This window comes from Centropristis striata, chromosome 5, assembly GCF_030273125.1.
Source record: "Centropristis striata isolate RG_2023a ecotype Rhode Island chromosome 5, C.striata_1.0, whole genome shotgun sequence".
NCBI lineage: Eukaryota > Metazoa > Chordata > Actinopteri > Perciformes > Serranidae > Centropristis > Centropristis striata.
In genome coordinates, this window is record NC_081521.1 from 40,229,801 (window position 1) to 40,301,889 (window position 72,089).

At 35.1% G+C, this 72,089-nt stretch overlaps 4 protein-coding genes across 5 annotated transcripts in view; 3 read left to right on the forward strand and 1 right to left on the reverse strand.

Moving 5' to 3' along the window:
• Positions 1–3,629: 3,629 nt before the first annotated feature.
• Positions 3,630–23,842, forward strand: spo11 (SPO11 initiator of meiotic double stranded breaks). Of its 2 annotated transcripts, none has more exons than XM_059333912.1 (13): positions 3,630–3,811; positions 5,838–5,951; positions 7,781–7,869; positions 10,574–10,640; positions 10,764–10,872; positions 11,212–11,298; positions 13,603–13,639; positions 14,724–14,833; positions 15,380–15,479; positions 15,861–15,898; positions 18,412–18,488; positions 18,884–18,995; positions 23,551–23,842. In XM_059333912.1, exons 1-13 carry the CDS (start codon positions 3,699–3,701, stop codon positions 23,668–23,670), a joined length of 1,173 nt encoding a protein of 390 aa, XP_059189895.1. In that variant the 5' UTR covers positions 3,630–3,698; the 3' UTR covers positions 23,671–23,842. The 2 variants fall into 2 exon arrangements, with proteins under 2 accessions (XP_059189895.1, XP_059189896.1); XM_059333913.1 differs by having other exon boundaries at positions 5,841–5,951.
• Positions 23,843–28,567: 4,725 nt separating this feature from the next.
• On the forward strand, positions 28,568–39,921 carry LOC131972125 (5-aminolevulinate synthase, non-specific, mitochondrial-like). Its single transcript, XM_059333903.1, has 11 exons — positions 28,568–28,680; positions 29,709–29,914; positions 31,516–31,692; positions 32,613–32,738; positions 32,824–33,043; positions 33,814–33,998; positions 34,542–34,721; positions 35,351–35,515; positions 36,297–36,565; positions 37,987–38,149; positions 39,648–39,921. Exons 1-11 carry the CDS (start codon positions 28,625–28,627, stop codon positions 39,806–39,808), a joined length of 1,908 nt encoding a protein of 635 aa, XP_059189886.1. The 5' UTR covers positions 28,568–28,624; the 3' UTR covers positions 39,809–39,921.
• A 9,794-nt stretch (positions 39,922–49,715) lies between these two features.
• On the forward strand, positions 49,716–57,996 carry LOC131972137 (dual specificity protein phosphatase 7-like). The gene is made up of 3 exons (XM_059333915.1): positions 49,716–50,433; positions 51,099–51,527; positions 56,123–57,996. Exons 1-3 carry the CDS (start codon positions 50,064–50,066, stop codon positions 56,431–56,433), a joined length of 1,110 nt encoding a protein of 369 aa, XP_059189898.1. The 5' UTR covers positions 49,716–50,063; the 3' UTR covers positions 56,434–57,996.
• Positions 57,997–71,927: 13,931 nt separating this feature from the next.
• Positions 71,928–72,089, reverse strand: part of tnnc1a (troponin C type 1a (slow)) — a 3,913-nt gene continuing 3,751 nt past the window's right edge. The window contains exon 4 of the mRNA XM_059333932.1: positions 71,928–72,089. This exon is cut by the window's right edge and continues 563 nt beyond it. The gene's annotated coding sequence lies outside the window, so the exon portion shown is untranslated.

Sequence of the window (72,089 nt, forward strand, 5' to 3'; positions counted from 1 at the left end):
TGAGGATTAGGTTGACAGATCTGTATTTAGTTTCTTTGGGCCTCTAGCTGCAGCTAATCCCCCTCACCTGCAGCGAGTGCCCCCACTCTCTTTCCTCTGACCCCGCAGCCCCCTACTTCCCCCACGTTTCCCCCCCTCCTGCCCAGCACAAACACTCATCCCGAGACAAGCACATGACTCGTTGCACTCTGTCTCCTCAGGTTAGGGCCTCACACTCGACACAAATCTCTCCCGGGCCAAAGGAACAGCAGGGGTCTCAGCCTTTCTGGAACAGAAAGAAAAAGGACCCCCACAACCTGCGGTCTTCCACATGTTGAAGTTTTTTTTCAGCTTGGGTGAGGGGTTGTCCCTCATCACCTAGAGATAGCAATTACTCAGAAATTAAGAGCCATTACTACGGAAGCAGCTTGTCAAAGCCACTCAGGGGAAAGGGGGACCTTTGGTAAAGCTGCACATTAGGAAATATTCAGGGTCAGGTCAGGGGCGTGGACCTCTTCTCTTTAGATCCCGGCTCCCACACACTCTGATCAGGCCTTCACACTGTGAAAGAAAGACCGCAGTGCCTCCGCAAACACACACAGCATGCCTGCCAGCAACTCTTGAAGGTGGGGACTCTGGATGACCTAATAGTTTTAGAATCTAGGCACATTTCTCTGCTTTAACAATAGAGTGACATGATTAAAGCATGATGCAAGAAAGAGACACAGACATGTTTTGAAAGGTTGGCGATGAAGCAATATGTGGGATTTCCTCAAGGCATCGTATTCATTTAATGTCATTTTAATGTTTGGATCTTAAACAGCTGTAATTAGTCAGCAGCTGTCTGATACACTGAACTGAACTGCTACAAACAGAATGAGTAACATTAATAGCATCACACTGAGCCCTAAAACACATGTTGGCCAGCATTATTGTAACACACAAGCATCCAAATTATATGTAAAAATCACTTCCACGTGGCTGACAGATACAATATATATTTGGTTTTTCAAGGACTCTAACCACAGTCAATTACTCCTGACCCACCCTACTGCAAACCACCACACACACACACACACACACACACACACACACACACACACACACACATACAGTAGACACACCTTTGGACAAGTAGCAGCAAGCACACATAAAGCCAGGGTCTTGTTACTGAGTGCCACAGAGGGTGCTAATGGGGATTTTGCTTAACACCACCAACATATATGCCTACTACCTCCACCAATGAGGTGCTAACTGGCCCGCACACGTTCCTGGATCATATTAATGGACGAAGGTTGCAAATGTGCACTGACCTTTAGCTTGGAGAGGACTCATAGCAGCTCGCAGTCATTTCCAGGCTGCTATGACATCAGTACTGATGTGGGTTAGTCTGTGAGAACCTGATAGCACAAATGCAGAGAGGAGAAGATTTAGCACATAAAGTCAAGAAGCAAATCACAAGAGAAGTGGTTTACTTTAGAGTTGGCAGCATATCATAAAAGTTTGCAGAAGACTGTTTGCAGAAAGTTCACTTTAACAGCAATACCACTCTTTGAAAAAATACTTCATGACAAGTAACTGCCCTGCATTCAAAACTCAAAATAATATGTTTTCTATGCACAATTATAGGCCTATACAGAATAGTTTTTCATGTTATTAACTGACAGATTTATTGACTGGATTCTTATTGTGTTTCAAATTGCATATTTTTTCTTTTTTAACTTGAATATGCACTGTAGCTGCCCGTACAAAGTAAGCATTATTGCATGCAGTAAGTATAGACATACCACTTTCTCATAATTAAATAATTTTATGGTTTGGGTATTGTCATGTGTGGTGTATAAGCCCTGTTTGTGCCTGCTCTGACCCCTTCAGGCTCAAACTGAACATCTGGAGCAGGTGAAAGAGGGAAAGAGAAAAGGTGGAGCGAAGCGCATTACAAAAGGAGAAAAGCCACGAAGGAAAGTAGTACAGCTAGATGCTGTAAATTTACAAAATAAAAAAATCAAATAAAAAAAATTAAATGCAACAGGGCTGTATTCAACACTTCATATCACAACGTCCCAGGTTAATTCTATCTTTAAAAAAATATTAATTGGTATCAACACTGTATGTAGGAAAGCAGAAGATGTGTGAGTGTGTGTGGAAATAATACTGCAAATAAAGACCTGTGTAGTTGAAAGTACCTGTAGTTACTCAATGCTACAAGGGCTCTGAGGAAATTAAAGGTGCAAATGAAAGGACAGAAAAACATAAACAACTTATTCCTGTAGCTTTAGTTATAAAGGTGCAATCTAATAACCACTTAAAATGAAGACACGTGGCAGATTTGAACTATTTATTAATCTTTTTTAAGCATTTTTTTGTGTTTGCATATTAAACTTAAATGGTATGTCAGTAGGATAAAGAATACACTGAAAAATATTCCTAAAAAATCATTACTTTCTACGTTGTCCTGTGAATGTGTGGATATAAGCTAAGGTCCAGCCCAACCCTGGATATCTTAATTACTGTAAGTAAAAGTAGTAATTCGAAAATGTAAACATACTCCATTACAAGTAAAAGTATTGCATGCATCTACTATTAAGTACTTCTGGCGTGCAAGGTCTTTTAAAAAGTGCATTACCTATTCTGAATAGTGGTCGAATGGAATACTATAAGCAGGAAATATAGATACTCTACTACCTCGAAATTTTAGTTATTAATGATTTACTGTTATTACTTAATATAGGCTACATATATATCTATATATATCATCGCCTTACCGTGTAAATATTATGGAAGTAAAGTAGTTGTAGTTTCTATAGTAGTGTCATGTAGTGTCTTTTTATGTGCAAAACAAAATAACAAAATGCCCTGGTTAAAAATAAAAAGAATACACAATTTTTAGATTACTATGAAAAGATATTTGATGTAGGCTACTCTCTGGCATTTTATGATATAACGATTTTGTATTAGCTATTAGTATTTAATTATTTATTTATTTATTATTTAGGTTCTATCTTATCTGAGACTTTGGGAATATATTCTGTAAATTCATTTATTTTATTTATTGACTTTTCGTTTTTGTATCAGTGAAAGAGCTCTTATGTATTGTGTTATGTGTTAATGTTTGACATAATTTGTAAATTGAATACTTAAATAAAGTTTAAAAAAAAAAAAAAAAAAAAGAACAAAATAATATAGCAAGGTTTTTTTTCTTTTTCTTTTTTTTTAAATTAACTTTATTAAGGCAGTTGGGTGTAATACAAAAAAATACATCAGAACGTCGCCAGGGGGTTTCAATAAATCATAAAGAGGTTGTCATACAAAAAAATTATAAAAATTACAAATATTCAGAGTTTTAGCAGCTTTCAAATTAGTAGAGTCTTTAATAGAATTAATATACTGCTTGGTTTCACTTATAAATATAGAAAAGAGGGGATTTTTTTTTTTGTGTATCGAGATTTATGTATGTGATATTTTGCCAATAGTATAATTAGATTTATAATGTAATATTGATTTTTTTTTTGTGTATGGGAAGTCAGTGAAACCAAACAGTATATTTTCAAAACAAAGGGACAGAACAAAATAATATAGCAAGGTGAATTCTTCCGGGTTCGAAATTCAACCAATCAGTGTAGCTGCGCAAAAAACGCGAGATTTAAAAAAACACGCGGGAACTTCGAGTATCTCATTTATTTACGTGCTGTCGTTTCGTATTTTGCTACTAATGAACGATGGGATCCCGTCTAGCAGAACAATTTTCACAAATTGATAAGCTCCGTTTTGAACTTCTGCATAATGCAGAAATCATGACAGATTCCCGGCGTGATGAAGAGGAAACCAGCCAGTGAGTTCCGGTGTTACGGATTAAGTCGTGACCAAATTATCTGGTGATTATTTTAGACGAATGCGACTTTAGGCAGCAGTTAAAAAAGTCCCTCTTTGTTTAGTTTTACGTTAAAAAAATAAATAAAAACTCATTTTTGGGGATTCTGGTGATTGAATATGTGTCACGCAGATAAGCTATTTAAACTTTAGTTAAACAGACTTAGAGCGTTTCGTGGCTAATGCCAGTTTGATTTGTCACAGCAGGGAAAGCATAGGTGTAAATCATGGGTCTCAAACTCGTGGCCCGCGGGCCAATTGCGGCCCTCGTGACGATATTTTGTGGCCCCCACCTTGATATGAAAGTTTAATGTGAGTTTTATATGAATGGGACTTTACCGTTTTGTGTGTAGAAGGTCCCTCTAATTATTATTTTTTTCTGGTAATTTTGTTTTTATTTTTTTATTTTGTGTCTTTTTTTAAATGATTTTGTGTCTTTTTTAATAATTTCGTGTCTTTTTTAAATAATTTTGTGTCTTTTTTAGTAATGTGTCCTTTTTGGTAATTTTGTGTCTGTTTTAGTAATGTTGTGTCCTTTTTGGTAATTTTGTGTCTTTTTTAATAATTTTGTGTCTTTTTTGGTAATTATGTGTCTTTTTGGTCATTTTGTGTCTTTTAAATTTTGTGTCTTTTTTTATAATTGTGTGTCTTTTTTTGGTCACTTTGATACTGCCTCCCAGGTAATTTGAGTTTGAGACCCCTGGTGTAAATAATGAAATTAATGATGGTTGATTTGTAGGATCTTTGTACTGTGATTATGTTGCAACAGCTGAATGAGTAAGGAAATGTAGCTAAAAATCAGCTAAGGTAAAATATAAATTAAAGTCTGTGTCTAACAAACCTGTGTAGAGTTGGTTGATTTGAAACCCTTGAGACAGGATATAATCTTTATTGACAACTTACAGGTTTACAGCAAGTAGTGGTGGAACGCAACTTAGTACATTTACTCAAGTTACCACCCAACTATTGAGTAACTTTATTTGAGTATTCCCATTTTCTGATACTACTCCTCACTCCTCTATAATTCAGGGACAAATATTGTTATTTTTACCCTATAGATTACTTATATAATAAATTACTTGTGTTAAAAAAATCAAATAAATAATTCAAAATATAATCAAAACATACATTATGACATAAAGGTTAAGATGAGCTAAGACTTTTCAAGACTATTCACAAGCTACCCAGAAGTATATGAATTGATTTAAAAAAATGTAATATGTTTAGTCTTTAAAGATATGTCTGAGACAGCTAGATATGCACCTCAACAAAGTTTGACTTGTAAATGTTTTTATTTATTAGCAAAAATGATAATTAGAAAAATCAGGAAAAACAGCACGAACCCCTTTTTATATTCAGTAAATCCAAACTATATATTAAGGAACTATATTATAAAGGTAGATATGATCAACAGTACATTTTGATGCTTTTCTCTGCAGTTGTTTTTTTAATAGTCATGACCAAAAACAGATTTATTATTGTTGAGTCAATATAAATGTGTCAACCATCAAAGATTTTCCAAACAGTACTTTTGCTCTCTATTTCTAGTATTAGACTGTGGAAATATTGTGAACTAATGAACAAAATTGAATTCCCTTTATTCGTGAGGTATTTGTTAAATGGCTTAAAACCAATCAGCCCTGTTTGATTGTTTCATCCATAAAGTTTTTCTCATATTTTAACATTATAACAATATAGCTGCATATTGCTGAAGCAGAAAAAAAAATCTGAACGGCAGTCCCATGTATTTTTATTTGTTCAGGCTTTTGATTAATTGTTTCGGGACTGCTATGGTTGTTTAAATTGCTGTTGTTTTGGTCTTTTAAAACTTGTATGTACATTTTTATGTTATGTGTATGATTTCTATGTGAAGCACTTTGTGGCTTCTGTCTGTGAAAGGTGCTACATAAATAAAGTTTACTTACTTACTTACTTACTTACTATGTTTCTGCTAGCCCATATTTAAAGCACTGCATCTTTTATTCCAGCAGGGAAATTTTGAACCGCATAGAAAACGTGATCCTGGGAATAACGACAAGTCTTTCCAAAGATGAGGCTCCTGTCCTGGCACTGCCCAACAGGTCCAGCTGGGCCAATGTCAGGTAACTTTATTTAAACATGATGAAGCATGAAAAGGTTTTTTTTCTACCTGTCCTGACAAACAATACTGTTCCATACACCAGTAATTGCAAGTGAAAACAACATACTACAGAACAGATACCAACCCCCTCCCATAGGCACCTATAGCCCCAAGAAATTGGCAAATATAGTTGAAAAGTAAAGATAAACAAACAAAGGAAAAACAAAAAAAGATGGGTTGTGATAAAAGAATAGATAAAATGATAAAATAAATAACAATAATAAAAATAAAAATAAGTAAATTAATAAACAAATTAAAAAAATAGATAAATAAAATCAATAAGAAATAACAAATACCTAACTTACTATATATAAATATTTAATTTTAAAAAATTGTAGTAAAAAAACAGATAACAAAAAATAAGTAAATACAATTAACCCATTGAGGCCTGAAAAACCGCTGGGCGATTTTAAAATAAGCCTCTAATTTTCTGGAAATTCTGGAAAAAAAAGTGTCAACTCTTCTACTAAATAATAGATTTTTCAGCCTCTGTAGCAGATAGAAATGAAATTCAAAAAGTATTTGAGAGCTTATACAAATACTACAAAACGACGTAAATGCTTTCCAGGCTTCAATGGGTTAAAGGGAAAACAAACAAACAAACAAAGGCTCAGCTCATTCATCAGACATCTTGTGCTATTGAGACGGGACCTTTTTAAAAGATAAACACAAGCAGTAATGTTGTGTAAAGAAATAAATAAACATTTACCTCCATTAGGTTTTTTGTGGGAGGTCAGGCCACACAAGATGATCAGATTGCTGTTTAATACACACTTCATCTCCGTCTGAATGTGTATAAGGGGTGTTGTAAGCAGACTGCACAGGCAACCAGGTGTTTGGGGAAAAAAAAATGTAACTTCCAACTTTGGTTCAGAGAGATTGAAGTTGAAATAACTTCCTGTTGCTTAGAAGATGACAGAGCGATAAGGAATTGAAAGGCACTGGCCTACACACAAAAACACAAATTTACAAAAGGCTTTAATGAAACGAGGCTGCAGAGACCTCATGCTCACAACAAAGCAGTTGGCAAATAACTAAGTACATTTATTCAAGTACTGCACTAAGTAAAGTTTTGAACCATTACTTTATATTATTTATATTATTACTTTATAAATATTTTCCATTTATGCTACTTTATACTTCTACTCAACTACATTTCAGATGGAAATAGTGTAGTTTTTATTACTTCAATACATTTATCAGACAGCTATTACATTAAAAAACACATGATTAGCATACTAAACCCAATGCTTGTGACAACAAAACAGTGTCTCCTTTGTCATGTTTCAGATGTCTGAGTTGTTTGCATTTAATGTCTGAATGGTGTTGTTGTCTTAGGCCCAAAGAGATCAACTAAACTGCAGCTATTTATCAAAAAGCACCAGAAAAGTAAAAAAAACATGCATATAAATTAGTGCAGCAGCTTTGTTGTTTTTTTCCTTGTAACCCTCATAATAAATTACCTCATGACACCTCAGATCTATCTTGAGGCCCTTTGAATGGGCCTTATTGCTCGTTTGACACGACTGTCTGGTCTTGTTTGGATCAAACTTAATGCACGTTCTGGCTCGGCCCTTTTTAAATGTGAGAATCCAACAGATTGAGCGCCAAAAGTTCCACAGAGGAACCAGGAGGTGAGGTACTGGAAACCCTCAGGGTGTGGGGAATTTTAGATGGTTTACAGGTGGGGGAGCTGATTTTCAAAGCTTAATGTTCTTTGATGGCTTCTGTTCTTCCCTTCTTTTCCACTTAAATTTGCATATGTTTTTCTTTCATTACTTCCCACTTGAGTTTTGACAGCGCCGTCGGCCTTCAGATGAGTTCAGGGAGTTCTGTCACCAGCGTTCGGAGCGACTGCCCGTCCTCTGCTACTAAATTTGGTGAGAAGATACCCACATAACACTTTCTATGAAGACTACATCTATAGTGCATTATGTGCGCACTCAACAAAGTTTCACTTGTACTTTTTTTTTATTTATTAGCAAAAATGATAATTAGAATAATCAGGAAAAACAGCATGAACCCCTTTTTATATTCAGTAAATCCAAACTATATATTAAGGAACTATATTATAAAGGTAGATATGATCAACAGTAAATTTTGATGCTTTTCTCTGCAGTTGTTTTTTTAACCCATAAGAACCCACGGTGACACCCATGTAACAAACACTTTAAATATTCTAGAGCAGGGGTCTCAAACTCAAATTACCTGGGGGCCACTGGAGGCAGTATCAAAATGACCAAAAAATCTAAATTACTTAAAAAAGACACAAAAAACACAGACAAAATGACTTAAAAAGACACAAAATTACCAAAAAAGACACAAAATTACCAAAAAAAGGACACAAAATGACAGAAAAAAACTAAATTACTTAAAAAAGACACAAAAAAGACACAAAATTACTAAAAAAGAGACACAAAATGACCAAAAAAGACACAAAATGACTGAAAAAACACTAAATTACTTAAAAAAGACACAAAATGACCAAAAAAAGACACAAAATGATTCATGATTCATGATTCAATGATTAAAAATCATTCATAGTGAATTATAATGCTTCATCATCATAATGCATTATGACTGCACTCATAAACACATATAAAGCTTCATGATGCACTATACAACAGTTATAAATATAGCTTATAATGACTTATAAATCCAAGTGTCTTATGAGTGCTCTTGACTGGTTATAAACTACAGGCTGACTGATGAGGCTTATAATACATTACAACTACTCATAGCCCTCTATACACACACCTCAACAATCAATTGTTATAAGGACTCATAGGATGCCATAAGTAAGAGCACTCATAAGACACTTGGATTTATAAGTCATTATAAGATATATTTATAACTGTCGATATAGTGCATCATGAAGCTTTAGATGTGTTTATGAGTGCAGTCATAATGCATTATGATTGATTATAATGAGCATTATAATTCACTATGAATGCGCTCATAATGCACTATAGATGTAGTCTTCATAGAAAGCGTTACCCACTTTTGTTGTTAATGTTTTCTCTTCTTGACAACCGACATTCCTTTTAGTCAAAAACATTTATAGTATTGCAGTACTTCATGTGGCTTTCATTTATATTCATTGTGAACACATGCATAAACTGCACAAACGGCAGTAAAAGTCAGACTTAGTATTAGGTGACAAATTGGCAGGGGCAGTATTTGTTGAAAGAGGCTTTCAGGCATCATTTTACCACATGGATATCTTTATTAATAGAATGTGTTTCTTCCAGTTCTTTTAACATGCATGTTTTCCCCGACCCCCGCTCAACCAAAAAAATAAACAGAATTACCAAAAAAGACACAAAATGATAGAAGAAAACTAAAATACTTAAAAAAGAAACAAAATGACCAAAAAAGACACAGAATTACCAAAAAAATGACACTAAATTACTAAAAAAGACACAAAATTATTTAAAAAAGACACAAAATTACCAAAAAAAGACACAGAATTACCAAAAAAGACACAAAAAGGCCCAAAAAAGGAAACAAAATGTAAAAAAAAAGACACAAATTGACCACAAAATTATCAAAAAAGACACAAAATGATAGAAGAAAACTAAAATACTTAAAAAAGAAACTAAATGACCAAAAAAAAGACACAGAATTACCAAAAAATTACACTAAATTACTAAAAAAGACACAAAATTATTTAAAAAAGACACAAAATTACCAAAAAAAGACACAAAATTACCAAAAAAAGACACAGAATTACCAAAAAAGACACAAAAAGGCCCAAAAAAGGAAACAAAATGTCAAAAAAAAGACACAAATTGACCACAAAATTATCAAAAAAGACACAAAATGATAGAAGAAAACTAAAATACTTAAAAAAGAAACAAAATGACCAAAAAAAGACACAGAATTACCAAAAAAATGACACTAAATTACTAAAAAAGACACAAAATTATTTAAAAAAGACACAAAATTACCAAAAAAAGACACAGAATTACCAAAAAAGACACAAAAAGGCCCAAAAAAGGAAACAAAATGTCAAAAAAAAGACACAAATTGACCACAAAATTATCAAAAAAGACACAAAATGATAGAAGAAAACTAAAATACTTAAAAAAGAAACAAAATGACCAAAAAAAAGACAGAATTACCAAAAAATGACACTAAATTACTAAAAAAGACACAAAATTATTTAAAAAAGACACAAAATTACCAAAAAAAGACACAGAATTACCAAAAAAGACACAAAAAGGCCCAAAAAAGGAAACAAAATGTCCAAAAAAAAGACACAAATTGACCACAAAATTATCAAAAAAGACACAAAATGATAGAAGAAAACTAAAATACTTAAAAAAGAAACAAAATGACCAAAAAAAGGACACAGAATTACCAAAAAATGACACTAAATTACTAAAAAAGACACAAAATTATTTAAAAAAGACACAAAATTACCAAAAAAAGACACAGAATTACCAAAAAAGACACAAAAAGGCCCAAAAAGGAAACAAAATGTCCAAAAAAAGACACAAATTGAGTTCTTTATAAAGATGTGATAAGGGAACAAAGTGTTTATAATGACTGATTTTGTTTTGCTTCTTTCTCCATTTTAAGCACAAATTCTCAAGATTCTCTCCGTCATCTACAGACTTGTGCAGAGCGACTCGTATGCAACAAAAAGGTTATTTGTCATTATCACTAAAAATAGATAAAATTCCAAATATATCTTCTGTACATGCACTTTTTTTTATGGAGCTGTGCTTTGCTGGGTTACACCTCAATTTAAAGATTTCTTTTTTCACAGAGACATCTATTACAACAACACACAGCTGTTTGGTTCACAAAAAACTGTTGATAGCATAGTGGATGATATTTCCTGCATGCTAAAGATTCCCCGCAGATCACTACATGTGGTAAGTGTGTGTGTTTTTGTCCGCGTTAACGTGAGAGACGGTGTGTTGTGTGATTGCGAGGTGAAAACACACACCTCAGTTATTAAAACCGTGTTGCAAAATTCCTTAGGATATGCTTTATTATTTTTTCCACACGTGAAATCTGTTAGTTTTGTGCAGTATTTTAAGAATTTAGCCCTGTTTTATATCTTGGGAAGCACCTGTGGAAAAAAGCTTCTTCTGATCAAACAGAAATGTAATTGAAGTTGAATTCAAAGAGGCAGTGTGAGAAGAATGTGTGCATATGTGGCGTTAATATGAGCATGCTTTAACTTGTGTGTGCAACTTTTATGTGGCCAGTTGGCCACGTCCAAGGGATTAATCTCAGGTGATCTGTGTTATTTGGAGGAGGACGGCACAAGGATCGACTGCCGCTCCTGCTCTGCCGTAAGTTTCATCAACAAACTAAACAGTCTTCATGTTACTATACTGAGAAACATTAAAGGGACAGATTACCTCAAAAGCAAAAGTATATTTTTGCTGTTTTGTAATCTATATAAGCAAATAGTACCTACATGAAACTGCTCACAATAAAGTCTGTGGATTATCTAGAGCAGCTGTTCTCAACCTTTTTGAGTCGCGACCCCAAATTTAACATGCATGTTGTCCGGGACCCCCACTCACTGAACAGAATCTCACACGCACAGTTCAGATCACCCAAAAAAAGACAAAAAATGACCAAAAAAGACACAAATTGACCACCAAATGACCAGAAAAAGACACAAAATGACCAAAAAAGACACAAAATGACCAGAAAAAGACACAAAATGACCCAAAAAAGAACGATATTACCAAAAATACACAAAATGACTAAAAAAAGACACAAAATTACCAAAAAAGGAAACAAAATGACCAAAAAAGACACAAATTGACCACAACATGATCAAAAAAAGACACAAAATGACCAAAAAAGACACAAATTGACCACAAAATGATAAAAAAAGACACGAAATGACCAAAAAAGACACAAAATGACCAGAAAAACACACAAAATGACCCAAAAAAGAAACAATATTACCAAAAATACACAAAATGACTAAAAAAAGACACAAAATGACCAAAAAAGGAAACAAAATGACCAAAAAAGACACAAATTGACCACAAAATGATCAAAAAAAGACACAAAATGACCAAAAAAGACACAAATTGACCACAAATTGATAAAAAAAAGACACAAAATGATCAAAAAAAGACACAAAATGACCAAAAAAGACACAAATTGACCACAACATGATCAAAAAAAGACACAAAATGACCAAAAAAGACACAAATTGACCACAAAATGATTAAAAAAAAGACACGAAATGACCAAAAAAGACACAAAATGACCAGAAAAAGACACAAAATGACCCAAAAAAGAAACAATATTACCAAAAATACACAAAATGACTAAAAAAAGACACAAAATTACCAAAAAAGGAAACAAAATGACCGAAAAAGACACAAATTGACCACAAAATGATCCAAAAAAGACACAATGACCAAAAAAGACACAAATTGACCACAAATTGATCAAAAAAAGACACAAAATGACCAAAAAAGACACAAATTGACCACAAAATGATCAAAAAAGACACAAAATGACCAAAAAAGACACAAATTGACCAAAAAAAAGACATTATGTGACCAAAAAGACTAAAACACATTAACACATGAACACTTTAACACAGTGGAGACAGAGCTGACTTCCAAAATGATTTGGCGACCCCCAGAAATCATCTCGCGACCCCAAGGTTGAGAATAGCTGATCTAGAGTAACCAGGTCATGATTCCTGGAAAAAGACCTTGCTGTTGAGATTTCAAATGTGTTTTTTGGCACATTGAGCACCACAGGCAAAGTTCCATCTAGTTCGATTATATTTGAGAGGAGGCAGACAACTCTCTGGCCAATTACTCCAACACTCTGCAACTCACAACTAAACAATCTAGATGGATAAATAGTACTAGATTTGGGGGTGATTTGCCTCTTTAAAGGTACCCTGAGGAGTTTTCATAAATTGTTTTTAACCCATAAGAACCCAGACCCAAATATCCTTAAAGGAACATTATGGGGGATATACCACAGACCAAGTGGACCACATAGAACACATTTATGATGTTTTATAAAAAATACTACCTCAAAATGTCAAAGATCTGTGATGTGACATAAACGTTACATTTATGATATTCGTGTTCGTAATATTTCTTATTTTAAAATAAATAAACTAGACACATTTTCTGCTTGCAGAAACACAAATTTGCCTTTTTCTTTGCATCTCCACAACATATATAAAAATTGTGACGTTAATAGTGCTGTTTTAACAACAAATTATTTTTCAGATTTGTTTTTAAGTAACACATTAATAATAAATCAAAACAAATAACCATTTGCCTTTTTGTTATATATCAAAATTGTGACAGGAAATATGGTCAGAACAAGTTAAATGCAATACAGGACACCCTATTAATGGGTTAGAATTGTTAAATGGGTTTAATCTGAGATTCTAGAAGATTTAAAGTGTTTTTTACAAGGGTGTCACCATGGGTTCTTATGGGTTAAAGAAGTTTTTATTAATATTTGTTAATAACCAAAAACATTCACCAGCTCCACAGAGTGTCTTGTGTTTCCTACCAAAACAATGATAAGATTCCTGCTTGTGGCAGAAAGGGATAAATTCAGACATCTAATCTTTATGGTCGATTCTGTTTCAGGCTGTTGCAGTGTCATCAAACATTGGTGGGATTCGAAGTATCCTTTGAGATTTGTTTGGGAGTTTCACTGTGTATATTAATGTATTCTGAGGGTGTCCTATTGTCTAGTTTACAGGTGCATCTCAATAAATTAGAATATCATAGAAAAGTTTATTTATGTGAGTAAATCAATTCAAAAAGTGGAAATAACACATTATATAGATCCATTACACACAGAATGAAACATGTCATGTCTTCATTTATTTATTTTTTTCTAATTATATTGATTATGGCTTACATTTAATGAAGACCTAAAATTCAGTGTCTCAAAAATGTTTTGAATATTACAAATGACCAATTTTAAAAGTATGTATAACCTCCTGAGACCCAAACTTTTGTTTGGTATGTATTGTTAGTTTCTCCTAGATATTTGATATGTTGGATTTGTAGGACATGATAAGTACAAAAACTAAGCAATGTCTTTGAATAGGAAGTAGTTTTTGAAAAAGAAAAAAAATCGGTTTATTTTACTGTATAACACAATTAATTCACCAGTGTATACAACTTTTATTTCCTTACATTTACTCCCTCTCTTTGGAAGAATGATAGTAAAAGTCTATTCGTTTTCAAATGAGTACTTCCTGATTAGCAGTGTCGTAGCTTGTTGCTATTGCTAAAAATAGTCAAACTTGCACAGAATATCAAGCTACATACATTATTAAGCACAAATGAACAAGTTTTAACCATAAAATCTGATCAGATTATGTACCTGGTCCACTTTTGTCTGGGGATAAGCTGTTGATTGGCTTTAGCAAGGTGCTGCCATCTGGTTTTAGTGTGTGTACTACTGAGGACAACATGTTATTGTTAAGCAGAATTAAGTATAAGGTCCTTAAAACCTAAAATGAAATGTCCACATATGAGGACGCAGGGTCACAGGAGGTTAATATGGAAATGTTGCCCTTTGAAACGTATGTCCATCTATATGCACTCAATACTTGGTTGGGGCTATTTGACTTGAACTACTGGAAATTTACTGTTCCGTTATATTCTAATGTATTGAGATGCACCTGTATATTTCTCTCTGTGTGGAAAGGAGACTACATGGTTGCAGGGTCTGTGTTTTCCTTTATCACGCACAGATATCGTATCATCTGCAAAATTTGTCATGATAGTGGAGAAGGATGCAACGTTTCAGAGACTACTGGATGACGACTTCTGCACAAAGCTGTCTCCTTGCATCATAATCACAGTTTGTTTCCCTCTTCATAAAAAGCATTTTTGCCAGAAGGGCAGTATTGGTGTTCTGTATGCATAACATAGATAGATGGATGGATGGACGGATGGATGGACGGACGGACGGATAGTTGGATGGATGGATGGATAGATGGATAGATGGATGGATGGATGGATGGATGGATAGATGGATAGATAGATAGATAGATGTACTTTATTTATCCCAAGCTGGGAAATTACAGTGTAGCAGCAGCATTACATACAGAGACAATAACAACACAATTAAATAATTAAATTAAAAGAACAACCTAGGCATACTTCAAGCAATAAAATATAAAAATACAATAAAATGTAATGTAAAAATACAAATAAAGTGTCTAAAGAAGGAGTATGTATTAAGGAGTAGAATTCCAGTGCAGAATAAATATGAATATACAGTATAAAAATGTTGGTGCTATGAAACAAATAAGGTGCAATGAACAGTGTGCATAAAGAACACATAAAGTGCATAACGACGGTATGTAATGAACCAGGCTATTAACCGGTGTGTTTGTGTTGCCAGGGTAAAGGAGTGCCAGATGTGAACAGCAGGTTGATGGTGAGAAAGCTCTGGGACACGCTGCACATTCCCATCTTCGCCCTGGTGGACGCTGACCCTCATGGTACTCATCATCAGTCTGAGTGCAAACCAGTTTCACACATACTTCAAATATTTCCACACGTTTTACAACATCTTTTCATCTCGGCACACACACACACACACACAGTCGGGTTGCATGTCCCGCTAAGCCAGCAGATGTTAGCACCTGTCCGCTACGTCATGGTGCCGGGTCTGACTGTTATTTCCGTTGGCGTGATCTCGTCCTGGCGGGATGGCTCAGTTTCCATCCGTCTCCATACCTCTAACCCTTTTCCCATTGCATGGCGAGACACATATGTAATGCCTTACTTTGTTCTAAGCTCCGTTACACATCTCAGAGGATAATTGCTCTGGTATGTCAGTGATTGCAGCGTGTCTGTGTCTCTCCTTCTAACTTTCCCAGGGATCGAGATCATGTGTATCTACAAGTACGGATCAGTGGTGAGTCCTGCCATGCCACTTATTCCTGTACTGTATATTATCCAATGTGGCCTGTTCAGTGTCTCCCTGTTAGCGATATGTAATTATGCCCCTCTTGAAGTAAAAAAAAAAACCCAATTATCCATCTCATAATATTTAAACTGACATTGCATGGAGTGAAAATGTTGAGTGATGTGTTGTGTTTCTTCCAGTTCTTTATAAAGATGTGATAAGTGAACAAAGTGTTTATAATGACTGATTTTGTTTTGCTTGTTTCTCCATTTGAAGCACAAATTCTCAACTAGATAGATAGATAGACTTTATTTATCCCAAGCTGGGAAATTACAGTGTAGCAGCAGCATTACACACAGAGACAATAACAACACAATTAAATAATTAAATAAAAAGAACAACCTAGGCATACTTCAAGCAATAAAATATAAAAATACAATAAAATGTAATGTAAAAATACAAATAAAGTGTCGAAAGAAGGAGTATGTATTAAGGGAGTAGAATTCCAGTGCAGAATAAATATGAATATGCAGTAGGGGTGTGCCATATCGTATCGTTCACGATAATATCGGTATATTTTTTTTATGGTTAAAAAAAATGCACTTCAGTGGTGAGTCCTGCCATGCCACTTATTCCTGTACTGTATATTATCCAATGTGGCCTGTTCAGTGTCTCCCTGTTAGCGATATGTAATTATGCCCCTCTTGAAGTAAAAAAAAAAAAGCCAATTATCCATCTCATAATATTTAAACTGACATTGCATGGAGTGAAAATGTTGAGTGATTGTGTGGCAACGTCTTTGTTGATCCCTCTGATGTTTGTGTAATCATCCTTGTGTTGATTGAGTTCATTGTGAACATGTGTTGGGCATAACCGCATTATGAAGCTACAGTGCTGATTAGTGTGTTTATTTGAGATATGTTATGTGCATAAGCTTTTGGTTTCTGTGTGTGTGTGTGTGTGTGTGTGTGTGTGTGTGACTGGGCTTGTGTGCACTGTAAAAAAAAAAGCTGTTGTTTTTACAGTAAAAAAACGGCAGCTGTGGTTGCCAGAATTTTACCGTAATAAATACGGTGCAACTTTTTAAAATATTACGGTAAAAAGACATTGGCACTGTTGATGTCACGTTTAAGATTGCCATTTTATTCCATTTTTTTACTGTATAAATAAAAAGTTTTTCCATCAAAAGAAACGCTGTTCTGCCATATAATTGACAAGAAAATACTGTATAAATAAAAACGCATAAATTAACGATTTTACCATCAAATATTACAGTATATTTTGTTAAAAATATGGTGTTTGGTACATTTAACAGTGAGAAAAAGTATTTTTACAAAAAATAAATGCAAAAATGACAGTGATGCTTGTATATATATTACATTAAATACATATTACAGTGTATTTTACAGTAGAGTAATGTATTTTTCAAAAACAAAACTGTAAAAAATACTGTTGTGGCTGATATATACACTGTAAAAAAAAAGCTGTTGTTTTTACAGTAAAAAACCGGCAGCTGTGGTTGCCAGAATTTTACCGTAATAAATATGGTGCAACTTTTCTTAAATATTACGGTAAAAAGACAAGAAGACAAGAAAATACTGTATAAATGAAAACGCATAAATTAACGATTTTACCATCAAATATTACAGTATATTTTGTTAAAAATATGGTGTTTATTTAGTACATTTAACAGTGAGAAAAAGTATTTTTACAAAAAATAAATGCAAAAATGACAGTGATGCTTGTATATATATTACATTAACCCTATAAAGCCAAGTGTATCATATTTGATACACACGTTTTTGAGACCTAAACATCATCAGTGTGATATTTTTTTCCTGAAAAACCTGATGTATATGTGTTGATGAAAAAAAAACTGAGCACCAAATTGCACAAAAATACAAGATATAGCAAAAATGATATGCAGATTCCACTGGTGGATCAGTCATTGCTGCGTGAAAACTTCATATCAACAGATGTATGATGTTGTGTTATATGGAAAAAAATATTTTGCATGTTTGAGGAAAATGTTAAAAGAAAGTAAAGTCTTAAAAGGTTAAAAATGTTGGGTTTGATATGTTTTTGTTATTTCAAGAAAAACAAACTGTGAGCAACAAATTGCACAAAAAGAACTGATGTATCAAATATGATACAAATTAAAATCATATATGCCTATTGTTTTTAGATTTTTTTTAAATGATCTGTCAGCAGGTTCAATAAACACTCCAGTTTAAAAAAAAAAGACTTTTCTGGCAATTATTTAATGGTTCAGGCTTTATAGGGTTGAATACATATTACAGTGTATTTTACAGTAGAGTAATGTATTTTTCAAAAACAAAACTGTAAAAAATACTGTTGTGGCTGATATATACATTTACAGTGTTTCTTTGTTACTGAAACTGAATTAACTTATCATTTTACGGTCTTTTACTGTCATGGTTTAGCAGTTTTTCACCGTAAAATCTACAGACATTTTTTACAGTGTGTGTTTTGTGTGTGCGTGTTTTTTTTTTTTTCCACAGGCCATGTCGTTTGAGGCCCGCAGTCTGACCGTCCCCAGCGTTATGTGGCTAGGCCTCCTCCCCTCTGACCTCCAGAGGTTTGGACTCTACATTCGCTACTTCCTACTTCCTCCTCCTGCCTCTAATTGGGATTATATTCTGGGGACATTTAGAGTGTTTGTTTTGGTTTCTGTTGCTGTCGCCCTCACTTTTTTTTCCTTTAAGGAACTGCATCTGAGAGTATATTGAGTTTTAAGTATATGTCCCCTTGAACAAATTTAGGCCAAAAGGACTTTTTGACATACATTTAATTGTAGTCTGCACAGTTTTCCCTCCTATGTTGCCCACTAAACATACACATAATAACTCCTCAATGTGAGTCTGTTGAGAATGGGAGGAAATGTACTGTAGGGACGACATCCATCAACATAACTGCCTGCTGGCAGGAAATCTGTTAGGTTATGTGTAGTAAAATCAACATTTCATTCTTCAGGTTGCGGGTTCCCGATGATGCCCTGATCCCCCTGAACAAAACGGATGAAAGCAAACTCAGCAGCCTTCTCAAAAGGCCGTACTTAACCAGCCAACCAGACTGGCAGAAAGAGGTGAGACGAGAAGAGGCCTCGGTGCAGCCTTTGGCTGAGCAACATGGTCTCACAGGAATCCGTGGAATAGCCACGGATTTCACTCAAATTTCCGTGAAACTGACACGGATTTGGCTACAATGCAAGTTAATGCCAGTCATATCCCGTGGCTACTCCAACATACAAAGTGATTATGTACATTCACTGAGTGAATATTTAGAAAATAAAACATATATTTCTCGCTAGAAATGTGATCAAAATCCATTTTTATGCAGAAACTAAGTCAAAATATTGATTTTTTTTTTCACTAAAAATGGACACAAACCAATAGGAAGTTCCAAAAAAGTGCTGGATCCTTCATTCTCATAATTCAACGTGCAGCATATTTCCTTAAGTTTCCCCCCAAAAAAGATACAAAATGACCAAAAAAAGACACCAAATGACTAAAAAAAGACACAAAATGACCAAAAAAGACACAGAATGACCAGAAAAGACACAAAAATACAAAAAAAAGACACAAAATTACCAAAAAAGACAAAAAATGACAAAAAAAATCCCCAAAAATGATCAAAAAAGACACAGAATGACCAGAAGACACAAAATTGACACGGACACAGATTTTGCTACAATGCAAGTTAATGACAGTCATATCCCGTGGCTATTCCAACATAAAAAGTGATTATGTACATTCACTGAGTGAATATTTAGAAAATAAAACATATATTTCTCGCTAGAAATGTGATCAAAATCCATTTTTATGCAAAAACGAAGTCAAAATATTGATTTTTCACTAAAAATGAGAGAACTGTCCGCCATGTTTTTTGTTCTGACCGCTGGGAACAAACCAATAGGAACAAATATCCACGGGATATGACTGTCATTAACTTACATTGTAGCGAAATCTGTGTCAGTTTCACGGAAATTTGAGCGATTCCGTGGCTATTCCACGGATTTTGAGTTAAGCGAAATCCGTGGCTATTTCACGGATTCCTGTGAGACCAGGTTGGGCTGAGCTACCTGAATGAACTCTACTCTGTACATCTTTTGCAGAAAAACAATTCCTCTTATTGGCTTTTTGCTCACAAGGCGGGTCGGCCCGCTGTCTGTCTCTCCTCCAAGCAGGTTTTGGGCCTCGCCCAGAATGAAACACCTCCACCAAACATCAGTGATTCCCAACCTTTTTCTTGAGGGACCCACAATTTAACATTTTAAACTTTGGCGACCCCCCCCCCCCCCCTTTTGCTGAGTTTTTGCTGCACAGTGATGTGACACATATCTTTGTAATCCCCGTAGTTTCTGCTTTCACAGGACACCATGTTTGTGTGGACTTTCGGTTTTAAGAGGTTAAATTTACTTACTTTTGAAAAACTCAGATATTCAAACCTGCATGAGGCCTTGCCATGTGTTGCGAGTTTGTAGATCTGCTTTTTTTTCTTCAAATTTATAGGTATAGATAGATGTATACATTTAACCCATTAGATTTATTACACCCCTTAAAATCAACCCCCCGGTTGGGAATCACTGCCATAGATGACAGTAAAACAGATTGAGATTAAATGAATGCCCATACATTTGGTTAAAATAGATAAATAAATAGTCTCATAGTGCGTTTTGCTGTTGTTTATAGATTGTGGGGTTTTGTGCGGAGAGTTGACAAGAGTTGAATTCTTTGCATTGTTGTGCATGAAAGTTTCTTGAGTAGAAACACCAAAACAAAGGATCAGATCAGGCTCAATAGCCAATACGATCAGTTAAAGCATGCCTTGATCAGCCCAGATGCAAAGTATTTATTATTATTAATAATAATAATAATAATAATCATAATAATACATTTTATTTGTAAAGCACTTTTCATACAGAAATCTCAAAGTGCTACAGAAACCAGAAACAAGAAAGAGAAAACTCATTAAAATCAGCAGTAGATAAAAAATACAAAATAAAAGACACGGGTAATAAAGTACATTATGCAAAAACAAAATAAAAACATGTAGGGACAGCCTAAAACTGCCTCCCTGAACAGAAAAGTTTTAAGCTCAGATCTGGACATTCCTCTGTAGCATTGTTTCTCTCTCAGCAGAATTTTGTCAGACTGTTATCCTATTTAGATATAAATTTGGTGGTAAATTAATAAATTAAATTCCACCAAATTCTTTAACCCATAAGAACCCATGGTGACACCTGTGTAACAAACATTTTAAATCTTCTAGACTTCAATCTTCTTAAACTTCAAAAAGCTTATTGTTTGTTACAAGACTAAGTTTAAACCCATTTAACAATTCTACTCCGTTAATAGGGAACTGAACAAATTAAAGTCACAATTTTGATATATGTTATGGAGATGCAAACAAAAAGGCAAATAGTTATTTGTTTTTATTAATGATTTATTCTTATTTTGTTACTTAAAAATAAATCAGAAAAATAATTTATTGTTAAACAGCATTATTAATGTCACAATTTTGATATATGTTGTGGAGATGCAAAGAAAAAGGCAAATTTGTGTTTCTGTTAGCAGAAAATGTCTAGTTTTTTTTATTTTAAAATAAGAAATATCATAACCATAAATAGCATAAACACCTAATGTATCATATATGTCACATCACAGATCTTTGACATTTAGAGGTAGTATTTTTTTTTTTTAAATATGTCCCCCATAAGTTTCCTTTAAGGATAAATAGGTCTGGGTTCTTATGGGTTAACAGCATGAGATCAAATACTTCTTTTAATTTCATGTGACTTTGTTCTATTAACACAAAACATATATGACTCATTTGGATGAATGTGAGCTTTAACCTTTAACGTATGATTCATTGAAAGGAAAATTGCTGTGATAGATAATTTTCCATATCACACACCCCTGACCTACCGCACGCACTTACGAGCCTATTTTGGAAAATGCTGGTCTGAAACACACTGTTCCGTTTTCAAACGGAAAAAGTATTTTTCCTCAGAGACTCACACAGTTTTAACATCTTCACTCGTGTGACACACAGCATAGGAATGTGTCTCAGCTCGCTGGTACTGAGGATACAGAAGAGCCTCTCTGGTGGATAAACACCTGATGATCTGTGCTTGTTTTGCTTCCTCTTGTATTCTACTTTAACCCTTTGATGCACATCATGGGTCTAAAGCAGGGGTCTCAAACTCAAATTACCTGGGGGCCGCTGGGGGCAGTATCAAAATGACCAAGAAAAAGACACAAAATGACAGGAAAAAAATGTAATTACTTAAAAAAAGACACAAAATGACCAAAAAAAAGACTTATTTTTTAAAATGACCAAAAAAGACACTGACTGAAATGACTGAAAAAACAATAAAATACTTTAAAAAAGACAGAAAATGACCAAAAAATACACAGAATTACCAAAAAAGACACAAAATTATTTTAAAAAGACACAAAATGACCAAAAAATACACAGAATTACCAAAAAAAGACACAAAAGTATTTAAAAAAGACACATTATTTTATTAAAAGTATGAAAGGAAAAATGGATTTAATGATCTGTTGTAATAAAAAAAGATAAAAAACACACACACAAAAAGATCTTCAAACACACAGCCAGCATGAAATAACCAACATGATCTCACTGGAATCCGTGAAATAGCCACGGATTTCGCTTAACTCAAAATCCATGAAATAGCCACGGAATCACTCAAATTTCCGTGAAACTGACACAGATTTCGCTACAATGCAAGTTAATGACAGTCATATCCCGTGGCTATTCCAAAATACAAAGTGATTATGTACATTCACTGAGTGAAGATTTAGAAAATAAAACATATATTTCTCGCTAGACATGTGATCAAAATCCATTTTTATGCAGAAACTCAGTCAAAATATTGATTTTTTTTTCACTAAAAATGGACACAAACCAATAGGAAGTTCCAAAAAAGTGCTGGATCCTTCATTCTCATAATTCAACGTGCGGCATATTTCCTTAAGTTTCCCCCCAAAAAAGACACCAAATGACTAAAAAAAGACACAAAATTACCAAAAAAGACACAAAATTACTAAACAATCCCAAAAAATGATCAAAAAAGACACAAAATGACTAAACAATCCCAAAAAATTATCAAAAAAGACACAGAATGACCAGAAGACACAAAATTGACACGGACACAGATTTCGCTACAATGCAAGTTAATGACAGTCATATCCCGTGGCTATTCCAACATACAAAGTGATTATGTACATTCACTGAGTGAAGATTTAGAAAATAAAACATATATTTCTCGCTAGAAATGTGATCAAATTCCATTTTTATGCAGAAACTAAGTCAAAATATTGATTTTTTTTTCACTAAAAATGAGAGAACTGTCCGCCATGTTTTTTGTTCTGACCGCCGGGACCTTGAAAGTCACGTGACTTGGAACAAACCAATAGGAACAAATATCCATGGAATAGCCACGGGATATGTCATTAACTTGCATTGTAGCCAAATCCGTGTCAGTTTCACGGAAATTTGAGTGATTCCGTGGCTATTCCACGGATTTCTGTGAGATCATGTTCGAAATAACATATGTTGTTATGATATGTTGTGCATCAAAGGGTTAAATGACATGTTTGCTGTTGTTGCAGATGGAACTGATGCAGCAGAGTAAAGTCAAGGCTGAAATCCAGTCTCTAGCGGCCATAGCTCCTGATTTCCTCACCAACATCTACCTGCCCAACAAGCTGCGCTACGGGGGCTGGGTGTGAGCACAATGCTGCCACCTAGTGGACAAACAAAGGAACTGCTAAAGCTGGTTGCAAAACTAAAGAAATAGCTTTCATATAACTGTCCTGCCTGCCCTTGTCACACATAGAAATATTGTTTTAACCCTATAAAGCCTGAACCATTAAATAATTGCCAGAAATTTTTTTTTTTTTTTTTAAACTGGAGTGTTTATTGAACCTGCTGACAGATCATTTAAAAAAAATCTAAAAATAATAGGCATATATGATTTTAATTTGTATCATATTTGATACATCAGTTCTTTTTGTGCAATTTGTTGCTCAGAGTTTGTTTTTCTTGAACTAACAAAAACATATAAAACCCAACATTTTTAACCTTTTAAGACTTTACTTTCTTTTAACATTTTCCTCAAACATGCAAAATATTTTTTTCCATATAACACAACATCATACATCTGCTGATATGAAGTTTTCACGCAGCAATGACTGATCCACCAGTGGAATCTGCATATCATTTTTGCTATATCTTGTATTTTTGTGCAATTTGGTGCTCAGTTTTTTTTTTCTTCAACACATGTATACGTCAGGTTTTTCAGGAAAAAAATATCACACTGATGATGTTTAGGTCTCAAAAACTTGTGTATCAAATATGATACACTTGGCTTTATAGGGTTAAATTGGTTTGTTATGTTGTCATAGTTATTAGTGACTGTGTGCGTGTTTTCTATCTGTGTGTCAGAAATGTTTCATCCTATCATTAAACCCTGCAATGCTACAGACAAGTCAGAGCATGTTTTTAATCGTTTATCATCTTGTTAGCCTTGTTTATATCCACAAGATGTTTAAACCTGCTTTCTCAAAGTCACCAAACACGCTTTGTCGGTCAGTTTCATTCATGGAGTTAATTATTCTACAATTGTTTCAGCATTGTCTTGCATGTTTTACAAGCACTTTGCATGCTGGAGCAAAGACTGCGAGTAAGCACATGATGATGGTGATTTAGTGGTTTGGAACTGGAGTAAAGTGAAGCTGCTCATTCATTAATGCATAACATGTACAGTGAAGGCTCATATTGATGTTTTCAAGATATCTGTTCTCCAGCAGGTGGAGACAGGGTTCAATATATATCGGAGATTGGGAAATTATTATGAGCTTTATCAGGGAAGGAAGAGGTAAAGACCCCAGAATATCATTACATGGGTAGATTGTTGTCAGACACATTTAGAGGGAAAAAACATTGCATACTTTAAATCAGGGGTCTCAAACTCAAATTACCTGGGAGGTAGTATCAAAATGACCCTTAAACTACTACTTCAAAAAGACACAAAATGTCCAAAAAAGATCCAAAATTACAAAAAAGACACAAAATGACTGAAAAAACACTAAATTACTTAAAAATACACAAAATGACAAAAATACACAAAATGACCAAAAAATACACATAATTACCAAACAAGACACAAAATGCCCTCAAAAACCAAATCAAAAGGACAAAAAAGACACAAACTTACTAAAAAAAGACAACATTATTTTAAAAAGACACAAAATTATTAAAAGGCACAAAATCATTTTAAAAAAGACACAAAATGACCAAAAAAGATACAAAATTACTAAAAAAAGACACAAAATGACCAAAAAAAGACACAAAATTACAAAAAAGGCACAAAATATTTAAAAAAAGACACAAGATTGTTAAAAAAGACACACAATTATTAAAAAAAGACAAAATTATTTAAAAAAAAAGAAAATTACGAAAAAAAGTAATTAAAGGGACCTTCCACACACAACACGGTAAAGTGCCATTCATATAAAACTCACATTAAACTTTCATATCAAGGTGGGGGCCACAAAATATCGTCACGAGGGCCACAATTGGCCCGCGGGCCACGAGTTTGAGACCCCTGCTTTAAATGTTTGGTGAATGTAGAGATGGTCTTGATAAGTTTAGCATCTTACAACCGTTCAGGTGACACAAGCATCTGTTAGACTAGATAATCAGTCAAGGATTATCTTTGGCCATTTTATATGATTTATGTTTGCTTCCTCATTATTTATTAATTTACTTATTTAAACCATTACTCTGTAAAGTGCTAATAGGGTAGGTCAGAAAAGAGCTGATGCTGAATTTATTTATTTTTAAGTTTTAAATAATTAGTTGTGTTGCGTAAATAACAAGAAAAAGAAGTGGGTTGTTAACTTCAAAAAAATATTTATGGCTTTTTTTTAAAATCCCACTTCTAGTGGTTGAAGAAGTAGTCCTATTACTTAAGTAAAGGTAGAAATGTAGAAACGTAGTAAAAAAAAAATACAGTTTTAACATACTCTTTTCTTTACTTGAGTATTTCAGTTTTATGCCACTTTATACTTCAACTCCACAACAACTTACAAGGGAATTATTGTACTTTTTACTCCACTACAATTATTTGATGTTTATAGATGTTATAGAACAAAATAATATAATATTCTACATCATGATATGCCCAATCTATACTTAAAATACACTGACACATCCCATAATGCCAATCATCAGAATCAGAAAGAGTTTTATTACCAAGTAGGTTTTTATGTACAAGGAATATGCTGTTGTATATTAAAAAGGATTGTAAATTAACTAAAAAACGGCAGCATAAATAGAAAATATGAAGGATAAAAAAGTCATCATATAAACATATGAAATATATAAAAAATATAAACATTTGAAACAATATGTACAAATATATAATGTTATTTTAATGAGCAAACAGAAATGTGCAAATTCACAAAATTAATATTTCCAATGTGCAAAATAATATTAGATTCGTAATGCATATGTTTGCATTCATACTTTTACGTAAATTTGAATGCATCTGTACTTTCACTTGGTATCATTTTGTATTTTTGTCATCTGAAAACAACTCTGGCAACAAGTTTAATCTGTCCAAAATAGACTTAGTAGAGTGCTTCCTTTTTTAGTATAGACGATCTTTGGCCGTGTTTACGCAACAGCTGGTGGGCGTGGCTTCGTGCTTGTGCAACATCCTTCTGCTACGTCATCGCTGTGACAGAAGTGTTGTAATTTCTCCAGCTGAGAGTTTCCATAACGTGGATTTATTCATCTCTGGAGAACTCCCGAGGAACACGTGCCTGAGCAGCATTTAAAGCATTTTATAAGGAAACACCAGGTAGGTTAATATAAGAACTGTATGAAGGGTTATAGCAAGGTTAGTTATGCCATGTGCTCCTGTCTTATGTCCACTGGAAAACACCCTAGTAACCAGTTTAGTACCAGTGTATATGTATTATTTATGTAAATTTATGATGCAGGCTATTAAATTCTAAAAGCAAGGCAAGGCAAGTTTATTTATATAGCACAATTCGGACACAGAGACATTCAAAGTGCTTTACAGGGGCAAGATTAAAATACATAAAACACATTAGAAGACATTTAAAAGCGAATTAAAAAAAAAAAAGTATCCAGATGTAAGCATCATTTTAATAGTTACTGGATATTGTGGAGCACTGCCTTCATTTTTACATCTGTCAATACCAAATTTCATCTTAACCCTCTATGGTACACATTATGATCCCAGTTGGTAAGAAAATGTTTTGGGTGGTTTTTTTTTTGTCTTAAAATAGACCAAGTAAACATAATCAAGAGATATTTTCAAAAAATATAATTTTTTTAGTAGTTTTTAGGGTTCGTTGCCACACGGCAACACTGTACGATAGTGGAAAGTAATGAAAACAAGAGAGTTTTGTTTAAAATTGTATTAACATTTATTTAAAAACTCATGTTGTAGTAGAACAATCCCCAGTAGCCTGAATGCATGCATGAGATGCTTCTCATTTGAAAGTAAAATCTATTTAAAAATACATTTTTCATACTTTAATTCAAATGTTTGTGCCATATCATGAGTAATTGTTTGGCTATTGGTATAATTAGAATCCCACCTCTCTGGTAATTCATTGCATCATAACTGGGGATGTATTGTCTTTATTTAGAAGGCTTAAAATGGGTTTGCTATGGTACCATAGAGGGTTAAAAGTGGTATTTTATCAGATAGAAGGTGCATATAGTGATGAATTATTGAAATATAATGGGTCAAAATAAGTTTTGTACAGTTCATTTTGGTATACAGCCTCAGTCAAGGGAAGTTTTATTCAAAGCAGTTAATTTCTAAAAAAATTAAAATTTAAAATTGGAAACAATTCAACAGAGAGACTTCAATACATAGCCTCACATTTAACCCATAAGAACCCAGACCCAGTAATCCTTAAAGGAAAATTATGGCGGATATACAACAGACCAAGTGGACCACATAGAACACATTTATGATGTTTAAAAAACAAATCTGATCTGTGATGTGACATATATGTTACATTGGGCGTTTATGGAATTTATGTTTATGATATTTCTTCTTGTCGAATGAATTAACTAGACACCTTGACTTACAAAAACACAAATTTGCCTTTTTCTTTGCCACAACATATTTAAAAATTGTGACATTAATTGTGCAGTTAGACTACAAACTCCATTTCAGATTTGTTTTTAGGTAACAAAATAATAATAAATCAATAATAAATGAATATAAATAACACTGCCTCATTTGATGGCTTCTCAACAAGCTAGTGTAGCTGTAGAACGCTGAAAAACACACTTATGTACTTGAGAAAACATACATGAACATTACTAGAACATTTAAAATGTTTCACCGTGGGTTCTTATGGGTTAATTTGAGGGGTGTTATGAAGCCCAGCCCCTTGGTTTTAACATCACGGGTGCTCAGTCTGTTCCAGTTCATTTGTATCTGTTTCATGTGAGCAGCAGCCAGATGGCTCTTCTTCTCTTTTGGTAAAGACAGGTCCTTGAAAGGCCTTCCCTTTCTCTCTTGTCAAGGACAGCTGACGACAGAGCAGAGTGAATCAAAGTAGTCCTTCGGGCTTTAAAAATTACATTCCTCTCCGGCATCACTGCTCATAGATTAGTGTGGAGTCAGTCATGTTTCGAAAGACATTTTTCATCTGGTACATCAAGGTGGACTGGGATTCCTGCAGGTAAAAATAAAAAGAGCCTATTTTGTAATAGGATAAAACTGAGAGAAAAGCAGGATTTTCATGGGATCAACTTTGGTAGAAATATGATTAAATGTGACTGAGTTGTTGAGATAAATAGTTTTAATTAGGTTTTAGTAGTAGTTCTGTATCACACTGCCTGTGGTATCTTTTCTTTTACCTGACATTATCTCTTTTATTTGATTGTGTCAGTGGTAGCAAGGAGCCGGTGTCATGCCAGAGTGTGACATTTATGTAATAAAGGTCATAGATGTCTGCTCTGCTTTTCTTGAAAACTCACAGGTATCGTACTTCTCACTTAGGACGATACAGAAAGTCGTTCGTTCCTTTTGCAATAAAACTTTATAACTCATCTACCTCTGCCAGAACCAACATTACTGGAATGCACTAAATCTATGTTATTAATATTATTACTATTATTATTATATATACTGTTGCTGCCATTATTACTATATACTGTAATATACTACTATTATTATTATACCGGCCTTACCGGCCTTATTTATTATTATTATTATTATTACTATTATTATTATATATTATATGTCATATTATTGTACTCATAATTACTTTATTTATATTTTTCATTTTATTTTTATATTGTTTATTATCTATTATTACATATTATATTATATATATTATATACTGTACTATTATTATTATTATTATATACCGTCTAGTCACTATAGCATTGTTGCATCATATCACCAGTTTAATTATTACCATCATCTTGTCAACCATCCTACCAACTGATGTTCTTTTTTAACTTCTTAAGTGTTCTTGTTCTATTCTGTTTTTTTTTTTCTATTGTTGTTTTTATTTATGCTACCTCAGTATTTTATTCTATTGTATTTTATTGTACTTGAATACCGGACTGCTGTGACAACCGAATTTCCCTTCAGGGATGAATAAAGTAATCTATCTATCTATCTATCTATCTATCTATCTATCTATCTATCTATCTATCTATCTATCCATCTATCCATCTATCCATCTATCTATCTATCTAGGTCCAGAGTATCTCATATGGACGCAGTGATCCGTCGGTGCCCGTTCCTCTCTGTTGTGCCCAGTTTTGTCCTGCAGCTGACTGGGAAGTCTTCGTTGGTGAACTATGCTAGAAGATGTCCCGTGATGATGGAGCTGGTCTCCAGGCCTCTGGCCAGAGCTCTGTCCTCTTCTGCTTCTGCATCTAAAGGCACCACAACAAGTGATGGTCAGTTGTAAGGCATCCTGTTGTATTTTATCAACTGTTATATGAGTTAAACCTCTGAAGTCCAGGAGATTTTGGTTCAAATGTGTCAACTTCCTATGCATTAACCCATTGAAGCCTGGAAAGCAGATACGTCGTTTTGTAGTATTTGTATAACCTCTCAAATACTTTTGAAATTTCATTTCTATCTGCTACAGAGGCTGAAAAATCTATTATTTAGTAGAAGAGTTGACACTTCTGTTGAATTTCCAGAAAAACTTCAGGTTTTAGGGGCTTATTTTAAAATCGCCCAGAGGTTTTACAGGAAGTTTTAGGCGTAAATGGGTTAATTTCTGTCTCTTTTTTGCAATCTTTCAGTCTGTCCTTACATCTCATGCATGGTTCCTTTTTCTCAACATAAACTTGGCTATCAGTCAGATTTTTCCTTTTATTCTAATTAACAAATATAAAGCTGCCTGTTTTTTTTTTACCATTAATACACACAAAAACAGCAGACAAAATAATAAATAATAAAACTACAAAACAGTCTATTTGCATGTAAATTAAAAATAGTAATAGTTTTCATTGTAGAAAGAAAATTCACATTTTAAAAAATGGTCTAGAAACATAAATGTGACACTGTGAAAGCTCCTATGATTGAACTTTCAACTGGCTTTCTCAGCTTGTCTACATATCATATATAAGTAATGTTATTACTGTAAATAAAATGTGTATTTTCAATAAATAGATGGACTCCAGAGGGTTAAATGAATGGTGGTTTAAAATGGAAACAATATACACTACTGGTCAAAAGTTTTAGAACACACAAACTTTTCCAGAATTTAATTGAAAATGATGCAGTTTAATGTCTCAGTGTACTCTGAAATTAATGCACATTTGCAACATTTAAAATTCTTTATTGAGCATGATAGTGTTTTGAAAGTAAAAAAAAGATTCAAAATCACATTTTATGTTGGACTAAAGGACTACAAAAGACACAAAATGACTAAAAAAGACACAAAATGACAAAAAAAGACATAAAATGACTAAAAAAAGACACAAAATGACTAAAAAAAGACATAAAATGACTAAAAAAAGACACAAAATGACAAAAAAAGACACCAAAAGACACAAAATGACTAAAAAAAGACACAAAATGACTAAAAACAGACACAAAATGACCAAAAAAAAGACACCAAAAGACACAAAATGACAAAAAAAGACACAAAATGACTAAAAAAAGACACAAACTGACCAAAAAAAGACACAAAATGACTTACAAAGACATGAAAAGAATTCAAAAATGGACAAAATAGCCCAAGACTCCATAGAGTTAAGTTGTTAACCCATTTCTTGTTCCCTGAAAAAGGCCTACTTGTATAATTCTGAAATGTACATTATTTTCCAGTTTTGGTTAAGCTTACCTTTTTTTATTTACCTCTGGCAGTTCACCACTTACCTTTGGACCCTTTCAAGCTGTTCATTTGACTTGAACTGCTTGAATTTCAATAAAAAACTGGAAAAATAGGGGTGTTCTAAAACTTTTCACCGGTAGTGTATATTTTTTATTTTATTTTATTTTGTAGCTAGATTATGATTTATATATTTTTTCCTGTCTTCTGTAGATCAAAAGCATGAAATCAAGTTGCCACCAGGCCACATATTGCCACCTGCTGGCCAGGCTGTAGGCTCCAAATGCCCTTTCCTGGCTGCAGAAATGGTGCATAAAAACACCAGGGTTGTGAGAGAGGCCAGTATCGAGCTGCAAGAAGACGTCCAGGAAATGCATTCTGTTCGCACAGGTAAGTGAACAAGCACACCTGTAACTGGATACCACTGCAGTAGGTCAGTTACATAAATTGTGAAAGTCACTATTTGGAGCATACACACTCTAGACCAGCGGTTCCCAAACTTTTTTAGCCACGCACCCCCTTCTTTGTCCCAACCAGGTTGACGCACCCCCAATCCCCCACACCTTAAAAAAAGCAAAATAAGATAAGCAATAAGATTTTTTGTAGCCATATTAAAGACGGCATGTTTAATCATGCTCAAATGACAAGAACACACATATAATTAAATAATCATGATCACAACAATGAGCTCTCGCATTTGAATTAATCTGAAACACAGTTTCAATATAATGCAACAAAGTTATGTGCAAGCTTCCACTTTTAAGAGCAAAGAGGATGATGACAGGCTCATAAGTTGGGAAAATGTTGATTTGAGCTGCATTGAACAAAAATTGCAGCAAATTTAAATGAGCGTGGAGTGAACACAACCCCGTCATCATAACACAGGTTGGAAAAATGGAAGAAGATAACTTTTACGCTTCATCTTAAGATGAAGTGCATTTTGAAATTGACCAAAAATACATGCTAAAATGACCAAACAAGACACAAAACAACCAAAAACAGATGCAAAAATGACCAAAATAGATGCAAAAATGAACAAAAAATGACACAAAACTGAATAGCCTGTATTTATTAATCAATTAATTAATAACACGTCTTTATTGTGTGGGGGGAAAAAATGTAATTGTGTTATTATCAGACCACCATTACATTTTTCATCTTGCGTTCCCCCTAGCAGCAGCTCACGCACCCCCAGGGGTCCACGCACCACACTTTGGGAATCCCTGCTCTAGAGGCATTTAATGTTCATAGCAAATGAATGTCATGTATACATTTAAAGGTCATTAATAGTGTGCTCCTTTCTTTAAAAGGGAAAAAAGATGTATCGGTTGTGGAACTTATTGAGGCAGATAAGGCCAACAAAAGCTTGCCAATAAGCCTTTTTAAACCTGCATCTTCCAAAGTGTCTCACCTATTAAAGGACAATCTGCCTAATGGTAAGAAAGACAAATTCTTCTTTATGAACAATCATTGTCAGATATATTTTCTTTTTGCTTTTAAAACTCTTATTTCCTTTATCAGTTGTCAGCTTCCAGTATGACAAGTATTTTGAAAAGAAGATTGAAAATAAGAAGACGGATCACACATACAGGGTTTTTAAGACAGTGAACCGAAGTGCCTCCACATTCCCCATGGCAGACGATTACTCTGAGTCTTTACATGCAAAGAGAGATGTGTCAGTGTGGTGCAGCAACGACTACCTCGGTATGAGCCGCCACCCCAAAGTCACACAGACAATCATGTGAGTAGGATCACTATGACTTAAAGGAACACTCCACCGTTTTTTCATATTAAAACATGTTATTCGGTCAAGTAAGACGAGTTGATACAGACCTCTTGCGTCTCAATGCGTGCACTCAATCGCCCTGGCGCGCGGCGCCACTTGGCTAGCACTTAGCTTAGCCCAGTTCATTCATTAGGACCCAAACAGATGGACAGTTAGAAGCCACCAAACTCCTCCACGTTTTCCCTATTTAAATACAGCTACACGAGTAGTTAAACGACCAAGTATGGCGACACAAAATAAAACGTGGCGCTTTTCTAAGCGGATAAAAAGGAGAACTATAATGTATGGCGGAATAGCACTTGGGAGCACTTCGACTCGGCGCAGTAATATCATCACTCCTGAGGGGAGAAGATTTTTCAGGAGTGATGATATTACTGCGCCGAGTTTTATTTTGTGTCGCCATACTTGGTCGTTTAACTACTCGTGTAGCTGTATTTAAATAGGGAAAACGTGGAGGAGTTTGGTCGCTTCTAACTGTCCATCTGTTTGGATCCTAATGAATGAACTGGGCTAAGCTAAGTGCTAGCCAAGTGGCGCCGCGCGCCAGGGCGATTGAGTGCACGCATTGAGACGCAAGAGGTCTGTATCAACTCGTCTTACTTACCCGAATAACATGTTTTAATATGAAAAAACGGTGGAGTGTTTCTTTAACAAAAATCATACAGGGATGGTGATGATTACAGATTCAGCCCTGATGATAATAAACTCTTTATTTTTTCTCCAAGGGACACTGTACGGAAGCACGGTGCTGGCGCTGGAGGCACACGAAACATTTCAGGGACGAGCAAATTCCACGTTGAACTTGAAAACGAGCTAGCTGACTTGCACAACAAGGATGCTGCACTTCTGTTCACTTCCTGCTTCGTAGCCAATGACTCGACGTTGTTTACTCTGGCAAAAATGCTACCAGGTACAATACATTTAATCTGCAATCATTCTGGTTCTATGCTGTTGCACTTGTACAAAATTATATTGTATCATTACACTTTTTCTCGCTTCAGGCTTCAATTCATTCAATTCAATTCAACTTTATTTATAGAGCGCATTTCATGCACAAGGCAGACTCAATGTGCTTCACAATGTATACATATAATTACAGTTAAAAAAAAACAAAAAAACAACAAAAAACACAGAAAAATCAAACAAAAATCGATTACAAATTAATTGAAGAGTGCAGGTAGACAAGCTATTCCATATTCACCACATATACACTTACTTACTCACACATGTGCACCCACTCCCACAACCACACATGCACACAATTCAACCAAATGCTGTAGAGAAAAGATAGTTTTTAATCTGTTTTTAAAAATGGCTACTGATGTGGCAAGTTTAACTGTGTCAGGCAGGGTGTTCCACTTGCATAAATACTAAAAGCAGCTTCTCCTTCTTTGGATCTGGTGTGAGGGATGTTTTAAAGAATTAAAAAATAATTCTATTGATACTCCTCTAGGTTGTGAAATCTACTCTGACGCTGGCAACCATGCCTCAATGATCCAGGGTATTAGAAACAGTGGAGTCAAGAAGTTTATCTTCCGTCACAATGACGTCAGCCACCTGCAAGAGCTGCTTGAGAAGTCGGACCCCTCCACTCCAAAGATTGTTGCCTTTGAGACGGTGCATTCAATGGATGGTAAGTACACAGCCCTATAGTACTATTATTTTTTTTTCAACAGTATTTTTTATTGAAGTTTCAAGTGCATATCAAACATTTTCATTTATATCCCCTCGAACATACATTCATTCACACAGACAAAGAAAATGAGTAAATAGAATGGACAGTGACAACAAACATCAAACTAATGCAAAATAAGTACTAAAATGAAATAAATAAGACTAAAGTGGAGCAAAATAAAAATAAAAAATAATAATGAATAAAAAATAAATAAATAAAAATAAAATAAAAGGCAGGATCATTTCATAACCTATTGTTCAGTCAGTGTTATCCGTTCCATTGGTCAAGAATGACATAAATGATTCCCAAATCCAAGCAAACTCCTGGTTACCTTTAACAATGTCTGTCAATCTCTCCAGTCCAAGACAAGTCATCAACTCCTTCTTCCATATTGCTCGTGATGGTGCTTCTACATTTTTCCAATATAGTGCAATCACTCTCCTTGCATGGAGAAGTCCAAAGTCGATCATTTTTGAATTCCTCGTATAGTACTATTATTAATCATATCATTATATATATCATAGATAGATAGATAGATAGTGTTTGTACTTAATAGTCTAATAAACACTGTTTTTTTTTTTTTACAGGGGCTGTGTGCCCACTAGAAGAGATGTGTGATATTGCCCACAAATTTGGTGCCATTACCTTTGTGGATGAAGTTCATGCTGTGGGCCTGTATGGGCCCAGAGGAGGGGGGATCGGGGACAGAGACAAAGTCATGCACAAGATGGACATCATCTCTGGTACTCTTGGTAAGTACAACCCTCACCAGTTAGGGCAGAGCCATCATAACACTATTACCAGCTACGTATGTGCCTCTCTGACTTGTTATGCGTTTTGTTTCCAGGTGTAACGGGCGTGCATTGTCTTTAATAGTTTTGTATCAGGATTAATGCACGTCCATTAACCCTTATAAGTTCTGCGTTGTGTTCTTATGTTGTGCTGAAGGAAAGAAGGACCACGATCAGCTACTGGTTGCTCCTTTAATGAAGGCAGGACAGTGGATCTGTACAAATCAACAGAAAAACACACAAGGCTCTGTAACATGCAGTCTTCACACTGCACACAGGTCTCAAGCTCCTGTTAACAATTGAGCATACAGAAAACCCTGTAAACTAGTATGTGGAAACGTTCATGCTCGCAAAAAGTCAGTTTACAAAGTTTCTATATATATATATAATATTCAATTAACACATTAACTGCATGTTCACAACCTAGAACCTTACGTTTATACATGCATAAAACAAGGTTTGCTTTGTCCAAAAACCGAAATAAATGTTCAAAAATAATGAGCAAAATAATACATTACCTCCTCTCATCTGGCGCGAACTGAGAGAAGCACAGAAATGACGGCACAAAGCCTGCGACCTCTTAAAGTGAAAGTACAGGTATTACACATTGGTCTGAATACAACACTCAGGCATTAATATAGGCTATAAAACACATCTTAAACACATAAAAAACTATATTCATCAGGATTTGGTGACATTTCAAACGTAAAAGTAAATATATAATTTCAACCTGGTTACACAGGCAAGGCGTTTGGCTGCATGGGGGGCTACATCGCCAGCACCAGCACCCTGGTGGACACGGTGCGCTCCTACGCTGCAGGCTTCATCTTCACCACCTCCCTGCCCCCCATGCTGCTGGCGGGGGCAAAGGAGTCCATCAAGGTCCTGAAGAGTGAGGAGGGCCAGGTGCTCCGGAGGAAACATCAGAGGAGCGTCAAGCTGCTCCGACAGATGCTGATGAACTCGGGCCTTCCTGTGGTCCACTGCCCCAGCCACATTATTCCTGTCAGGGTAAGAAAATGTATAATTTATCCAATTAATTGCTGCTAATGCAAATGGTTCACTTGGGGATTTTTCACTTATAGGAACATTGTAAAAAATGTCTGTAGATTTTACGATGAAAAACTGCTCAACCATGACAGTAAAAGACCGTAAAATGATAAATGGGTTAATTCAGTTTTAGTAACAATGAAACACCGTAAATGTATATATCAGCCAAAACAGTATTTTTTACAGTTTTGTTTTGGGGAAAATACATTACTCCAGTGTAAAATACACTGTAATATGTATTTAATGTAATATATATACAAGCCGCCACTGTCATTTTTGCATTTATCTTTTGTAAAAAGTACTTTGTCTCACTGTTAAATGTACTAAACACCATATCGCTAACAAAAATATACTGTAATATTTAATGGTAAAATCTTTAATTTATGCATTTTCATTTATAAAGTATTTGCTTGTCAATTATATGGCAAAACACTGTTTCTTTTGATGGAAAAACCTTTTATTTATACAGTAAAAAATGGAATAAAATGGCAATCTTAAACGTGAAATCAACAGTGCTAATATCTTTTTACCGTAATATTAAAAAAAGTTGCACCGTATTTATTACGGTAAAGTTCTGGCACCCACAGCTGCCGGTTTTTTACCGTAAAAACAACAGGTTTTTTTTTACAGTGTCGATTTTATAGCCTTAATTAAATTCTAAAAATCATTGATTCAAATGTGAGTCTGATTTTTTTTGCCAACATTATCTTTATTGAGTTTTCAAAATGTTTCCAAAATACATAAATATACAGAAATAAGAGTGCTCTCACAACAAAGGAGACATCAGGTGCAACTAAATTATTGTCCAGCATTCAGATTGTCCTTCCTTGAAAATCAGGAATTTATAAGATACACTTTAGACACTTTATTTGTATTTTTACATTACATTTTATTGTATTTTTTATATTTTATTGCTTGAAGTATGCCTAGGTTGTTCTTTTTATTTAATTATTTAATTGTGTTGTTATTGTCTCTGTGTGTAATGCTGCTGCTACACTGTAATTTCCCAGCTTGGGATAAATAAAGTACATCTATCTATCTATCTATCTATCTATCTATCTATCTATCTATCTATCTATCTATCTATCTATCTAGATACCATAGAGCAACACTTAAGTGAAAGTACAAATATAAAATTCAAACAAACAAACAAAACAAACAAACAAAAGAAACAACAACCAGAATAATAATAATAATAAGAGTTTCTCCATCCTATCACGAGTTAGCCCAGGTTATTTCACTATTTAGCGTGGTTCAAAAATACAAATGCAGATGTACAATTCACACAGAATAAAGAAATCACATATCAAAATAAAAATGATTTTAGATCACTGCAAGGGATTACCCCCATGTGAGTCTGATTTAATATTTATGTTTGTCAGGTGGCAGATGCAGAGAAGAACACTGAGATCTGTGACATCATGATGTCTCGTTACAACATCTACGTCCAGGCCATCAACTACCCCACGGTGGCTAAAGGAGAGGAGCTGCTGCGCATCGCCCCCACGCCGCTCCACGCTCCACAGATGATGCTCTACTTTGTTGGTACGCCCACTATAGATGAATATGCTCATTCCATCAGTCAAAAATATCAGAAGACAGAGCATTCTTTCTGTCACATTTCATTATAGATGCAGACAATAATCATTGTTATGAGAATCAGCCTCGTCATTAGCAAAAATTATGAAATATTTGAGGTCTCTGTAGGTTTTTAACTAAAACCAAATTGTTCTGTTGGGGAATATTGCAACTCTGAAGTTAAGTTGATGCTTTTCATTTCATTTTCATTTTATTAATTCTTCTTTTCGAACTGAAAAAATAAACAACATAAACTACAACAGCGTAGGCTAGATGCATATACATACACATACTCACATAGGCACCATTTAACAGATGTACATAAACATTTACACACATACAGTATATATATAGCTCTATACATATACATGCATCTGCCCCGTCTAAGTAACCTTTTAGGTACGCTACCGGTCAAAAGTTTTAGAACACACCAACTTTTCCAGAATTTAATTGAAAATGATGCAGTTTAATGTAACAGTTTAATGAACCCACTGTCAACAGTTTTCATAGGGACAAAATTGTCATTAAAAAAGGTCCAGTAGAAACTATTGGAAATTGTTTATAGAAAAAGATGCTTCTCGATATTTTTAATTAATGCGTTTAAAGCTGTAATAACCAGAAATAAAGTGATTCACTTCCATTGTATTGGGTTGGAGGCAGAAACTTTAAATCTTTGCATGTTAGTAAATGGGACATGAGCCAAAGTAAAAAATAGTAAAAGTAAAATAATTGTAAATTGTTCTTATACTGATGTACACTACTGGTCAAAAGTTTTAGAACACACCAACTGAAAATGATGCAGTTTAATGTCTCAGTGTACTCTGAAATGAATGCACATTTGCAACATTTAAAATTCTTTATTGAGCATGATAGTGTTTTGAAAGTAAAAAAAAGATTCAAAATTACATTTTTTGTTGGACAAAAGGACTAAAAAAGACACAAAATGACAAAAAAAGACACCAAAAGACATAAAATGACTTATAAAAGACACAAAATGACAAAAAAAGACACCAAAAGACATAAAATGACTTAAAAAAGACACAAAATGACAAAAAAAAGACACAAAATGACACAAAATGACAAAAAAAGACACAAAAAGAATTAAAAAATGGAAAAATAGCCCAAGACTCCATAGAGTTAAGTTGTTAACCCATTTCTTGTTCCCTGAAAAAGGCCTACTTGTATAATTCTGAAATGTACATTATTTTTCAGTTTTGGTTAAGCTTACCTTTTTTTATTTACCTCTGGCAGTTCACCACTTACCTTTGGACCCTTTCAAGCTGTTCATTTGACTTGAACTGCTTGAATTTCAATAAAAAACTGGAAAAATTGGGGTGTTCTAAAACTTTTGACCGGTAGTGTATACATGCATCTGCCCCGTCTAAGTAACCTTTTAGGTACGTCTGATATGAATATTTTGTGGCAGACGTATTCTCAGCTGTCATTCTCTGCTTCACCTCCACAGAGCGGCTGGTGGAGACGTGGAAGGAGGTGGGTTTGGAGCTGAAGCAGCACTCCTCAGCAGAGTGTGACTTCTGCCAGCAGCCTCTTCACTTCCAGCTGATGAGTGAGAGGGAGAAGTCCTACTTCACAGGTCTCAGTCACATGATTTCAGCAGTAGCTTGATGTTACATAAAACACTAAATCCAAACAAGCTCCACCTTGTAGCATTCTTATTTATTATATTTACTTTAAATATATTGTGTGTAAAATGTTTAGTGTCAGCAATAAATGTGTGTATAAAGAAATCCTGGAGTCGAGTGTGTTTACTTAAAAATGTATAGATAAGGACTTAAACGTGAATAGTTTTTATTTTGTGAAAAATTACGTTTTTAGGCCCAAAGAGAACTTAATTTCCTTTATGAAGTTACACATACAGCTACATACAAAACAGCTATTGATCTATTAATCTATCAGCAGTTAACTAAATATTATTTTAAGGAACTTGTGCTAGTAAACAGCAGCAAAGGCAATTGTTTTTTTTTCTCAATATTTTTATTAGGAGGTAAGGCACATTACAACAGGAACCAATGTTATAATTACATGGAGTATCACATCACATCCGCATCACAATTGAAAATATAAACATATGGATACAATAGAAATACTGTGCATCATGAAGAATGAAGAGCAAGACATACAGTCTGCCTCCTAGGATGTTTTCTTATTTTATATTTATGGCCCAATAGGAACATGATTGGGTGACTAACAAACAATGTATAAATCAAAAAATAATAATTAAAAAGAAAAAGTAAAAAATAAGGTGAAAATAAATAAGTATGATAATAAATAAATAAATAAGTAACTGAGGATTCTTGTATGTAATAATTAAATAAGTGTTTTAGCTACAGGGTGTAGACAAAATACAAGGGAAGCCAAAAGACAGGAAAAAAGAGAAAATAAATAAATAATAATAATAATGATAAAGATAAGAAGAAAAACAAAGAGAGGAGGTGGGGGTCCATCAATCAGTAGGTATAGAGCAGGGGTCTCAAACTCAAATTACCTGGGGGCCGCAAAAAGACACCAAATGACGAAAGAATACATAGAATTACCAAAAAAGACACAAAATAATTTAAAAAAGACACAAAATGACCCAAAAAAGACACAAAATGACCAAAAAAAACCCACAAAATTAGAAAAAAAGACACAAAATTATTTTAAAAAGACACAAAATGACCAAAGAAAGACACAAATACCAAAAAAAGAGACACAAAATTACCAAAATAAGTAATTAAAGGGACCTTCCACATTAAACTTTCATATCAAGGTGGGGGCCACAAAATATCGTCTTGAGGGCCGCAATTGGCCCGCGGGCCGCGAGTTTGAGACCCATGGTAGAGAGTGAAAAGAATGTTAAAAAGGGAAGCCACTTGTTACAGAATTTATCAGAATTACCTTTCACTGAATATCTGATCTTCTCCGCAAAGGCAATTGTGTATTATTTTATTTTATTTTTTGTGTTTTTTATGCTGCCTTTCTGGAAAAAAAAAACAAATTTCCACTTTTCCATTTGTGTATTTGTAGGCGGGTTGTCTTACCAACTTTATAATGTGCATATTATGTGTTACGTAACGATCTAATATGAATAATCTATCTCAACATTTCATGCTAGAATAATCTTCAAGCACGAAGTGAACAACATAACAGATGGCATGAATATCACACTCCAACCCAGTGAACTCACAGTATATCTCTAATCACTAATATGGTATCGGCATGTTTTACATAAACTTTTATCCTTTAGCATTTATCTTGAAACCCAGGATATGTCATGCACATAGCTATACAGTAGATGTTAACTCTTATTACACGCAGTGCTCCTTGCAGAAGGATTATGTCTCATTTCAGTTCTAACATGTTATGGAATGTGGCATTACTTCCTTCTGCAGATTTATCCCTCAAAGGTCAGATGTCAGATGCAATGTGATGGAAAAACATGTGGCTTATGTCTAGGGTGGTGTAGGATAAACAAGATGCATTAACTCTTACTACAAAATTAAGTAGAGATTGTAATAAGTAGTTCTATCATAAACGACATAAAAGGGATTGCATCAACGCCACGGTGACTATTTTTGAACCTGGTCTCACAGAAATCCGTGAAATAGCCACGGATTTCGCTTAACTCAAAATCCATGGAATAGCCACGGAATCACTCAAATTTCCGTGAAACTGACATGGATTTCGCTACAATGCAAGTTAAAGACAGTTAATAAGTTTTCCTATTGGTTTGTTCCAAGTCACGTGACTTTCAATGTCCCAGCGGTCAGAACAAAAAACATGGCGGACAGTTCTCTCATTTTTAGTGAAAAAAATCAATATTTTGACTTTGTTTCTGCATAAAAATAGATTTTGATCACATTTCTAGCGAGAAATATATGTTTTATTTTCTAAATCTTCACTCAGTGAATGTACATAATCACTTTGTGGTGAAGATCTCGCCAGAAAAATATGACTGTCATTAACTTGCATTGTAGCGAAATCCGTGTCAGTTTCACGGAAATTTGAGCGATTCCGTGGCTATTTCACGGATTTCTGTGAGACCACGTTGCTATTTTTATACATCATATTTTTACTGGGGAAAAAAACAGTAAAAGGCAGAGAGGCATCAAGTCGTGGTGTTTATGTATAATCAGCTTAAGGGCAGATTTGTGGTTATCTGGTCATTCATTCATGAAATGCATTTCAATGCATTTCAATGCATTCTTGGTTTCCACCACATGGAGGCGCACTGGCTCTCCTCTGAGGAGCTGTGAGGCTGTGATGCCAGACACCTCCTTCCTTTTGCAGATGACTCATAGCTGGTGCAGCAGCTTTCATGATGAACCACTAGATGGTATCAATAGAGAACAGGATATTGTGTTTCCTATCTTGATAGCATGGTAGATCATGTTGGTTGTGATAAAATGCAGCAAATACGCTTCAGTGTACATCACAGCATGTGTCAGTGTCACATCCATGCAAAACCTTTGAGATTATAGAGCGTTTTAGGTTGTCTGATTTATCTGTCGTCAGTGTAGCAGCCTGGTTATGTAATGTTCATACACCAAATAATTGGCATTTTATTGACTTTAAACACTTTTTTTTAACCCATAAGAACCCAGACCCAGTAATCCTTAATGGAACATTATGGGGGATATACCACAGAACAAGTGGAGCACATAGAACACATTTATGATGTTTTAAAAAAATACTACCCCTAAATGTCAAACATCTGTGATGTGACATATATACGTTACATTGGGCTGTTATGGTATATATGTATTTCTTATTTTTAAATGAATAAACTAGACACATTTTCTGCTTACAGAGACACAATTTTTCCTTTTTTTTAAGTAACAAAATAATAATAAATCACATACATAAAACAAATAACCATTTGCCTTTTTGTTTTAATCTCCATAACATATATCAAAATTGTGACTTTAATAGTGCTGTTAGACAACAAATTCCATTTCAGATTTGTTTTTAAGTAACAAAATGATAATAAATGTGTCAGTGTCAGTGTCACACCATGCAAAACCAGAGATTATAGTCTGATTTATCTGTCGTCAGTGTAGCAGCCTGGTTATGTAATGTTTATACACCAAATAATTGCCATTTTATTGACTTTAACCCATAAGAACCCATGGTGACACCTGTGGAACAAACACTTTAAATCTTCTATAATCTCCCATATTCAGCTTTATGCTTCACATTAACTCATTAAATCCCTAAGTGACACATACTCAACACCCTGGGGTGGTGGTCATGTGACTTTGACAAGAAATTACCAAAATATGTGTGAGACTGGAAACAGAAATGTGAAAAAGTAGCTAATTTTAAAAAGCTTATTTTTTTAAATCTGTTAATAGGGTGTCCTGTAATACATTTAACTTGTTCTGACCATATTTCTTGATCAAATTAAAGTCACAAATTTGATAGGCCTATATGTTATGGAGATGCAAAATAAAAAGGCAAATTTGTGTCTCTGTCAGCAGAAAATGTGTCTAGTTTTTTTTCTATTTTAAAATAAGAAATATCATAAACATAAATACCATAAACGCTCAAAGTAACATATATGTTACATCACAGATCTTTCACATTTAGGGCTAGTATTTTTTTTTAAAAACATCATAAATGTGTTCTATGTGGTCCACTTATAGAACACATCCTTTAAGGATAACTGGGTCTGGGTTCTTATGGGTTAAACACTTTTTTTTAAATCCTGTGGCCTATGATCATCATGTTGAGATAAAATGAGTTCAATAAAAAAAGCGCTTTACTCCCACATGCAGAGAAACATCAATGGAGAGGAAGCTCTCCTCCCATCTGTCTCATCTCTGAATGCTTCCCACTGTAAATCTGCACGTGACCGGGGTGTGTTTGTGTGTCTGTCGGGTGTGCGTGGAAGCCCTCAAAGCAACACTTGACATGCAAAACCTGGGATTGTGTAAATCAAAGACTACAGTTAAACCAAAGTTCCCTCTCTTTCCTCTGAGTGAATTACCATGAGCTCACGTTTGGAGCGCATTATGTAACTGGAAGTGGAGCAGTCAGGTGACTACCACTATCATGTCAAGTCCAGCCTCCTTTGAACATGAATCAATACTCTAAATACATACTGTGTTTATTTTTTATTTAAATGTTGGGATATATTATAGCCTATAATAATAATAATGCATATAATACACAATAATGCAGTCTCACATCTGCCAAAAATGTGACAAAAATAAGTGTTTAATGAGTTACAGCTTGAGCCTCTATGCCAGGGGTCTCAAACTCGCGGCCCGCGGGCCAATTGCGGCCCTCAAGACGATATTTTGTGGCCCCCACCTTGATATGAAAGTTTAATGTGGAAGGTCCCTTTAATTACTTATTTTGGTAATTTTGTGTCTCTTTTTTTGGTATTTGTGTCTTTTTTAATAATTTTGTGTCTTTTTTTGGTAATTCTGTGTCTTTCTTTGGTCATTTTGTGTCTTTTTTAATAATTTTGTGTCTTTTTTTTGGTAATTCTGTGTCTTTCTTTGGTCATTTTGTGTCTTTTTTAAGTCATTCTGTGTCTTTTTTTCTAATTTTGTGGGGTTTTTTTGGTCATTTTGTGTCTTTTTTGGGGTCATTTTGTGTCTTTTTTAAATTATTTTGTGTCTTTTTATGGTAATTCTATGTATTTTTTCGTCATTTGGTGTCTTTGCGGCCCCCAGGTAATTTGAGTTTGAGACCCCTGCTCTATGGGAATATTTAGGTGATATAATTAAGTATTTACTGAAGTTATACAAGGTCACTGCAAGATTTAATAGCAACTTAACCAATTTAGTCCCTAGGAAAGAAAGTTGTTTAGTCATATTTAGTGAATTTTGTAATTATAACACCCTGACATTATGTAACCCAAGTGTTGCTGGAAGTGGAGCAGTCAGGTGACTACCACTATCATGTCTAGTCCAGCCTCCTTTGAACATGAATCAATACTCTAAATACATACTGTGTTTATTTTTTATTTAAATTTTGGGATATATTATAGAGAGAGTCATACACAACGGAATCATTTTGTTTTTTTTTATTTTATTTTCACAAAATAAGGTCATCCTTGTGCCAAAAATAACTCTTGCTTCATAAAAGTGAATCCAGTAAATCTACAAAATGCCAGGAAGGTGTTGTTGGCAGGAAATACTCCCTTGTGCATTGTTTGACCTAATAATAACACGTTATTTCCCTTATCCATCACTGTCATTTTTAGCTTCAGGCTACTCACTTCCTTATTACAAAAAGTCTGAGGGCAGGCCCAACACCTCTACACTTCCTGGATGAGAGTTCAACTGGAACAGAAATCCAAAATTTGTTTTCAAACGCTTTACATCAGGGGTGTCAAACTCAAATACACAATGGGCCAAAATTTAAAACTTGAATAAAATCGCGGGCAAACATTGAACAAATAAACCTTTTAATATATACCAATCAATATATACCATCAATGTCACTAATTTATTAAATAAAAATTAAATAAAAATCGTATGCCTCTTTTCTATTTGCATCCTTCTGATTTAAATATCAATATAAAGTTTTTCAACAGGTTAATACATTTAAAAATAAATTATAATAAATCTAGTATTAGCGGTAAATGTGCCGTAGAATACCGGCGGGTCAGCTTTTATAGTACAATAATTGGTAACACTTTACAATAACCATCTAAGTGATGTTTATAGATGGTTTATATACCAATTATTATTAACCATTTACAAAATTCTATATTTAATCTTTAAATGTTTTCAAGCAATTTCTTAAAGGCATAAGAATCATTTTTGAAATCATTTACATAGTTAATATGGTGTTAAAGATGTTATAATGAGTGTAAAGCTATTAATAAACTAATAATTATGTTTGTTTATGGTAAAGTAATCTATTTGGCATAGTTCAACATTATTACATTTTCTATTCACCATTCTAAACAGCCTATATACGATTTATAAATGATGATTAAACATTAATAAACTATCTATTTACCATCTATAAATGATGGTTATTGTAAAGTGTTACCCAATAATTATATAATAATTTGATATTGGCTCGCGGGCCAAATAAAATTACACTGCGGGCCAAATTTGGCCCGCGGGCCAGAGTTTGACACCCCTGCTTTACATTATGTGGTGGTTGGGTGTTGGAGGCAGGTGCTGAAATGGTGCGGTGGTGTAGTGTGGGGATGATTTTGCCTGTTGTTGTGTGTCAGATCAGTCCATGGTTGAAAGCATTTGTGTGTGTGTGTGTGTGTGTGTGTGTGTGCAGGTTTAGCTCTATTCCTCATTCTGTGTTAATCCCGATGCTCTGCACATCTGTGTCTCCCCCACTCACGTGTGCAGACGGATGAGCTGCGTGGCTGGATTCCCACTGCACACATCTCACTCTCTTATTCCTGCACATTCACATGTGTTATTATACACATCAGTAGTGAACCATGGGAATGTTGTGGTTGCATTCTAAGGAAAGACATTCATGCATAGCAACAGCAAGGACTGTCTCTTAAAGGAACACTCCACCGTTTTTTCATATTAAAACATGTTATTCGGTCAAGTAAGACGAGTTGATACAGACCTCTTGCGTCTCAATGCGTGCACTCAATCGCCCTGGCGCGCGGCGCCACTTGGCTAGCACTTAGCTTAGCCCAGTTCATTCATTAGGATCCAAACAGATGGACAGTTAGAAGCGACCAAACTCCTCCACGTTTTCCCTAGGAGGTCTACTTCGACTCGGCGCAGTAATATCATCACTCCTGAAAAATCTTCTCCCCTCAGGAGTGATGATATTACTGCGCCGAGTCGAAGTGCTCCCAAGTGCTATTCCGCCATACATTATAGTTCTCCTTTTTATCCGCTTAGAAAAGCGCCACGTTTTATTTTGTGTCGCCATACTTGGTCGTTTAACTACTCGTGTAGCTGTATTTAAATAGGGAAAACGTGGAGGAGTTTGGTCGCTTCTAACTGTCCATCTGTTTGGATCCTAATGAATGAACTGGGCTAAGCTAAGTGCTAGCCAAGTGGCGCCGCGCACCAGGGCGATTGAGTGCACGCATTGAGACGCAAGAGGTCTGTATCAACTCGTCTTACTTGACCGAATAACATGTTTTAATATGAAAAAACGGTGGAGTGTTCCTTTAACCCTCTATGGTACACATTATGATCCCAGTTGGTAAGAAAATGTTTTGGGTGTTTTTTTGTCTTAAAATAGACCAAGTAAACATAATCAAGAGATATTTTCAAAAAATATTATTTATTAAGTAGTTTTTAGGGTTCGTTGCCATACGGCAATACTGTACGATAGTGTAAAGTAATGAAAACAAGAGAGTTTTGTTTAAAATGGTATTAACATTTATTTAAAAACTCATGTTATAGTCTGAACAATCCCCAGTAGCCTGAATGCATGCATGAGATGCATCTCATTTGAAAGTAAAAACTATTTAAAAATACACTTTTCATAATTTAATTCAAATTTTTGTGCCATATCATGAGTAATTGGTTGGCTACTGGTATAATTAGAATCCCACCTCTCTGGTAATTCATTGCATCATAACTGGGGATGTATTGTCTTTATGTAGAAGGCTTAAAATGGGTTTGTTGCCATATGGCTACGTCGTACCATAGAGGGTTAAAGGCTCCCTTAATATACTTCCCCTTGTAAATAACATGAAAATTGGGAAAGACAGCAATTTCAGGGTGTGCCTTGTATGATCATAAATGTTATCATGATGAAAGATATGACAAAATACTTCCGCAGTGAAATGTTGCCTCTCCAGGAGAGAAAAAATGGTTTCAACACCGTTAAATGAAGGGTATGACTTCTTTATAAACACTGCATTGCACTTGTTATCTGGTGTAATATATGTATAACTGATGCAATATAACTAGTATTGTTATATGAAATTATTCTGCATATGTGTATAATAAGCACAGAGAGAAATGCCACATAAGTGAGTGTAATAATGAGACAATAATTAAATAATAATGCATATAATACACAAGAATGCAGTCAAAAAATGTGACAAAAATAAGTGTTTAATGAGTTACAGCTTGAGCCTCTATGGGAATATTTAGGTGATATAATTAAGTATTTACTGAAGTTATACAAGGTCACTGCAAGATTTAGTAGCAACTTAACTGATTTAGTCCCGAGGAAAGAAATGTTGTTTAGTCATATTTAGTGAATTTTGTAATTATAACACCCTGAAATATCAGTATAAACTTGCTTAAAATGCTACTTGATTCTAGATTCTTGATATTTGTTTGTGTCTTGACTTCCTCTGTGATGGCTCTATCAATTCAATACATTTGTGCTGCTGGAAATAAGTTTGTTAAATAAATATTGGATGCTTTGAAAGTGGTTGCTTACTTATTTTTTGGTGAAAATTGAGGACACTTCCTTCCCTTTTCCATCTTTTTCTATCTTTTTGTAGAGTGTCCTTGAGTGCCAAGAAAGGCGCCTTCCAAATAAAATGTATTATTATTATTATTATTATTATTATTATTATTATTATCGGTAACACTTTACAATAACCAACTAAATGATGTTTATAGATGGTTTATAAACCAATTATTAACCAATTACACAGTGCTTTACATATTTAATCGTTAAATGTTTTTAACCAATTTCTTAAAGGTATATGAATCATTTCAAAATCATTAACATACTTAATATGGTGTTGAATATGTTAAAATGAGTGCAACTAAAATTATTGATAAACGATTTATTATAATTTAATTGTTTGTTAATGGTAAAGTAAATAAATACCTTCTATTAGCCATTTTAAATGATTTAGTTAGTTAAACATTAATCAAATTATGTATTTACTATTCTAAATGGTCTATATATGGTTTATAAATGATGATTAAACATTAATAAACTATCTGTTTACCATTTATAAATGATGGCTATTGTAAAGTGTTACCTTATTATCTATTGATGCTGATGTGTTTTGTTTTCATAACATAACATGTGAACCAGTGGCTTGACAAGAGCCTTTTGCACATCTGTACATGAAGATGCACTTGATGACAATTAATTATTGATGTATTGAGTATATTAACTGCATATTACTGTAGTTTATTCTATATTTTGCCAGATTATGGTGATTCTGGGGTCGTGATGATGAATATTGTTGCCCAGGGTTACAGCAAAGTGTTAATCTGGCCCTCATAATATCACTATAAACACTGGTTTATAAATATTTAACAAAAATTGCAATATCTCACATGTATATGGACCTTTTTTTTTTCACTACTCCAATTCAAAGTGTGCACCTTATGTCTGTTTGTATATTATTTGTATATTATTATTATTATTTCTGAGACATTGTCTCTCGCACTGACTTGATGGTGTTTATTAATCTCATTGTACCCAGGTACAGTGACAATAAAAGTGATTCTGATTCTGATTCTGATTGGAAAAGTATTCCATTGAGAGCTACTGCTACTAAACTTTGCGATATCTCTGCTATGACTTTAAATCATAAGGAATAAACTCCTCCCTCTTGAGTTGCTCTACTGTCAACTAAAAAAAAACCTCCCATGCATCGGAATGGTAAAAGCAGAATGTGCATGGAGGACCCGGGTACGATGCGGAGTAGTTGAAGTTGATGAAGAGATTACTGGCTATAAAACACTCACACTTCAACTTGTGTGTCGTAAATTAAAGTGTAATCAGGTCTCCATTAGCCCCGGGACAGGTCAGAGTCGACTGATGGAAATAGAGAAGAGGAAAAAGGGGAAATCTCTTCGCGCAAGCAGAAGCGCCATGCACTGGCGGAGCAACATTTAACGCGTCTTTTCTGGGCTGAAATGTAGTTTAATGTTTGATCGTTTTAATGGACCATGTAGTAAGTGTTTGTGCTTGCATGTAGTATGATATTGAGTCCGATATGTCTAATGTGACGCCGAGTAAAAGCGTGGAATGGCTGCAACTCGAGTTGGAGTCCGGAGGCACTTCTCTGCTCCTGCTGGACTGCCGTTCACATGAGCTTTATGAATCATCGCACATAGAGACGGCCATAAACCTGGCCATACCGGGGCTGATGCTCCGGAGGTTCAAAAAGGGCAACATACCCATCCGGACTATCATCCCCAACCACGAGGATAAAGAGAAGTTCATAAGACGGTGCAAGACGGACACGGTGGTCCTGTACGATGAGAGCACCGTGGACTGGCAGGACAGCGGAGCTCCAGCCTCGGTTTTAAGTCTCCTTCTGCAAAAACTATGGGAAGACGGCTGTAAAGCGTATTACCTGGAAGGTAAATAGTTCTGCTGTCGAATTAAACCCCTCAAAACAATGATGCATTAATGTAGAATACAAGGCATGGTGGTTAAAGTGTGTCTGTGATGGAGTTTCTAACGCCAGAATTAGAATTTTCTAGATAAAATGTTTTTTGTGCCAAGTTTTACGCATTATTAGCATTACCTGGCATGTTTATAAACTGCATGAAGAGCTATAATAACAAGCATTGTTAGAACATGTGATGCCAAATTGAGCGCAAGTTTTATTATACTAGAAGAGGCTTTAAACTTTCAAATACCGACTTTTGGATCTCAAGATGTAGAAAGTGACGTTTATCTCGATAGTTGTGTGTCCGTCCCGTGTTGTGGGTTTGCGGTTTGTAAGCTGTTAAAAAAAAAGTTTGTGTGTTGTGTGTCACTGAGATTCTCAATTAAAATTCCAAAATGGCTGCGCCATGTTTTGCTCTAGCAGGAACAGGCATGCATTTCATGAATGGTTCTTTTTGGGGGGAACTTGAGCTCCTTTTTTTTTTACAGCCCTGCTTCATTGCTCAACAGCCTTTTTTTTTAAGCCACTGAAAGCTAAAATAATGAGTTAATTATATAGTAGCTTTTATTTTGAAGTGATTCATCTCCATTGGTGTGACTTTGTTAACTTGTGTTGTGTTTGGCTCTTGTCCAGGTGGATTTGTAAAGTTCCACACAGAGTACCCAGAGCACTGTGAGACGCTCCTTGACAGCTCCTGTCCCAGCTCCTCTCCTCCGCTCTCCGTCCTTGGGTTTGGAAATCTCCGGATCAGCTCAGATTGTTCGGATGGGGAGTCGGATCGAGAGCCGAGCAGTGCCACAGAGTCCGAGGAGAGCCCTATACCCAGTAATCAGCCCGCCTTCCCCGTCCAGATCCTCCCCTACCTTTACCTGGGCTGCGCCAAAGACTCCACCAACCTAGACGTGCTAGGCCAGTACAACATTAAGTACATCCTGAACGTCACACCCAATCTCCCCAACATGTTTGAGCACGACGGCCACTTCAGGTACAAACAGATCCCGATTTCGGACCACTGGAGTCAGAACCTGTCCCAGTTTTTCCCAGAGGCCATATCATTTATAGGTGAGTAGGTCAATAATTGATTTTGTTACACTGTAAAATCACAGGCACACTTTCCTGAAAACACCTTCTGTTCTTAGTGTTTGTGTTGAGGTGTTGTTTCAAACATGATAATAATTAATTTTATGGTAACACTTTACAATAACCATCAAAGTGATGTTTATAGATTGTTTATAAACCAGTGGTGGAAGAAGTATTAGAATCCTTTACTTAAGTAAAAGTACTAATAAAACACTGTGAAATTACTCCACTACAAGTAAAAGTCCTGCATTCGAAACTTACTCAAGTAAAAGCACAAAAGTATCAGCATCAAAATGTACTTAAAGTACCAAAAGTAAAAGTACTCGTTATGCAGAATGGACCCACTCAGATTGTTTTATATGTTCTAAATATAATAATAGATTATTTATATTGATGCATTTATATAAGTAGCATTTTAATGTTGTCCAGATAGGACTAATGTTAACTACTTAATACACTGTTATGTTTTATAAATGTGTAATCATATTAAATATATGGTATTTTTATGTTGAATCTGAAAAGTAACTAAAGCTGTCAGCTAAATGTAGTGGAGTAAAAAGTACAATATTTGCTTCTAAATGTAGTGGAGTAGAAGTATAAAGTTACATAAAATGGAAATACTCAAGTAAAGTACAAGTACCTCAAAATTGTACTTAAGTACAGTACTTGAGTAAATGTACTTAGTTACTTTCCAACACTGTTATAAACCATTTACATACATATTTAATCGTTAAATGTTTTAAACCAATTTCTTCAAGTTATATGAATGATTTCAAAATCATTAACACACTTAATATGGTGTTAAAAATGTTAAAATGAGTGCAAAACTATGAATAAATTAATAACTATAATGTCATTGTTTGTTAATGGTAAAGTAACTATCAACTGACATTAATATACTATTATTTTTGGCATTTATGAATTATAGTTCAACATTAATATTCTTATCATTTTCTGTTTACCGTTATAAATTGCCTATATACGGTTTATAAATGATGATTAAACGTTAATAAACTATCTGTTTACCATTTATAAATGATGGCTATTGTAAAGTGTTACCCATTTTATTTAATAGGGCGCCTTTCAAGGCACTCAAGGTCGCCTTACAACATGGAAAAAACAAAAAACAATTTTAATTTTAATTTTTAATTTTAAACATTATACATATCATACAATTTAAACAAATCAGAACATTTACAAATACATTACAATAAAGGAGGGGAGTGTCATGTGGGCAGGGCACCCTTTGGTATGATAATGTCTGTAGATTTTACGGTGAAAAACTGCTAAACCACGACAGTAAAACACCGTAAATGATAAATGGGTTAATTCAGTTTCAGTAACAATGAAACAACGTAAATGTATATATCAGTCAAAACTGTATTTTTTATAGTTTTGTTTTTTGAAACATACAATCCTCCACTGTAAAGTACACTGTAATATGTATTTAATGTAATATATATACAAGCCACCAATGTAATTTTTGCATTTATCTTTTGTAAAACATACTTTTTCTCACTGCTAAATGTACTAAACACCATATCTCTAACAAAAATATACTGTAATATTTAATGGTAAAATCTTTCATTTATGCAGCATTTATAAAGTATTTTCTTGTCAATTATATGGCAAAACAGCGTTTCTTTTGATGGAAAAATCTTTTATTTATACAGTAAAAAATTTAATCAAATGGCAATCTTAAATGTAAAATCAACAGTGCTAATATCTTTTTACCGTAATATTTAAAAAAGTTGCACCGTATTTATTACGGTAAAATTCTGGCAACCACAGCTGCCGTTTTTTTTTTTACAGTGTACTTCAGAATTAATTAAGTAAGTATTACACTAGTTGTGGTTATTAATAATAATAATAATAATAATAATATAGTAAATACTTCTACATTATTCTTTGACAGGGGTCTCAAACTCAAATTACCTGGGGGCCGCAAAAAGACACCAAATGACGAAAAAATACATAGAATTACCAAAAAAGACACAAAATAATTTTAAAAAGACACAAAATGACCCAAAAAAGACACAAAATGACCAAAAAAACCCCACAAAATTAGAAAAAAAGACACAAAATGATTTAAAAAAGACACAAAATGACCGAAGAAAGACACAGAATTACCAAAAAAAGACACAAAATTATTAAAAAAGACACAAATACCAAAAAAAGAGACACAAAATTACCAAAATAAGTAATTAAAGGGACCTTCCACATTAAACTTTCATATCAAGGTGGGGGCCACAAAATATCGTCTTGAGGGCCGCAATTGGCCCGCGGGCCGCGAGTTTGAGACCCATGTTCTTTGACAATAATTGTTTGGTAAACTGGTTTGTGAATGGGTTTGTATGACAGGTAGGAGTTCCTGTATTATTTTCACAAATGGTTTTATATTACGAGACCTACCTAACCACTTGTTATTGCTGAATTTCTTTGATTCACAGAAACAACACATTAATCTTGAAACTAATCATATAATTTCCCCTTTTTTGGTAGCACCACAACATTATGTTTCAATTTCACTTTTGATTCGTTGTCATCTCTTGCCATGACTGCACCTGAAACCACAGCTTGTTGACTTATTTGTCTGGTGGTTGCATGAACTAGTTTCCAAAGGCTTCAATGGTAGATTGAGGAAGGAAATGTTGTTTCCACTCTGTGGGGTTGTGTTTGAATAAAGGTTCACAAACAAAGTTTCGTTTAGTTGACAGATGTTTGCTAATGTGTGCATTCAACCTTAACTAGGTACACTGTTCTCTAGATCAAATACATTCTTAAAAGAAGAATTGAGTTGCTCAGTCAACAGCAGAAACTTATATAAATATACACTACCGGTCAAAAGTTTTAGAACACCCCAATTTTTCCAGTTTTTTATTGAAATTCAAGCAGTTCAAGTCAAATGAACAGCTTGAAAGGGTCCAAAGGTAAGTGGTGAACTGCCAGAGGTAAATAAAAAAAGGTAAGCTTAACCAAAACTGAAAAATAATGTACATTTCAGAATTATACAAGTAGGCCTTTTTCAGGGAACAAGAAATGGGTTAACAACTTAACTCTATGGAGTCTTGGGCTATTTTGTCCATTTTTGAATTCTTTTCATGTCTTTGTAAGTCATTTTGTGTCTTTTTTTAGTCATTTTGTGTCTTTTGGTGTCTTTTTTTTTGCCATTTTGTGTCTTTTTTTGGTCATTTTGTTTCTTTTTTTAGTCATTTTGTGGCTTTTGGTGGCTTTTTTTGCCATTTTGTGTCTTTCTTTGGTCATTTTGTGTCTTTTTTTAGTCCTTTAGTCCAACATAAAATGTGATTTTGAATCTTTTTTTTACTTTCAAAACACTATCATGCTCAATAAATTATTTTAAATGTTGCAAATGTGCATTAATTTCAGAGTACACTGAGACATTAAACTGCATCATTTTCAATTCAATTCTGGAAAAGTTGGTGTGTTGTAAAACTTTTGACCAGTAGGGTATATATAACTGATACCAAAATATACAACAAAACTAGATATCAACCAAAATGTTGCTAGCTAACTAAAAATAACATACCTAAACATGTTAAAAGATTATTTTAGCACCCAATGTCTACCAAAGAGGACAAGTTAGCTGTTAGTAAGCTATTGTTAGCTATGTAGCAAGCTTAGGCACTTCCAAACATAGCATAGCATAACACATGTTGCATTACAGAAATATAGTTAGGCTAAAACTGACATTTGGATATTTGACTTTGTTAATGCTTGCTGTAGATCATGGGTCTCAAACTCGTGGCCCGCGGGCCAATTGCGGCCCTCAAGACGATATTTTGTGGCCCCCACCTTGATATGAAAGTTTAATGTGGAAGGTCCCTTTAATTACTTATTTTGGTAATTTTGTGTCTCTTTTTTTGGTATTTGTGTCTTTTTTTATAATTTTGTGTCTTTTTTTGGTAATTCTGTGTCTTTCTTTGGTCATTTTGTGTCTTTTTTAAATCATTTTGTGTCTTTTTTTTTTCTAATTTTGTGTCTTTTTTTGGTAATTCTGTGTCTTTCTTTAGTCATTTTGTGTCTTTTTTTTTCTAATTTTGTGGGGTTTTTTGGTCATTTTGTGTCTTTCTTTGGTCATTTTGTGTCTTTTTTAAATCATTTTGTGTCATTTTTTCTAATTTTGTGGGGTTTTTTGGTAATTCTGTGTCTTTCTTTGGTCATTTTGTGTCTTTTTTAAAATCATTTTGTGTCTTTTTTTCTAATTTTGTGGGTTTTTTTGGTCATTTTGTGTCTTCTTTGGGTCATTTTGTGTCTTTTTAAAATTATTTTGTGTCTTTTTTGGTAATTCTATGTATTTTTTCATCATTTGGTGCCTTTGCGGCCCCCAGGTAATTTGAGTTTGAGACCCCTGCTTTAGATGTAGCTTAGATGTAGCTTTCGACAAACAAAAAGTGTCAGGTTTTACAGTATAGTCAGCAGAGAGCAATTGATTGTTTCTCCCTCCGGTGTGTGTGGGATTAAATTGCACTAGTGTCACTATCACAGGAAATTATAAATCAATGAAAATATGACTTTAAAGAATTTTCTGCTGACTGTAGCTTTTCTTCCTCTCACAGATGAGGCTCGCTCTAAGCAGTGTGGCATCCTGGTGCACTGCCTGGCTGGCATCAGTCGCTCAGTCACAGTCACTGTGGCCTACCTGATGCAGAGACTCAACCTCTCCCTCAACGACGCTTATGACTTTGTCAAGAGGAAGAAGTCCAACATTTCCCCCAACTTCAACTTCATGGGTCAGCTCCTGGACTTTGAGAGGACACTGGGGCTGCACAGTCCCTGCGATAACCGCTCCACCAGTGAGGAGCAGCTCTTCTTCACCACACCGACCAATCACAACGTTTTCCAGCTGGACACGCTGGAGTCGACATGAGGATCGATTGGGCAGCCTTTTTGTCATTTCCTCTGAGGTTTTTTCGGAGTCAGATGTCAGATGCCTAACTAGCTGACACAAGCAGTAAGTCAGTTACAGTATTTCTGCACCAAAATAAACTACATCGATCTGTTCCAACATGGGGAACATGACCCATTAGATCCCAGCCTGCCTTAATTTCTAACACAAGGATGACCTTTGCTACCCATCATACATGGCATTAATCAGTGGTCATGTGCGACCATAATAGCAGGACATTTCATAACTTTTCTATTAAAATCTAGAATTGTTGTTTGACTGTTATTTGTTATTCACCAGCTGTAAAGACTGTTAATGTATTTCTTTGTGTGAGTTTTGATTATTGCCTTGATGGTCTAAAAGGAGTCTTTGGCCAATCAGAATGTTTTCTGGGGACCAATCCGAGATGGTACTCTAGCTGAGGGAAATAAGCTACTTCAGTGATCCGGCCTTGAATTATTGTCCAGTTTTTTTCTTCTGATGACTGTTTGCAGCTCAGAGTTAGGGCAAAAAGCATTTTTTTTCTTGTACCTTTACTCAGAATACCTTCACTAATGTCTGGTAAACACCATGATGTTAAATAGTTATTCTTCAAATACAAGATCAAGTGGCACCTTTGTGTTCAAATATTGTATTTTTCTCCAGAAACTCCCCTGTACATTCTATTGCTTATAACTGCATTATTTGCATGTGATTATGTTCTACCAAGGACCTTGTTTTGTAACCTCTCTAGGTCATATTTCCCTTGTTGTTGAGGCCTTGAGCATAACTTAACATGAAATTGAACTATATGTCAGTTACCATGTGGAGGTATAGTGTATAGGACTTGCTTTTGCCACGATTGAAAGGAACAAATATGTAAAAGTCATCAGTGTATAAAGGAATGGATGTTCAACTTATTTTTTACTCCTACAGTCTTCAGTCTGCAGCTACTCCTTCCGTGGCACAATAATGTTAAGGGAAGCATGATGTGTAATTAGCTGTTCTCTATTGCCAGTCTCGTCTCAGAACAAATGAGTGACTTTGATGTATGAGAGGGAATGAAAGGAAATGAGTTTGACAAATGTGTTCTTACCTCACAGAGAGACATTTTCAGGGATTTTTATACAAGTCATCTGTATCTCGTCATGGCCTCTTAAAGTGCATCCAAGGGCTGTTTCGTTTGGTATGTTTGTAAAGATGTACATAAAATGCAGTCATAGGGGACATTTTCTTAAAATCATGAAGGATGCGAAAGTGACCCTATTTTTACCCTAATGTATAGTATATGTAAAGCGAAATGTCCAAGACATTCTGTACAAGTTTATACAACAAATATATTGTATATTTTTACTTGAATACTTTTTATTGGTCTTTCTTCATTTTTTTAGTGAAGGTTCATAGCACATTTTCCAAAACAAGTGTTTGTGTGGTTGAGTCAGTCAGAGACTTGTGGCTCTGGTCTGTCCTGTCCCGAGGCTCTAGGTGTGGTCAGATGTCCGCTTTCTGTCCCCTCTGATGCCGAGCTTCCTGTTTCTTACAGGCTTTCTGACACAAAGACGAGTGACAGAGCCAGATCTGTCAATACCACAAAGGCAGACACACCCACCACCAGTCATTCAAACTGCTTTAAAGGAAGAGGAAGATGACACAGCATGTACTTTACCACAGATACTTCCGATTCAGCTTTCTGCTGCAACTTGGGGAGTGATCAAATTTAATTACAGTGTCGAGCATTATCCATTTAAAGCTTATTAGCCTCAGTTTAACACATTTTTTCGTTCTTTATTCTGATTTGAACATTTATTGGCAAAAGTGCAATATCCTGTTTAGCCACAAATGCACTCTGTTGTTTAAAACCAACATTGTTAAATGACGGTGCTTTCACAAAACACTTGGTGAAAACATCTTTTCCATCAAGAAAAGCCTCCAATGCCAGTCTTTGCTCTTCAAATCAATCAATCAAAATTACTTTATTCATCCCCGAGGGGGAAATTCAGTGAAGAAATACTCTGCAGTTCTGATGTAACTGATGCTATTGCAGCATCCATCTCTTTTCGACCTTTCTAGATAGATAGATAGATAGATAGATAGATAGATAGATAGATAGATAGATAGATAGATAGATAGATAGATAGATAGATAGACTTTATTTATCCCAAGCTGGGAAATTACAGTGTAGCAGCAGCATTACACACAGAGACAGTGACAACACAATTAAATAAAAGAACAACCTAGGCATACTTCAAGCAATAAAATATAAAAATACAATAAAATATAATAAAAAATAAAGTGTCTAAAGAAGGAGTATGTATTAAGGAGTAGAACAGAATTCCAGTGCAGAATAAATATGAATATGCAGTATAAAAATGTTGGTGCTATGAAACAAATAAGGTGCAATGAACAGTGTGCATAAAAAACACATAAAGTGCATAGACAGTATGTAATGAACCAGACTATTCTGGTTTTATTATTCTGATAGTTCCAAGAACTTAGTCCTAAGAAGTCCCTGTTGTTTCGCGACTACTGCACAAAAACTAGAACAATTGTAGTTCTTAGAATGAGGTTTTGATGGACTTTTTTACCAGGAAGTTTACCAACAGAAGAGAAACTGTAAGTGACGGCGTATGTTCATTGGTTGAACATAGCCCAGCAGCACCATTAACCCATAAGAACCCAGACCCAGTTATCCATAAAGGAAAGTTATGGGGGATATATCACAGACCAAGTGAACCACGCAGAACGTTTTTTGTGTTTTTTTTAAATATTTTTTTTTTTTTTCTGTCATTTTGTTTCTTTTTTTGGTCATTTTGTGTCTCTTTTATAGTAATTTTGTGTCTTTTTTGTGTCTTTTTTAAGTAATTTAGTTTTTTTCTGTCATTTTGTGTCCTTTTTTTCAGTAATTTTGTGTCTTTTCAGTCATTTTGTGTCCTTTTAAGTCATTTTGTCTGTCTTTTTGTCTCTTTTTTAAGTAATTCAGACTTTTTGGTCATTTTGATACTGCCTCCAGCGGCCCCCAGGTAATTTGAGTTTGAGACCCCTGTTCTAGAATATTTAAAGTGTTTGTTACATGGGTGTCACCGTGGGTTCTTATGGGTTAAAACACGTGGAAACAACAGGCAGCAAAAAAAAAAAACATCATCTACAAATTGTAATAAGAAGAAAAACATGGCCAAAAGGAAGTCCAGGCTTTACTGAGCATATACAGTATGTGATGGGGGAAATGCAATGCAATTTTGACTTGTCTACCACCAGCTGGCTTACAATACTTCAGCATTGCTGTTGACAGTGTAGATACAAACAAAACAAAAATGCTTGAAGGTATGTATTTTTTAAGGGATCTCCCCAGTGGGCCGTTCCTCTCAGGGAGTCCCCAGAACTGTTTGGTTCCACAACACCTATTGTTTTGAACAGACAGACGCCGATGGCACTTTGAGATTTCCTGTAATGTAAAGTGCATTACAAATAAAATGTATTATTTATTTATTATAACCTCCTGAGACCCAAGCTTTCGTTTGGTATGTGTTGTTAGTTTCTCCTAGATATTTGATATGTTGGATTTGTAGGACATGATAAGTACAAAAACTAAGCAATGTCTTTGAACAGGAAGTAGTTTTTGAAAAAAACAAACAAATCGGTTAATTTTACTGTATAACACAATTAATTCACCAGTGTATACAACTTTTATTTCCTTACATTTACTCCCTCTCTTTGGAAGAACGATAGTAAAAGTCTATTCGTTTTCAAATGAGTACTTCCTGATTAGCAGAGTCGTAGCTTGTTGCTAATGCTAAAAATAGTCAAACTTGCACAGAATATCAAGCTACATACATTATTAAGCACAAATGAACAAGTTTTAACCATAAAATCTGATCAGATTTTGTACCTGGTCCACTTTTGTCTAGGGATAAGCTGTTGATTGACTTTAGCAAGGTGCTGCCATCTGATTTTTACACTAATTGATGTATTGTGCTTTTTCTAGAGTGTGTACTACTGAGGACAACATGTTATAGTTAAGCAGAATTAAGTATAAGGTCCTTAAAACCTAAAATGTAATGTCCACATATGAGGACGCAGGGTCACAGGAGGATAATGGTGTAGACACAAACATATTACAGCAAACAAGATGAATAATGTGCGTGATATTTTGAGAATCCAGCTGCTGTGCAACATAATGTGCTATTGCCAGTGGCAGAAATCAGTTTTGCTTACTTTGCCTTATCACTCAATGATTAGACAACACAAAGTCGGAACCTTTCCAAATTTGCTCGAAGAAATATGTGTTCTCCTTCGGGTGTTATGTCAGATTTATGCTTCATTCCAACTCCGTGGATCCTCAAATGATTTGCTATTGTTTCTACCTTGTCTGGGAGATTTATTTGTATGTTCATCACCAGATGACAGAAAGATTATGCAGTGAATTCCCTTCCCTGAAGAAATTATTTTATGAACTCCAGCCAAGCTTTCAAGTCAGGAAGGAGGAAAAAAAAGGTTGAGGGAAATGTTCTGTAGTTGATCTGTGCAGCAGTTCATAGTCCAATAAATGTCACTCTGTGGGATTTAATGACTTAAATACTGCATTAAAACGTTTTTAGCTCCAGCTTCGGGGCTGCGATGACTGAGAACATGACTGAAACTCCAAAATCTCCAACTTTCACAGCAACGATTCAGCACATGAAGAGACTTGCCTAGCAACACCTCACAGTGGTGATAATAAAAGCTGTTGAGTGATAGGTTTTCCAGCATGACTGAACGCGGCTAGCCACATACCTGCAGGGCAAACCTATGATTAGGTCTGAAAAGACACCCACGATAAGGCAGAAGCAATAGGTAGCTGCAGAGTAGGAAGGATAGGAACACAGTGCCTGGGGATGATGGGAGTGAGAACCATTAATCAGAGAGATCTTATCTGTAACTGGCACTGTGCATTTACAGCAGGGGTCTCAAACTCAAATTAGCTGGGGGCCGCAAAGACACCAAATGACGAAAAAATACATAGAATTACCAAAAAAGACACAAAATAATTAAAAAAAGACACAAAATGACCCAAAAAAGACACAAAATGACCCCAAAAAGACACAAAATTAGAAAAAAAGACACAAAAGGATTTAAAAAAAAGACACAAAATGACCAAAGAAAGACACAAAATGACCAAAAAAACCCGCAAAATTAGAAAAAAAGACACAAAATGATTTTAAAAAGACACAAAATGACCCAAAAAAGACACAAAATGACCCAAAAAAAACACAAAATAAGAAAAAAAGACACAAAAGGATTTAAAAAAGACACAAAATGACCCAAAAAAGACACAAAATGACCACAAAAAAAAACACAAAATTAGAAAAAAAAGACACAAAATGATTTAAAAAAGACACAAAATGACCCAAAAAAGACACAAAATGACCAAAAAAAACCACAAAATTAGAAAAAAAGACATAAAATGATTTTAAAAAGACACAAAATGACCCAAAAAAGACACAAAATGACCAAAAAAACCCCACAAAATTATTAAAAAAGACACAAATACCAAAAAAAGAGACACAAAATTACCAAAATAAGTAATTAAAGGGACCTTCCACATTAAACTTTCATATCAAGGTGGGGGCCACAAAATATCGTCTTGAGGGCCGCAATTGGCCCGCGGGCCGCGAGTTTGAGACCCATGATTTACAGTATATTGGTCCTGCTAGTCTTCAAACATATATCTTCTGATACAGTAGCTGTTCATGTCTGGGATTCCCTTGCAGCTGCTTTTTGGCACCAACTGAGTGTCTCACCTGGGAGTTAAGCATAATCTTTTTTTGTATGCTGTAATTATAAATCATTTTGTGTCCTGCTGCCAACTTCAAAGGCAGCATGTGCAGTCTTAACAGCTCCTGTTTTCTCCCGTTACTAAGTTACTCCAGATAATAATCAGAAGGAACCTCACTTCTGCTCATTTTCATACACTGTAAAAAATGTTTGTTTAAATTACAGTAAAAAACTGTCAAATTGCATCAGAAATAAGTCGTAAAATTAAACATTGTACATCACCGTAGTAGATACTTTTAATTACTGTAAATCAAACAATAGTATAAAACTTTAAATTCTACCGCCATAAACTGTAGAAAACACACAGTTTTGCTGTAAAAATATAAAATTTTCATGTAAAGTTAATGGAGAAATACCATGATGAAACAATTATCCTAAAAGTAATGGGATTATTCTGTATAAATTACAGTTTTTGCTGATATTTACATTAACATACGCTCACTGTATTATTTTTTTACAGTGATGTTCTGGCAACCACAGCTGCCGGTATTTTACTGTAAATTAAACAGATTTTTTTTTTACAGTGTCGAGACCTTTGATGGAAAGAAAAAGAGATTATAATTTCCACATATAGAAGAAAAGAATGTGTATGGGTGTGATTCACAAGCTTCTTTTTTTTGCCGTCACAATGTGTTTTGTGTGACAGATAAGTGGAGTATTTTTGTCCTGTTATGATCACCCATGAAGGGAAGCAGAGGCCAATGCAGTGCTTACTCAGCAGTAGTTGCTGGGGAAGCAGATGTGCATGAGACTGACAGGATTTTAGCTCAGGGTGGGGGCGGGAGGGTGCATGTGTGTTTGCAAGCATGGTGTATATGTGTGTGTGAGTGTGTGTGTTTAGTCTGAAGCCAGTCAGAGCTGGTTCACACCTGCTGTGGTTATGAGAACATACTTAGCATACTGCATGACTGACAATCATTTCACAGCTGCTTCTTCCTCTGATGCACAATAAGTGGAATAGTTCATTTGGTAACACTTTCTATGAAGACTACATCTATAGTGCTTTATGAGCGCATTCATAGTGAATTATAATGCTCATTATAATCAATCATAATGCATTATGACTGCATTCATAAACACATATAAAGCTTCATGATGCACTATATCAACAGTTATAAATATAGCTTATAATGACTTATAAATCCAAGTGTCTTATGAGTGCTCTTGACTGGTTATAAACTACAGGCTGACTGATGAGGCTTATAATACATTACAACTACTCATAGCCCTCTATACCAGGGGTCTCAAACTCAAATTACCTGGGGGCCGCAAAGACACCAAATGACGAAAAAATACATAGAATTACCAAAAAAGACACAAAATAATTAAAAAAAGACACAAAATGACCCAAAAAGACACAAAATGACCAAAAAAACCCACAAAATGATTTAAAAAAGACACAAAATTACCAAAAAAAGACACAAAATTATTAAAAAAGACACAAATACCAAAAAAAGAGACACAAAATTACCAAAATAAGCAATTAAAGGGACCTTCCACATTAAACTTTCATATCAAGGTGGGGGCCACAAAATACCGTCTTGAGGGCCGCAATTGGCCCGCGGGCCGCGAGTTAGAGACCCATGCTCTATACACACACCTCAACAATCAATTGTTATAAGGACTCATAGGATGCCATAAGTATAAATAATGACTTATGATGCAGCATAGCTTCTTTTAAATGCATGAAAACGTGTTACACTTTACTTAACGCCAACAATGAAACATCATGATGAGCTATACTGCATTATAGATGCGTCTATATGAACCTCACTTTACTTAAAGCATACATTGATCATTTATTTATACTTATGGCATCCTATGAGTCCTTATAACAATTGATTGTTGAGGTGTGTGTATAGAGGGGTATGAGTAGTTGTAATGTATTATAAGCCTCATCAGTCAGCCTGTAGTTTATAACCAGTCAAGAGCACTCATAAGACACTTGGATTTATAAGTCATTATAAGCTATATTTATAACTGTTGATATAGTGCATCATGAAGCTTTATATGTGTTTATGAATGCAGTCATAATGCATTATGATTGATTATAATGAGCATTATAATTCACTATGAATGCGCTCATAATGCACTATAGATGTAGTCTTCATAGAAAGTGTTACCGTTCATTTTTTCACAGTTCATTTTTAGATTCACCTTGTAGTCTCTGTGTAGTCTCCATGTAGTACCAACATATCCGAAAGGGTCACTATTATCCTATTACAGACCAATGTTTGGCCATCCTGCGGTAAAAGCCACTCTCTTCTGAATAACTGCCATCTTTACTGCAGGGATTTTTACTCCCAATGGTCTCACTCTGTTTGTTTACAGCAGATGTTCAGGGCCGAGCAGAATAATCCTAATCTCAGGATTTTGCCGAATGCTGTCTCTGACATCATGTCACAGAAGAGGAGATGACATCATGAATGTCCACTGAGCCATGCTGTCTTTCTTTCTGAAAGAGGGCATTTAATAGTTTCAGTGTTTAGACTGAGCCCCATTGCAGGAATACAATCTATGCTTGTTACCAGAAATGACTAACAAGACAGTATCAGTTAATACAGAGGTGTCAAACTCAAATACACAATGGGCCAAAATGTAAAACTTGAATAAAATCGCGGGCCAACATTGAACAAATAAACCTTTTAATATATACCAAACATGTTTTGCTTTAACATTAAATATGGAACCAGCGACGCTTATAAACATACAATATATAACTAAATAGTGCAGACATGCAAAATCTAATTTCTAATAAAAAACACATCAATGTCATTAATTTATTAAATAAAAATTTAATAAAAATCGTATGCCTCTTTTCCATTTGCATCCTTCTGATTTAAATATCAATGTAAAGTTTTTCAACAGGTTAATACATTTAAAAATAAAATAACGATAATAAATCTAGTATTAGCGGTAAATGCGCCGTATAATACCGGCGGGTCAGCTTTTATAGTACAATAATAATAATAATAGTAATTTGGTATTGCCTCACGGGCCAAATAAAATTACACTGCGGGCCAAATTTGGCCCGTGGGCCAGAGTTTGACACCCCTGGGTTAATAGTTGCATTGAAACACAGACATTATCTTTAGCCATGGCTCCATAGAGCAATGTGTAACTGTATTGGAATGGCATTTACAGTACAACTGTATTATCCAGCCATTGATTTCATCTCCTGTTGTTCAGGATTGCCATTTGATTCTCAGAACCATTGAATCACATTGAAACCATTTGCAACGCTTCCCTTCTCCCCTTATTGGTAATGGAATAAGCATAGATTCAAAGTTAGACAGAAGGACAGTGTTAGTGTGGCTCCGTCTAGTTTTACTTAAAACGCACACTTCAATTATGGAGCGTGAGGATGTAGTTGACGCGTGTCTTAAGCCGAAAAATCCCACAGTTTCTTTCTTATGGTTTATTGAAAACCTTTCGTTTGAGCATTACAAACAATAAACTGCAGCAATACAAAAATAATAATAATTATAAGCACGGTCAAAAACTAGTGTGCTCCATAATCCTAATTACAACAAAGTAAGCAATTATGACGTTACACACATCTCAGCCAATAATAAGAGTGCAATTCCTACGAACCAATAGGCATTCCTACAACCTCAATAAAGAACTATAAACTTATGAAATACAAATCTGAATTATTTATCAGCTTCTCTACAATGTACAAAATGGCTCTAACAGACACATTTAGAAGCTGAACAAGGTTTGTCCACCTTACTGTTAACTTTAACAACACTACCACAACTAATTGTAACAAAATTAAAGTGTACGCTTTAGTGATCATATATGCAGTGCTGTCCCCAGTGATGATTCAGATGTCTGCTGTTAAAACATCAAGTCATGCTCTACTTTCTGGCCATCTAACAGGAAGTATCTTATCTCTCCAGGAAACAACTACAGACATACTATCGTCCCACAACAGCCCTCAGAACCCTCAACTCTCTTGTGAGACATAAATCTTTTCTGAGAGACATGCATGTCTTCTGATGAGGAAGAAAAGTGTGAGTTTTGGCAAGGAGGATACTGGGTCATGTGTAAAGCACAGCCACATGGAATACTAGTGGCAGAGCGAGGCAGCCATCTGTTAATACCAGAAGTCTCTCATTTCATGGCCAATTTCACCATCCGGTGATGTACAGTAGCCCGCGCTCACCAAGCACAAGAACAAGGTGATGTTTGTTTTCAGTTTAATGGGAGGCAAAGTGAATGAAAGGGGGCATTCCTGGTGTCTTGCTAGACCCAACACCAAGTAAAGGTCATCTGTCTATCATGTGTTCTTGCTTGGGAACAGAGGAGGCCATGCTGGGAGCTCTCGTCTTGCTGTCTGGTATGCCATTCACACAAGGCCATATGTTGCTTACAGTAAAGAATTGCTGAGGGAGCCAAGGAGTGAGTCTGTGCCTCGACAACATAAGTGACCAAAATAATGATGTCACAGCGCAGGGGAAAGGAGTTTCCAAGAATCTGTCACTTAAAGGAACACTCCACTGTTTTTTCATATTAAAACATGTTATTCGGTCAAGTAAGACGAGTTGATACAGACCTCTTGCGTCTCAGTGCGTGCACTCAATCGCCCTGGCGCGCGGAGCTACTTGGCTAGCACTTAGCTTAGCCCAGTTCATTCATTAGGATCCAAACAGATGGACAGTTAGAAGCGACCAAACTCCTCCACGTTTTCCCTATTTAAATACAGCTACACGAGTAGTTAAACGACCAAGTATGGCGACACAAAATAAAACGTGGCGCTTTTCTAAGCGGATAAAAAGGATAACTATAATGTATGGCGGAATAGCACTTGGGAGCACTTCGACTCGGCGCAGTAATATCATCACTCCTGAAAAATCTTCTCCCCTCAGGAGTGATGATATTACTGCGTCGAGTCGAAGAGCAATATATATGCAAAATACCAACTTTTAAGGTGAAATTAAGCATTATTTGTGTCATTTTTTAAGGCCGACATAAATATTCAGTCAATATCACTTTTAAATGTTCCAGTTGGTATTTTGCATATATATATATATATATATATATATATATATATGCATAAAAAAGACACTGAGCCTCCACTATATCCTTGCTCTGACCCTAGACTATAGATCCAGAAACTTAATTTCCTCATCTTGATTTTCTACTTACAAAAAAACTAGGGGAAAATGGTCCAATGACTGTGCAAGATGGGCAATTGGCCATTTGATATACAAATTAGAAGGTCAAAAACTCAAAATTTCGCTTGGGAACCATTTTTTTTGGACTCAGCACCCTTGAGATCTGTAAGGTAGGCCGGTTCCTGACTTGTACCCATAAATGCTCCTCACTTCTTATAGGAGGCCTTTATTCTGAAATCCGTCGAGACTACATGGTGTAGTTCACTATAGCATAACGTTAACGTTTTTACTTCTGTTGGCTGCATTAACTTACTGGCATGCATGAAGTTGCATGAGCAGCCAGGTTCAACTCTCTGGTGAGTACAATGCCATTTACCATGCCGATAAATAGGCTAGCTAGCTAGCTAGTTAGCTGTTGGGCTGTGAAAGAGCTCCACAGGTGCACTATACTGTTTTGCCTGACACACTTTGCCAAAGCATTTTTGAAGCAGCCAGGCCAGCAGTGACACGTATTGGTGTGATCGGGGCTCTCTGGTGTCTTTAAACTCATTGTTCCCTCAATTTTGTTTCACTCCTAAGATTCTCTAAGCGTTGCTTGCGGCTTTAACAGACAGCTGTTTTCAACAAAAAGGTTCTGATTAACCAATAACGACACAGTTGGCCACTAGCTGGTGGACATAGTGGAGCATTTATCAGCTAAAGAGAGAGAGATGGAGACTATAAACAGAGCTAAACACAACTCCTAATGATTGTTAATATTGCTCTATATGGTAAATGGCTAATTGTTGCTACTTTCACCATATTAACCCATAAGAACCCATGGTGACACCCATGTAACAAACACTTTAAGTCTTCTAGAATCTCCCAAATTCAGCTTTATGCTTCACATTAACTCATTAAATCCCTAAGTGACGTATACTCAACACCCTGGTGTGTTGGTCATGTGACTTTAACAGGAAGTGACTTCTCCAAAATGTAGCTGTGACTGGGAATAGAAATGTGGAAAAGTAGCTAATTTTAAAAAGCGTATTTTTTGTTACTTGGCTAAGTTTAAACCCATTTAACAATTCTAAACCGTTAATAGGAAACTGAACAAATTAAAGTCACAATTTTGATATATGTTATGGAGATGCAAACGAAAAAGACACATTTTCTGCTTACAGAGACACCAATTTGCCTATTTTTTTCTATTTTAAAATAAGAAATATCATAAGCATAAATACCATAAACAGCCAATGTAACGTTCATATGTCACATCACAGATCTTTGGCATTTAGGGGTAGCATTTTTTTTTTTTTTTTTTAAACATCAGAAAAGTGTTTTATGTGGTCGACTTATAGAACACATCCTTTAAGGATAACTGGGTCTGGGTTCTTATGGGTTAAACTAAAAAAAAGTAATATTTCAATTATGTAAAAAGTAGTTCCAGCAGCAACAATATCAAAATGCTGCTTCCATTAATAAATTAACAATAATAAACATATAATATATGATGATATTATATGATCTAAATACTTCTTCCACCATTCTACACACATAAAAGTTTCCTTTTTGAAAGTGGTAAAAATAGATAAACCCTCCAGTGGTACATTAAAACAAAACAATCGCTGTTATTCATTTGAATCAATGAATAGTTATTGTGGAATTTGAGATTTCTGTGTCTTGTCGTCTTGCTGTTCTATGGGCCATTATGGCTGGGGCAGTGCAGAAACAGTACTTCAGTGTTCTCAGCACCAGAAGTGGGATGGAGCATCATTATACAATATTCTGTCTGTTCAAGTTTGATTTGCAGTCCTTCCACTCTCTCTTTGTCTAAAGCGTTCCACTTCCTCATTGTGTATTTATGGCAACAAAAACAACCTACCATTTGCTGTCCAAAAACAGGCGATCATCTAAGTTTCTGCATGTGTTCAGAATAAAATTATTTATGGTTTCCCTTTTTGTTTTTGGAGAGAGAAATGTTTTTCATAAATCATAAATTAAATAATCCTTTTACCCCTAAACATCAAACATGAGAAATCATTCTCACATGACCTAAAAAAAAGACACAATAGTTCTAGAGATTTTGGGAGCATCTATTCATGTATTTCATGTCATTGTGAATGGTGACGATTAGAGATTAGGCTGTGATATTTGGCTCTGGACTGCTTCCAAGACCATGTGATGTAGAAAAGCAAGAAAAACAGGAATCCTCTAAACCCAAAAGCCTGCTGGCTTAAAATGAGGTCTGCCTGCGTGGGCCGCAGAAAGATGGTATGAGTAGTTAACGCCTTCCAAAGTCTGAACCGTGTCCGGGGTATTCCTCACTCTTCCGGGAATTTTATGCATCTATAAATCATACTGGGCTGAGAAAAAAAGGTTATGAAAACATCCCACTGTTGGCGTAGCTTAGTAACACAGTTTTAGGGCAATTTCATGGTGGATCATGACTCCCGTGTGATCTGTTGGGTGATTTATAAAACCAATAAAACAGTGAAGCAATATGTGTGTGTACTATTTACAGCTACATATGTTCCTGACTCTATGGACCTGAATAACCTGCTTTACCCAGCACACACACGCTGGTGGAATAAAACTGAATGAAGTCAGTTACGTAATATTGATAGCTTACTATTACCTATGCAAATCCCCTCTGTCTCAGAGGTCAGTGTTACAGGGGCGAGACTGTTACACACAATGAGGAAATGAGTCTTATGGTGGCTTATGTGTCCCTTAAATCCACATTACCAAAGGTGGCTCATAACCGCAGTGTGTGTTAATAACAGCAGGCATGAGTCATCAGGCCTGTCTTACGTAACTGCGTCACTTCTCCACCCAACTTGCTGCTAGTGCGCCACACCCCAGATTCATTCACACACTGCTCTGCTGCTGCCCAGCCTTTCATTGATGGCGGGGAGAGCGCCACTCACCCCGGTGCACGCTGCAGCTTAGAGCTTATTAACAACTTGTGCAGCAGAGCAGTCTAATCTGAGCGATAAAAAAACAAACAAATCACATTTTAACATGAGATCTTTTCCACATGCAGTATTTTTTGGGCAGTGCAGCTGGAGCGGAGATATTCCAGTTGATGTCGTGTGTTATATTTGTCAGACTGCTGAGATTGGTCTGGCAGAGCAGCTGTGTTTCACTGCTGATTGGGGGTTTAAAATCCCATCAGTAACGCAGACCATGAGGACTGGATGGAGCTAACAGGACCCTCAGGGACACAGAGTGAGACGGAGGGAGGTGGGGAGGCCATTGGACGATGTCATCAGTCAGGCCACTGACGTCACCTGCTCACACAGAACACAATTGATCCCATTTCACATAACGAAACAGTAGAAAAGTCTCACGATTTAAAAACAATGGGGGCATTTAAAAAAATACACATACTCATCTTGATATGATGCACATAAATTAACACCCACTCGTTTAGTTTGGAATTCAGAATGTAGTTTTATTATTATTATTATTATTTAAAACAGTATTTATGCTCATTTTAAAGATTATTTGAACTACTTAGAGAATAAACAAATAAAAAATAATACATCTTCCACCCCTTTTCATTCAAACTGGATCTATCTATGTGACTGGTGAGTAAGATTTATCTGTCTTTAGAAATAGTGTAGCTGTGCCATGAAATCTCTCTCATTTTCTGATTTCTGTAACCGAGCCAAACAAACAGATAAGATTGTGTTTTCCTGCTGACATCAAGTGGCCACAGTGCTAACTGCATGACTCCTCTGCTACTAAAAATGCAGCCTGTTCACAGGTGATGATGTTTTACAAGACTTACAGAAATAATCAGGCTGTTATGAAGACATTTTTGTATTTTTTTTTTTAGAAATTCCACCCAATCTAGCAAAACAATTCACAAACCAACATATATTTATTGTAGAATTCAAAAAGAATTAGAAATGGTTGTTGCTATGAAATGAAACTTTCGACTCTAATCCAGATACGTCAATGTACTAGCATGTGTCAGAATTAAAGCTGTCTTAACAATAGATTGTTATCCCTTTGTAGATAAATAGCATTCTTAATAAGGACAAAGGCATCTGATTGTCAACTGGTGTCGGTCAATCCAGATCCCCTAACATGGGCACTAACATGATTAGACATAAATAGCTCCTGTCTCAATAGACTGTGTAACTAGACACTTACACAGCAACAATGTGAATAGTTAACATGCCGTAGACAAGAGCCACTATAGAGTACAAATTACACGGATAAATCATAATTTAAGGTAGTCAACACAGTTTCACATAAAAAAAATCTTGTTTTTTGGTATTACGTCAGTGATATTTCAGGCCTTTTCTTTTTTTTTTTTTGCTTGTTTATTTGCTGTGCAGGGCAGAGTGGCAAGCATGTGATCGGCCTGTGAAATCCAAAGACCGGCAAGGCAAATCAGGAATGAGATCGTAAACTAAGAGTTGTTTGCTTCCCAATAACAAAAGCACTGAAACGCTCCGACCAAAGAACAGAGTAACATGTCAACAACAAGCCAAACACTCCTCAAGATCCTCAGGTATGTTCTTTTATGGTAACACTTAAATGAGGTGATTGAAAAGATGATTAAAAAAAGAAATATTGACAAAAGGACTGCTTAGACAAATGCATCTTGTTTATTACATGACCGCACATTCCAAACAGACGTTTCATGTCGAAATATGCAGACGTTCCAGGGGCATGAGAGGGGGATAAACAGTCCTGAGGGTATCTTTACAGAAATGTATACAATGTGCAAAT

What these genes read in the sequence shown, in the direction of transcription:
- spo11 (XM_059333912.1), top strand. Translation starts at nt 3,699, where the DNA reads ATGGGATCCCGTCTAGCAGAACAATTTTCACAAATTGATAAGCTCCGT. An exon ending in ACTGCCGCTCCTGCTCTGCC is followed by an intron (nt 11,299 to 13,602) that starts GTAAGTTTCATC and finishes ATTCTGTTTCAG; the next exon opens with GCTGTTGCAGTGTCATCAAA. An exon ending in CTCCCCTCTGACCTCCAGAG is followed by an intron (nt 18,489 to 18,883) that starts GTTTGGACTCTA and finishes TTCATTCTTCAG; the next exon opens with GTTGCGGGTTCCCGATGATG.
- LOC131972125 (XM_059333903.1), top strand. Translation starts at nt 28,625, where the DNA reads ATGTTTCGAAAGACATTTTTCATCTGGTACATCAAGGTGGACTGGGAT. An exon ending in AAAGTCACACAGACAATCAT is followed by an intron (nt 33,044 to 33,813) that starts GTGAGTAGGATC and finishes TTTTTCTCCAAG; the next exon opens with GGACACTGTACGGAAGCACG. An exon ending in TCTGGCAAAAATGCTACCAG is followed by an intron (nt 33,999 to 34,541) that starts GTACAATACATT and finishes ATACTCCTCTAG; the next exon opens with GTTGTGAAATCTACTCTGAC.
- LOC131972137 (XM_059333915.1), top strand. Translation starts at nt 50,064, where the DNA reads ATGTCTAATGTGACGCCGAGTAAAAGCGTGGAATGGCTGCAACTCGAG. An exon ending in TAAAGCGTATTACCTGGAAG is followed by an intron (nt 50,434 to 51,098) that starts GTAAATAGTTCT and finishes GCTCTTGTCCAG; the next exon opens with GTGGATTTGTAAAGTTCCAC. An exon ending in AGAGGCCATATCATTTATAG is followed by an intron (nt 51,528 to 56,122) that starts GTGAGTAGGTCA and finishes TTCCTCTCACAG; the next exon opens with ATGAGGCTCGCTCTAAGCAG.